Below are 70996 nucleotides of genomic sequence, written 5' to 3'. Positions count from 1 at the left end.
TAGTTTGGCTGGATATGAAATTCTGGGTTTAAAATTCTTTTCTTTAAGAATGTTGAATATTGGCCCCCACTCTCTTCTGGCTTGTAGAGTTTCTGCCGAGAGATCTGCTGTTAGTCTGATGGGCTTCCCTTTGTGGGTAACCCGACCTTTCTCTCTGGCTGCCCTTAAGATTTTTTCCTTCATTTCAACTTTGGTGAATCTGGCAATTATGTGTCTTGGAGTTGATCTTCTCGAGGAGTATCTTTGTGGCGTTCTCTGTATTTCCTGGATTTGAATGTTGGCCTGCCCTACTAGGTTGGGGAAGTTCTCCTGGATGATATCCTGAAGAGTGTTTTCCAACTTGGTTCCATTTTCCCCCTCACTTTCAGGCACCCCAATCAGACGTAGATTTGGTCTTTTTACATAATCTCATACTTCTTGCAGGCTTTGTTCATTTCTTTTTCTTCTTTTTTCTTTTGGTTTCTCTTCTCGCTTCATTTCGTTCATTTGATCCTCAATCGCTGATACTCTTTCTTCCAGTTGATCGAGTCGGTTACTGAAGCTTGTGCATTTGTCATGTATTTCTTGTGTCATGGTTTTCATCTCTTTCATTTCGTTTATGACCTTCTCTGCATTAATTACTCTAGCCATCAATTCTTCCACTTTTTTTTCAAGATTTTTAGTTTCTTTGCGCTGGGTACGTAATTCCTCCTTTAACTCTGAGAAGTTTGATGGACTGAAGCCTTCTCTCATCTCGTCAAAGTCATTCTCCGTCAAGCTTTGATCTGTTGCTGGCGATGATCTGCACTCCTTTGCCAGGGGAGATGCGCTCTTATTTTTTGAATTTCCAGCTTTTCTGCCCTGCTTTTTCCCCATCTTTGTGGTTTTATCTGCCTCTGGTCTTTGATGATGATGGTGACGTACTGATGGGGTTTTGGTGTAGGTGTCCTTCCTGTTTGGTAGTTTTCCTTCTAACAGTCAGGACCCTCAGCTGTAGGTCTGTTGGAGATTGCTTGAGGTCCACTCCAGACCCTGTTTGCCTGGGTGTCAGCAGCAGAGGCTGCAGAAGATAGAATATTGCTGAACAGCGAGTGTACCTGTCTGATTCTTGCTTTGGAGGCTTCCTCTCAGGGGTGTACTCCGCCCTGTGAGGTGTGGGGTGTCAGACTGCCCCTAGTGGGGGATGTCTCCCAGTTAGGCTACTCAGGAGTCAGGGACCCACTTGAGCAGGCAGTCTGTCCCTTCTCAGATCTCAACCTCCGTGTTGGCAGATCCACTGCTCTCTTCAAAGCTGTCAGACAGAGTCGTTTGCGTCTGCAGAGGTTTCTGCTGCTTTTTTTTTTTTTTTGGTTGTTGTTGTTTAGCTGTGCCCTGTCCCCAGAGGTGGAGTCTACAGAGACAGGCAGGTTTCCTTGAGCTGCTGTGAACCCCACCTAGTTGGAGCTTCCCAGCGGCTTTGTTTACCTACTTAAGCCTCAGCAATGGCGGGCGCCCCGCCCCCAGCCTTGCTGCTGCCTTGCGGTTAGATCGCAGACTGCTGTGCTAGCAATGAGGGAGGCTCCGTGAGCGTGGGACCCTCCCGGCCAGGTGTGGGGTATAATATCCTGGTGTGCCTGTTTGCTTAAAGCACAGTATTGGGGTGGGAGTTACCCGATTTTCCAGGTGTTGTGTATCTCAGTTCCCCTGGCTAGGAAAAGGGATTCCCTTTCCCCTTGCGCTTCCCAGGTGAGGCGATGCCTCGCCCTGCTTCAGCTCTCGCTGGTCGGGCTGCAGCAGCTGACCAGCACCGATTGTCTGGCACTCCCTGGTGAGATGAACCCAGTACCTCAGTTGAAAATGCAGAAATCACTGGTCTTCTGTGTTGCTCGCGCTGGGAGTTGGAGACTCGAGCTGTTCCTATTCGGCCATCTTGCTCCGCCCCTCCGATTATTCTTAGGTTTGGTCATTTAACATAATCCCAAACTTCTTTGAGGTTTACTTTGTATTTTCTTATTTTTTTCTTTGTCTTTGTTGGATTGGGTAAAAATGAAGGCCTTGTCTTTGAGCTCTGAATTCCTTTCTTCTACTTTTTCAATTCTTTTACTGAGACTTTCCAGAGCATTTCACATTTCTAAGTGTGTCTGAAGTTTCCTGAATTTTTTGTTGTGTTCTCTTTTCCTTTTCTGTCTCTCTCTTTTTTTATATATATTAAGACAGAGTCTCACTCTGTCACCCAGGCTGGAGTGCAGTGGCATGATCTTGGTTCACTGCAAACTTCACCTCCCAGGTTCAAGCAATTCTCCTGCCTCAGCCTCCCGAGTAGCTGGGATTACAGCCACCCACCACCATGCCTGGCTAATTTTTGTAGTTTTAGTAGAGACAGGGCTTCACCATGTTGGCCAGGCTGGTCTCAAACTCCTGACCTCAGGTGATCCCCCCCCTTGGCCTCTCAAAGTGATGGGATTACAGGCATGAGCCACCATGTCTGGCCTGATTGTTTTCCTTTAAGCTATCTATTTCTTTGAATACTTCTCCCTTCATTTCTTGTATCTTTTTTTTTTCTTTTGGGTTTCCTTGCACTGGGCTTTGCCTTTCTCTGGTCCCGCCCTGATTAGCTTAATAACTAACCTCCTGAACCCTTTTTCAGGTAAATCAGGGATTTATTCTTGGTTTGGATCCATTGCTGGTGAACTAGTGTGATTTTTGGGAGGCGCTGATGGGCCTTGTTTTGTCATATTACCAGGGTTGGTTTTCTGGTTCCTTCCCATTTGGGTGGGCTCTACCAGAGGGAAGATCTAGGGGTGAAGGCTGTTGTTCAGATTTTTTTGTCCCATGGGGTGTTCCCTTCATGTAGTACTCTCTTCCTTTTCCTGTGGTTGTGACTTCCTATGAGCTGAATTGCAGTGATTGTTGTCTCTCTTATGGGTCTAGCCACCCACCAAGTCTACCCTGCTCTGGACTGGTACTGGGCGTTTCTGCACAGAGTCCTGTGATGTGAACCATCTATGAGTTTCTCAGCCATGGATACCAGCCCCTGTTCTGGTGGAGGTGGCGGAGGGTGCAATGGACTCCATGGGGGTTCTTAGCTTTGGTGGTTTAATTCTTTATTTTTGTGCTCGTTGGCCTCCTTCCAGGAGGTGGTACTTTCCAGAAAGCACCAGCTGTAGTAGTGTAGAGAGAGACCAGTAGCGGGAGGGGCCCTAGAACTCCCAAGATTATATGCCCTTTGTCTTCTTCTACCAGGGTGTTTAGGGAAGAACCATCAAGTGGGAGCAGGGCTAGGTGTGTCTGAGCTCAGACTCTCCTTGAGCAGGTCTTGCTGTGGCTGCTGTTGGGGCTGGTAGTGAGATTCCCAGGTCACTGGTATTGTATACCTAGGAGGATTATGGCTGCCTCTCCTGAGTCATGCAGGTTGTCAGGAAAGTGGGGGAAAGCTGGCAGTCACAGGCCTCACTAAGCTCCCAGGCAAACTGAAGGGCTGGTCTTACTCTCACTGTGCCTCAGTTATGTGTTTTATTTTGATCGGCATCTTCTACCAGGTCTGAAGATAAGGCTTTAATGGGTGTCAGTGTTTAAGATTTAGCAGGACTTGGTGTCTTTTTTAGACCCAGGAGTCAAAACCCTGTAACTCAATGTCGCAAGTACTTTAAAAGCACATACAGAACAATACATGGATGTAATAACCTTAATTTAAAAAATTTTAAAAAAATCTCTGTTTTTTTCCTAAGCAAATTAAAACTTAATAATAATGGCATATAAATTGTTTCAATAAACCACAAAATCTGTTAGGCCAGTTACCAAAAGACAAAAGAAAAGACCTTCTGTACTGCACAGAATATTATGTTGGAAGAAAACATTTTCTTTAGACCTTTAAGAAGACATTGTTAGCTTCAGGCCACAACAAACAGAGCTCGAGGAAGAAAACGTATGTGAGCTGAAAATGAGTTGAAGGAGAACATTAGTATTTCATGGGTTTTAAAAGGGGAAAGAAAATAAAAAATGGTGATACGCAATAAAAGTTAAACTTTTGGTTAAAAAAGTCAAAATCTCTTATATATTAAGAGTAAATCAATCCCTTAAAAAATTTCGTTGTTTTAGCCAATCATTTAGTGTATATATATATTTTTTACCTCAAGCCAAATATCTAGAAAGACCATTATAATTTCCCTTTAATTATAGACAACTTTATCATATAAAAGTTTTTGGTTTTTTAGAAAAATCCTCTTATTGTCACATACACAGACCATTCATGACATGCTTGGATTTTTGGGTTTGTCCTGAACATCCCCCTTTCATAAACAACCTGTCATTTTATTTTAGGACTAAATTTACCACACAATTTTTTTTTCAGTTAAAATTATTTCTCTTTAAGCTTTCTTACCAAAAAAGTACCTCTTTTTTTCTATAACTTTCTTTACATTTCTCTTATTTCCTGGTTCTTTTTACCTTGTTTTATACATAACCTTTAAATAAGCTTTGAATTAGATGAAAATTATTCACCTTTTTAAAAAGGGTACACTTTTTTTTAAAAAAGAATGTTTTCCTACAATATATTTTATTGAAAAATACCCAAATAATGAAATATCAATTATTTAATTTGATATAACTTTAAATCCTAAATTATGACAAGTTTGTCTAGAAGTATTTATTCTTTTACATTTATCTAATTATTTTATTTTAATCATTTACCTAGATGACTTGTGAAAACTGTGATAGTCATCATTTAAGGTAAGCTTATGGAACCACCATTGCAAAATTATAACTGAGACAGTAAAAATGATCTGACCTAACTGACTCCATGTGGCTTCCGACCTCCAGGCTATCCTTGTTCATTCCTGGGCATAGGCTGAACTAACTTTGGAAGGAATTTAGTTGATAGTTTAGCTTCAAAACAAAGATGATTCCCAAAACAAACCTCCTTACTATCTGTGAACTAGACTGCCTAAAGCCATGAGATTCAAAGTTTTGGTAATCTTACTAAATTCAAGATTTCACTACTTTCATTAAACCAATATCCATGTCTTATTTATTAAAAATTACACGAGCAAAGAGCATCCTGTTTTGGGCTGTGTTTATAGTTTTGTAACCTTTATGCCAAATTTTGATATCTTATAGTATTTGGTAGAGATAAGTATGAAATTGCTTGAATAATAAATGCAAATAAAAATGCATGCTGGCAATTCTTAAGACATTTCTAATGTCACTTTAACAATAATTTTAAAGCCAGCTTATTTATTAAAGATTTTACTCAATCATGTAAACTTGAAAAAGCATTTGCCTCGTCTTTTATTTTTTCCTGATAAATTTAACTCAAATGCTTTTGTTTTCTTAAACCACTTAATTTGAACTCTTTGATATATTTTTACTAGTGAAACATTGTGTACACAACACATAAATGCACAGTCTTAGTAGGCATACCAATTGAAATACATCTTGTAGATTCTTAAAACCTCCTTTTTTTCCCTATCTTAGACTTGAAAACTCTTGATAACCTGTTTTATTGCCCTGGCAGTTGTCAGCTAAGCAGCCCTAAATATGCGTATTGAAGGAAACAACTCTTAGATAAAAAAGTCAGATAGCAAATTTGCATGTTAAGTACAGAGAGAAAATGTCTGGTGGTGCTAGAGAAAAATTAAAGATGGTTGCCAAATCAAACATAAAATTATAGAAATGAGTCATAGGATTGTATAGGGAGATGAATTTTATTTAGATAGGTACTACCTAGCTTTTAACTGGATCTCTGAGCTTTGGGCAAGCCCACATTGAATCCTGGGTCTCCAAAAAGGAAGAGTTATTATCAGGCCATGTGATGCTTTTACAGTGCACTTAATTTTCTTTTGGTTTTTTTTGAGATGGAGTTTTGCTCTTGTTGCCCAGGCTGGAGTGCAATGGCATGATCTTGGCTCACTGTAACCTCCACCTCCCAGGTTCAAGTGATTCTCCTGCCTCAGCCTCCTGAGTACCTGGGATTACAGGCATGTGCCACATGCCTGGCCAATCTTGTATTTTTAGTAGAGACAGGGTTTTTCCATGTTAGTCAGGCTGGTCTTGAATTCCCAACCTCAGGTGATCCACCCACCTCAGCCTTCTAAAGTGTTAGGATTACAGGTATGAGCCACCATGCCCAGCTTAATTTTTTTTTTTTTCAAATGAGGACATTTCTAAGTATCTAAGCTAGACTCTTCCTTAAAAACCCAGGAGTAGCCTGTCTTGCAACAACTATTTTAGTCAAAAAATTAGGTAACACAATACAGAATCAAGCAGCTTAAGAGCTGAGACAAACTTGTCTATTTACACTCTTGGGGTTCCAAAAGGAAAAACAAGTTTCTACTCAGTGAGAGTCTGGTGCCTTCTCCATTTTCTTTAAGGAACTCCAGGCTATTATAAATTATTTTAGGTCTCTCATGCAGCAGAGGGTGAAAGAGAAAGGAGAGACAGCAGAAGTAAGTGAAGAAAACAGTATTCAGTCAACTGAGAAGAAAAAAACTTTACTGAAAAAAGGCAAGGTCCTAGGAGAGAAAACAAAAAACAAAAAACAAAAACAAAAACACGAATTTTAAATACAAACTCACACACACATACACAGACACACATTTTGGATGTTAGCTTAAAAGCTAACTTATTAAGCTGACTTTTAACCATTGAGTTCCTTTAAAAAAATCTTTTTAAATCTCATTACCATATTTTGGCTAGGACAAATTGCTGCTATTTCAGAAGTACCAAGTATCAAACCAGAAAGGGCTTGATTTAGGAACCAAATCCAGGCTGTCATGGTGGAAGAAAAGGGGGAAGAACTTTAGCTATCCAACTGCAGTGTGGGGTGACAGCCATTGCTCTTTCAGTTTGGCCTGGCTAGCAAAAACTTGGCATTGTTATGTAAAAAAAGACCCTTAAGTAGTCAAAATAAAAAATCTTTTTCCCCCTTTTGTTGGCTGTTTTCTGCCCCCACCACACCACCATTTTTTTTGTGTGTGGGAATGTAGGCACTTCAGAGGCCTTGTTCACCATAATTTGGAACTTTCCTTAGGATTTGATCTAGTCGGATAGAGTTGGTCAAGTCCAATGGGAAAAAGACTGAAACAACAGCAAAAATGTAAACAACCAAACAACAAAAACAAAAACCAGTTAAACAAAACAAATGATTGCTCAACTTATATGATTACTGAGCGCTGTAATGGTAAGGAGAAATTAAGACCAGTGGGTTGTTTATTTTAACTTTAACCAAGACAAACCCCAATTCAGTTACTTACTTAGGGATGGGTCTGAGGCTGAAGACTGCTCTCTACCATCCTCGAAGCAGGAAAAGACTCAAACTTGTCTTTTCTTAGAAGAGAGCTCAGACTCCATAAAGGAATTACTTGTCTTCCATCATCATGGAAGCAGGAAAACTTGTCTTCCTTGTGTTGCAAGCAAATAAAACTCAAAAAAAACAAAAAGAGTGTAAACAAAATAAACTTTAGATCTCGATCAAATTTTAGGAAATCAGGGATTTTCTGGAGGGAGTGCTTCCAGGCCTCAGCAAATTGTCCTATTGTCCTACTGGTTTGAGTCGTAAGGATAGCTCAGGCTGCTACCAAGCAATGATAGGAGATTTGTCAAAGGTCAGGGGCATCTTCACTCAGAATCCCTCCATGGTTATCAAAATGTGAACCCTGAATATCTGAGACAGGTCTCAGTTAATTTAGAAAGTTTATTTTGCCAAGGTTGAGGACAGGTACCTGTGACACAGCCTTAGGAGGGCCTGAAGATATGTGCCCAAGGTGGTTAAGGTACAGCTTGGTTTTATACATTTTAGGGAGACGTGAGACATCAATTAACACATGTAAGAAGAATATTGGATCAGTCTGGAAAGGCAGGACAACTCGAAGCAAAGGCCAAAGGCAGGACAAGTTGAAGCAGGGAGGGGGCTTCCAGGTCATAGGTAGATAGATAAGAGAGAAATGGTTGCATTCTTTTGAGTTTCTGATTAGCCTCTCCAAAGGAGGCAGTCAGATATGCATTTATCTCAGTGAGCTGAGGGATGACTTTGAATACAATTGGAGACACGTTTGCCGTAAGTAGTTCCCAACTTGACTTTTCCCTGTAGTTTAGTGATTTTGGGGCTCCAGATTTGTTTTCCTTTCACAAGGATAAGACAAGGATAAGACAAATAACTGCTACAAGATTGAAAGTGAATGCAGCTAAGAAGAGTTGCAGATGAGGTGGCAGATTTAGAAGACTGGCCTAATTGGTGTTTCTGAAGTGGAGGTGTGGGAGGATGGCATCCTGGAGGAAGAGAGCAGTTAGGAAGGACTTGGATAAAGACAGTCTTTTTATGTCCATCTCCTTTGCACCCTCCCTTCCCTACTCCCATAGCCCCAGACCTCTTCAGACACATGGGAATTAATCTTTGTGAAAGGCCTAAAGATTTTTTTTCCCCAAGGAGTTTGAAAGGGAGCCTTCTAGTCTTGCCCTACAGGCCTGCATAATGCTGGTCTCTTAGGCAAGTACCAGTGGTCAAGGAGATCCGCTATAGTAACTCTGCAGCCTGGGGTTTAGGATCAATGGTATGTTGGGAAGTGTTTAACAACTGGCTTCTCAGGGGAAAAACTGGGATTTGTAGAATTTGCCAATTTCTGTCATGTAAATGTTAAATACTCCCATCATGGCCAATTTCGAGCTGCTAATGTGACACCAAACCTAGAGTTGGGAAGTGATACACACAATCTGCTCTTGAGAGCCAGTGCCAGCCTCTTCCAGCATACTAATGGACTGGGGGCCACCTACAAGCCTTTTATTTTTTAATTTTTTTTTTTACAGTTGAAGTTTTCTGTGGGATCCTTAAGGGAAAAACTAGGACTACTGGGTGGAAGCTTAAAAGAATGTTGGCTTCCACAAATCACACTGGCAAGATGGCCAAGGGTGAGTAGCTAGTAGGCTCAGGACCTGGGAGTTGACAGAAGCCTAGCCTTTGGCTCTGGTCACATGATGACTTGTTTTTTGCCCTAAAAATGTGGGTGGCTGCCAGATTTCAGCCAAGGGGCGGAGAGCAGGGTGTATGACAGATAGATCATGAGTGCTGGGCTATATTTCTGGCAGGAGAAGGTATGTAGGACCTCTGAGGCACAAGCAACATCCACCCCGCTCATCCTCCCTCTGACTTCCTCTCCCTGTCTGCCATTCCAGGCTGTGCTCTAGCCCCCTTGCACCCCACCAGCCTTGAGTCATGCCTTCTGCCACCTCCTTGTCCAGGTTTCTCATCTTTCACAAAGATCAGTGCATTGATAGCTTCCTCTCCTCTCCAAGCCTTCTGCAGGCCCCACCCCTACCAGCCCAAGTCATGGCACACATACAGAGGGGGTGATCTTCCTGGACCTCACCTCTGATAACTCTTGTCCCTCTGCCTTAGGCCCTCTCCATGGCCCCCTGCAGCCTAGAAGACAAAGTTTAGTCTCCTTACCCCCCTATTGAAGCTCTGTGCTAACCCTGCTCTTGACACTCCAGTTTCCTGACATGTTCCTCTCCTTCGTGTTTTCTGCTTGATAACGTCTCAGATATCTGTTTCTTCTCTAAACTAAGCCCCTCACTTTCACCATATCCAGATCATTGCTTGCTCTTATCTTATGGGAACTTTGCCCAGGATAATATCACTTAGAACTTCTCTATGAACCCCCTCAGTATTTCCCGGGCAAGCCCCACTGCTCAAAATGTACCAACATAATCCCACTTGTCCCTTCCCAGGTTAATTTCATTCAGTTTGTTCCAAGCTAACCCCCTAAATATGTTTCAGCCCAACTTAACCAAGGCTTTCCCATTTTCCCGGGTTTTCACTAGTATGTCACATAGAAATACTTTGGTTTCAAGCAGCAGAAAACCCAACTCAGATTGAATTTAAACAAAGTGGATTTGTTGGCTCATGTAATAAAAAGAGTCAAAGCATTGGCCTGGGCAAAGCATTCATGACTAAATCCTCAAAAGTAAATGCAACAAAAACAAAAATTGACAATTGGGACCTAATTAAACTAAATAAACAGCAAAAGAAACTATCAATGGCTGGGCGTGGTGGCTCAAGCCTGTAATCCTAGCACTTTGGGAGGCTGAGGTGGGGGAATCACGAAGTCAGGAGATGGAGACCATCCTGGCTAACACAGTGAAACACCGTCTCTACTAAAAATACAAAAAATTAGCCAGGTGTGGTGGACAGCGCCTGTAATCCCAGCTACTTGGGAGGCTGAGGCAGGAGAATGGCATGAACCTGGGAGGCGGAGCTTACAGTGAGCTGAGATTGTGCCGCTGCACGCCAGCCTGGGTGACAGAGTAAGACCCCATCTCAAAAACAAAACAAAAACAAAAACAAAAAAAAGCTATCAGCAGAGTAAGCAGACAACTTACAGAATGGGAGAAATATTTTCAAGCTATGCATCCAACAAAGGACTAATATCCAGAATCTATAAGGAACTTAAATCAACAGTAAACAATGCCATTAAAAAGTGGGCAAAGGACATGAACAGGCACTTTTCAAAAGAAGATACACAACTAACTGAGAAGCATATGAAAAAATGCTTATCATCACTAATCGTCAGAGAAATGCAAATCAAAACCGCAATGAGATGCCATCTCATACCAGTCAAAATGGCTATTACTAAAAACTCACAAAATAACAGGTGTTGGCAAGGCTGTAGAGAAAAGGGAACACTTACATACTGTTGGTGGAAATGTAAATTAGTTCAGCCACTGTGGAAAGCAGTTGGAGATTCCTCAGAGAACTGAAAATATAATTACCATTTGACCCAGTAATCCCAAAGGAAAATAAATTGTTCTACCAAAAATATACCTCCACTCGCATGTTTATTGCAGCACTATCTGTAATAGCAAAGATTAACAGAATCCACCTAGGTGCCCATCAGCAGTGGGATCAGATAAGAAAATGTAGTACATATACACTGTGGAATACTACACAGCCATAACAAAGAATGAAATCATGTCTTCTGTGGCAACATGGATGCAGCTGGAGGTCACTTTCCTAAGTGAATTAATGCAGAAACAGAAAACTGCATGTTCTCACTTATAGATGGGAGCTAAACACTGGGTAAAAATGGACATAAAGATGGAAACAATAGCCACTGGGGACTCCGAAGGTGGGGAGGGAAGAAGAGTGGCAAAGGTTGAACAACTTCCTATTGGGTACTATGTTCACTATTTGGGTGATGGGTTCAACTGAAGCCCAAACTTCAGCATCATACAATATAGCCATGTAACAAATCTGCACATGTATCCCCTGAGTCTAAAAAATAAAATAAAATAAAATAAAATAAAATAAAATAAAATAAAATAAAATAAAATGTAAAAGGTAATTCTAGCTTCAGGTGAAGCTTGATCCAGGAGTTCAAACAATGTGACTGATATTTAGTTCCTCTTGGTATGTTTCTCAGTTCTGTTGCTATAGTGTTGAGTACATTCTTGTCTGTCTCTTCCCACATTGATGGCTTCTGAGATTACATGCTTTAGGATTGACTTCAATATTGAAGAGATAATCTGTTTCAAGATAGCTTAAATTAAATACTGGAAATAGAATTTCATTTGTCCTGATCGGCTGACTGTGGTCATGTGCCTATTCTTGAAACAATCAATTACCGTGGGCAAGATGAATGCAGACTATGTTAAATAAATATAAGCCCATACTGGAGTTGAGGGTGAGGGCACTCAGAATGCACCCCAAAGCTTGTAAATTCATGGTACTGGGTGGAAGGGGGAAGCAAGGAACAGATGCTGGGGAGTCATTCAACCAACGTCCACTCTACCCACCCAACATCTTCTAAGCTAACCCTATTCACTTTCCAGGTGAATCTTATGTGGTCCTTGCCAGGAGCCATGGCTCTTTCACCAGGTGGGAGCCCATTCAGGCTCTCCTCAAAACACTCCATCATATGACCAGGATGAAACTATGCTGATAAATGAATTCACCATAAAGAATGGAATTTTGCTGATAGCTCATCATGTTCCTTTATTCTCTGACTTGAGTGACTTGCTTTTTAAATGGCGCACTCAATGTCTCAATCCAATAAAATAAAGCACAAATGTGAAATTTCAGGAAGTGTGACAGACCGATGGAGAAGACACTTTTGGAGTTCTTTCATTGTACTCTCTTCTTGCTTTCTCTGCCTATGGGTAAGATTGGACATGATGTCTCCCCAGCAGAGGAGGAGGCTTGGTTTCCTGTGCCAGAGGGGACAAGGAATCCATGTTGATGGCTTATCATTCTTTGAATTAGAACCTGTTATCTGAGTTCTGAGATTTGAGATCCAAGTCTACCTGATTGCTGGTTTTTTCCTGCCACCTCCCTGCCAAGAAACTATCAACAGAGTAAGCAGACAACCTACAGAATGGGAGAAATATTTTCAAGCTATGCATCCAACAAAGGACTAATGTCCAGAATCTATAAGGAACTTACAGATTCTTGCTCTTATCTCTGCTGGGAGGTTGACTTCTGCAGACTAACTCCCCAGGCTCCTTGCCATTTCACTTCTGATTGGCTTGGCTGATTGGAGACACTAGTAAGAGATTGGGGATGGGAGATGAAAAAGTTTAGGACATTTTTGCTCCATTCTTTCCCTGTTCCAGCATCACTTCTCTGGCACTGACTGTGTTCCCCATAAATACAACTCCCACCAAGCTACAGGAGCATGATTTCCTTCCCTTGTTCCTTTAGTCTTGGGGTATTGATGCATTTCTTGTTGTTTCTAGTTTCTGCATGCCACATCATATCTTGTTTGATTTCTTAAATCTGCCTGCCTCTTTGGGTAGCATACCCTCCCCAGGCAAGGCAGTGACCTGAGCCAAACTTGTTCTTCCAGAGAAGCCTGGGCTGTGGCATTGCGTGTTGCCACTGTCTTGCTGTGCAACTTTGGATATTTCTCTGCCTTTCTTTGAGCCTAAGTGCTTCCATCCAGCCAGGAGGGACTGAATTTCATGACTTCTTCTCATCACCCTGAAAGTTCTATGTTCCTAAGTGTCAAAATGGCACTATTGTTTTAGGGGTGGAGTTGGCCCCTTTCTGACCTGGTATTTCCCTTTTGGGGCTAGAACCTTGTCTCTGAAGGTGACTCACAAAAAAGAATTCAAAGCATTGGGAACCTAGCATAAGTGCTAGCTCTCTCAAGGGTTCATATTGAAGGGGACACTGGAAGCTTTCTTGAGAGAAAGCATAGGCAAGCTGAGCCTCTGCTTCATTATCTGGGAAATGGGTATAAAATGTGAGTGCCTCCGACCTCCTTTGCTGTTTGGGTTAAATGAGATAGTATGTAAAAAGTGCCTGAAACATTCACAGTGCTTGTATGAGAAGGCAGTGGTTATTATGCTGATGATTACACCAAGAATTGCCATCTGTTTGTTTTAAGGAATCAAGGTGGAATGCCCATTGCCTGCTTTTTTTTGGAGTTCACTATTAGGTTTTTCTTTAGCTGAATTTTGGGAGAAGGCCACTAGGCTCTCTCTTCTGTTGTTTGTGGCTTTGGGGGTTGCTGTCTCCGCCTTATGGCACTCAGCCCAGTCTTGGCTGCTGCTGGCTTCAGGGAGTGGCTGGGGCTGGGCGCTGACAGGATGCATGGGTCCAAAGTATAAAGGAAACCAGGAGCAGCTGGAGGCAAGTCGAACGAAGGCTGGGTGACTGGAGCTCCAGCCATGGTGCCCAGCTTCCTCTCCCTGAGACTCTCCTGCTTGGGCCTGTGGGCTTCTGGGCTGATCTTGGTCTTAGGCTTTCTCAAGCTCATCCGCCTGCTGCTGCGGAGGCAGAGGTTGGCTAAGGCTATGGGCAACTTCCCAGGGCCTCCAACTCACTGGCTCTTTGGACACGCCCTGGAGGTATGTGGAGGTCGGGGGTTGGGGAGAAAGAAAACATCCTCCCTTCTTTCAGAGAATCAGGTCTAATTCCTAGGGTGCTGTGGAGAGAGACTTCAAACTTGGGCAGGGGGATGATGTCCTGGGATCCATGGCTTCCATTCAGCTTTCCCACTGGAATTTCTCCTTCACTCCAGCCTTTCAAGCTGACTTCAGAAGTGGGGGCAACTTCCAAGTCAGGGCTCAAGCATGCCACAGATGCCTTCTCTTCATTCTGAGGCCCGAAGTTTGGACCAGGTTCTGCTAAAGGCTCAGCAGTGACAGAAAGGCAATGGCAGAAATCCAAAACCTCTGAATAGTCCATAGAAGTAGGCAATCTGTTGAAAGCTCAGTCAGCATCCGCGTTGTTGTGTGTAGTATAAAGATTTCCATTTATAAGGCAGGAAATGAGAGTGAGCATGAAGATGAGTACCACCACATGACAGGCTTCACCGAGTGTCTAGGTGGTTGGTGTCCCCAAAGGCAGGGCTCTCCCAGCCATGCCTATGGGTGGCTCAGGAGCCGTGATACCTTCCCAGGTTCAGATCATGGTTCATATTCCTGTTACTCCAGGAACTGAGTAACTCCTATTACTCCAGGTTGGAAACCACCTTAGCCCCTGCTCTTAGGAAGACCTCTTAGTTTCCTACTGTCATGGGGATCTAGACCAGAGGCTTCTAATTAGACACAGGGCAGGGAATTGGAATCGACTGGGAGAAGCAAATTCCTGGACCTCCAATCCCTGGAGATTCTAATTTGTCAGATTGGAGCTAGGAGTTTACATTTAAAAACCTGTCTAAGTGTTAGTGTTTTGATCTGCAGCCAGCTTGGGGAACCCAGGTAGAGATGCCAGAGACTTTTCTTTCTTTCTTTCTTTCTTTTTTTTTTTTTTTTTTTTTTTGAGATGGGGAGTTTTGCTGTGTCTCCCAGGCTGAGGTGCAATGGTGCAATCTTGGCTCACTGCAACCTCTGCCTCCCAGGTTCAAGCAATTCTCGTGCCTCAGCCTCCCAAGTAGCTGGGACCACAGGCATGTGCCACCACACCTGGCTAATGTTTTCACTTTGTAGAGATGGGGTTTCACTATGTTGGGCAGGCTGGTCTCAAACTCCTGACCTCAAGTGATCCACCTGCCTCGGCCTCCCAAGGTACTGGGATTATAGGTGTGAGCCACCGCACCCGGCTGAGATGCCAGAGATTGAGGCTCAGAGTGAGGCAAGTTCCTTCTTCTACCTCCTGAACCCACTTTCCTCATTCTCATTCTGGGCGGGGGGCACTGCTTCTCTTCCTTGATTGACACTAGAAATGAGCTTGACCTCTAGGCTTATTCTTGCCCTGACAGATAACCCTGTAACATGCATCCGGAAGACATCCAGGAAAGGAAAGGGTAGGTCAGAGAGATGAATCAGACCCAGGCCTGGGGTTCAAAGAGCTTATAGTCTGAGGGAAAAACAGACACCAGAGCCTTGCTCCAGAGCTGGGCGAGGTTCCTCCCCAGGATTCTGTCTTAGCCCCATTCTTTTTGTCTCAGTACTTGTCCTGTTGGGTTGTTGTCTTCTGTTTACCTGTTCATCTTCCCCACTAGGCTGTGGCTTCTGGAGGATGGAGATCTGATCTGATTCATCCCTGTACCCTCAGGGTTCAGCATAAAGCCTAGTGTAGGGTAGGCATCACTGAATGAACCAGTAGTGAATGTTGGAGAGTAGGGAGAGTATCCACAGAGGAGAAAGTATGATGGAAAAGAAAAGCACAGGGACCAGGAAGGCTTGGGAAAGGGTTTGCTAAGTACACAGGAGGGCCAAGGGAAGGTTGAGGTCTGACACTAAAGCGGTACGAGAGGTATTTAGAGAGAACTTTCTCCCTTTCTTCTTGTTCCCTTTCCACTTCTACCTGCCTTCGTCAAATTGTGTTTGCCCTCAGCCAGGGGCTTCTTTAGGACAGGGACCTTGCACCTTCACCTCCAGGTCAGAACTGGCTGTTTTCTTTCCCCCAACGGCCCCCACCCCCACCTTGAGAGTATGCAGAGGGCCTGGAACACAGCCTAGCTTTGGCTTCTTGGCTCTAACACAACTGTCTGAAGGGCCTTCCCTTGGCATCAGGTTGAGCAACAAAGGCTGGAGGGGTGACTACTTGTGAGAACTACAAAGGTTTCCTGGGGAACCACTGCAAACACAACTTCTGCAGTCCTCCAGGGTGTGGCGCCTCTGTTCTCCCTTGGATTCATACCTGAACTTGAGAAATGGGGAGGGCAGAGAGGGGATTATTTTCCCTAATGTAAAAACGAGGACATTGAATTTCAGAGGGTGCAAAGTATTTGTCTACGTCTGTTTAGTAGCTCAGGAGTTAGGTCAAGACTGGGCCCAGGACTTCTGCATTTTAATTCATAACATTGTGAGTCCATAAAAGGTTACTGCAAAGTTGATTCTTAGGCCCAGCAATGATGGGAGTAGGAGGGGGAGGAAGACTGGTGGATAAAGGGACTGGGGGCAGGGAAGAGCTGTCCATCAGGATTAATTTCTCCTTCTTGGTCTCCAATTACAGTCTGGAGGCCTTGGTAGCATCTACCTGTCATCCTCCTCAATTCTCAGAATGTGTCTTCTGGAGGTGGGGACATGTCCTATTCTTCCAGGGTCCCCCTCATTCCAGTCTAGGAACCAGGGAGGACTTGGCATGTAGTAGGTGCTCAGCTATATTGCTGGCCTGAGGTTGGAACCCTTGAAAGAAGCCAACAAATCTGATGTGTGTGTGTGTGTGTGTGTGTGTGTGTGTGTGTGTAGAATGTCAGCTCCCAGACCAAGGAAATGAGATTCTCTGAGACTGCAGAGGCCTCTTTCCCAGCGATGCCGTTTGCTGTGACAGTGCCCTTGACCTTGTACTGTGTAGTGAAGGCAGGGCTGTGGCTCATTTTCATTCAGTAAACATTGATCACAGGCCTTTGCTGTGCCTGGTTAGCTAAGCCACTTTACCTCTCTGTGCTTCTGTTTCCCTGTCAACAAAGTGGAGATAATCATTTTTACCTTACTGGGTTAGAAGGGGTTAGAAAGAGATAAAGTATAGGCATTTTGGGCAGATAAACGTCAGGTGTTAAATCATTGTGGAGGGATTCTTGCTACAAAACACCCTGGGGCATTTGCTTTCTTCATCACCTTCCTTCTTCCCAAATCAACCCAGTCTTTGTGAGCCAGATACGGTCCCTCTTTCCTAAGCAACCAGCAGTGTCTGATCAACAACTCTGGGTCTGGTCCTATGCTGAGGCCAGAGGATGAAGAATCAAGACAAAGAGGTTGCCTCAGAGGAACTAGGTCTGTAGGAGAGATGAATAACACAGTACAAGTGTTACCAACCCTTAGGCCTAGAGAAGGGCTCCTCTCAGCGTGGGGAGTCAGGGAAGGTCCAGGGAGGTGATGATGAGGCACATCCTCAAAGATCTGGAGGTAGAAACCTCTGGCGGAAAGTGCAGAAGAAAAGGCAGAAGGTGCTATCTGTGCAGAAAGGCACACAGCCTGGAAAAAGCAGTGTGTTTAGGAAATTAAATCGTCTTTTGGGGTCTAGGACATACCTGTGTTAGTAGCTCAGCAGTTCTGCAGTGGTGACAGGGAGGACAGAATGGAGAGGATGAGGCTGGAGGTGGACAGGGATGTCACACAGATCCTTGAGGCCAGGTCAAAAGGCTTTACCTTATTCTGAGGACGGTGGGGAACGATGGAAGGAATTTAAGCAAGGGAGAGACAAGCTTAGACTTATGTTTTAGAAAGATCACTTTGGCTTCACGGTGGTAAACAGACTGACAGAGGGCAAATAGGAGGCAGGGAGGCTAGGGTGGAGGTGATCTGGGCCTCCACCTTGTGTTGGGGAGTGAGCCAGTGGGCTGGAGGGAAGTGGAAGGTGGAGCAGGCCAGGTCTTGGCATGGGTGGGCACAGGAGAGAGAGGCATCGAGACCTCCACCGTAGCCAGATGTGAGGGTCAGTGAGGGCCCCTCCATGTAGCAGGAAAAGGAAATAAGGATTGCCCTTGGAGCTCTGTTAATTGGAGGCATCAACACAGCTGGACCAGAGCAGAATCTGGCAAAACTCATCAAAAGAGAGCCATAAGACTGGATTGTAAACACGAGGAATGAATTTTTTGTCTCAATTTTAAAATGTGGGCATCTGAGAGCCAGGAAGAGGAGGCTCAGTGGCGGGCAGCCCTGTCAGTGCCTGGGTATGGAATCCTTGAGTACTAGATTTGGAGAATTCTGTGACAGAGTCTCCTCCCATGACCTGCTACATCTGGCTCTTTTCACTCTGGTTTGCTAATTTCAAGGTAAAAATCACTTGGTGGGCCTGCAGAGGGGAGGGGCGGCCTCTACAGGACATCCCTCTTCATATTGATATAAACCATGGAGAAAATGACATTCCGTATTCCTGGCTGATTTTGGGGTGGGTGATGGTTCCATCCCCAGGTTCAGTAGGAGAGGCAGATTTTGGGGACAAACGTGTACGAAGATGTGTATGAGCGTGGGTTTGGAAATGCTGGGTCTGAGGAATCTGGAGGGTGCCATGCAGAGAGTTCCAGGGGTTGATTATGATTCTGGACCTCAGGAGACAGGTAAACTGGAAAGAGCTGTCAACTGAGAAATTGTTGGTAGGTAGATGGCACAGGAAACCACAGAAGCAGGTGAGAGCTTTCAGGGAGAAGATGCAACAAGGGAAGAGACCAAGGACTGGATCTGGAGGAACAAACAGTGGGTGAGGAGCTGCCCAAGGGGGCCACTGGGAGAGAGGGGAGGACATCCGGGAGACAGTGCACGAGAGACGGGGAGTCATCTGGGCTCAGCACCGGGGAGGGTGCTGGATTCCTTAGCAAGAGCAGCATAGGAGAGGTGGGGCTGTCGCAAGGAATTGGAAACAGTAGGCACAGCTCTTTAGAGAAGTTAGATTATGAAGGGATGACGAAATAAGGTGTTAGCTGGAGGAGGAAACTGAACCAAGGGAGGTTTGGTTTTGTTTTCCTTCTTTCTTTCTTTCTTTTCTTTCTTTTTTTTTTTTTAAAGTGAGAGACTTGAACAAGTTTTGAATGAGGATGGGAAGGAGCCTACAGAGAAGGTGAGGTCTGTGATTTGGTAGAGAGGGGCTGATTGATAGGTGAGGTACCTTGTGGGGAGGGTCGGAATCCAGAGGGACTGGTCTTGGACAGGCCCTGCACGCTCCTGTCCTGAAACAGAAGTAAACAGAGAGGCTGGGCGCAGGTGGGGTGGTCCTTCAGGTCTGCCAGCTGACTTTTTGGGTTTTCTTATCTGATGGGTTCTATTTTCTCTGGGAAGTAGAGCAAGGGTGATCTGCCTGGAATGAGGAGGGGAGAGGTAGAGGGGGCAGTTGAAAGAAAAGTTTTTGAGAAGCAGATTGTGGCTGATGCCATGGGGCTTTCCAGAAGGCATTTCTGCTGCTTTTTGCTGAAATGTCACCTTAGAGAGGCCTTCCTAGCCCACTCCCATCCATAGTGGCAGCCCTGCCCCTACTCTGCTTTTTTTCTTTCGGGAGTTATCACTACCTGAAATCATACTCTTGGCGTATTTGATTCTTGTTTATTTTCTTTCTCCCCGCTTGGAATGTATGCTGGTGGGGCAGGGCTTTGTCTTGCTCACCGCTGTAACGCCAGAAACTAGCACTGTCTCTGGCTCAATGCCCATGTGTTGGAAGAGTGGATGAATCTCTCGGGGGGACCCAACTCTGGGCAGCAAAGCTGCCCATGCAGACTGACAACAGATGACTGCACCCTCTTGGACTCTTGGGCATTTCTTGGGTCCCTGCCCTCCTGCCTTTTTAGTTGTTTGGATGCTTTCCTGCATTCCTCCTCTCACCTGATTGGGTGCTCCTGAGTCTGGAGTTCATCTTTGGATGCTGAAGACAGGGAGGGTGTTGGGGGCAGAGCACAGGCTTTGGAATCTAAAGACTGGGGCATGATGCTAGTTGTGTGACTTTGGACAAAGTCCATCATCACTTCCTAGCCAAGGCATGGTGGCTAGAGAGTCCTGGTGACCACACTGATCTCACCCAAAGTCCTTTGCTCCTTCTATTGAGCTAGGGGTTCTTTCTGTATATTATCTGTTCGCATGTACATGTGTAATCGTTCATTTGTCTTTGAAAGGGAGGATGGAGGATGAAGTCATGTTTGTCACCAGCATGGGAGGAATGCTCCCTGCTCCCTGGGGCATTTTGCATTTGATCCCCTCTTTTCAGGCTTTCCATGGCTCTGTTCAACCTCACGGCTGAAGCCCCAGTGAGTTTGTATACATTGAGTCTGCTTTTCCCACTGATTTTTATAGCTATTTCAGAGATGCTACTTCTACTCCCTTTTGGTTGGTTTTTCTTGGCTTCTAGCTCTTTAGCTTTATTTAAAAACTTGGCAGTGGCTTGGACTCATGCACACATGGAGCCCTGGTAATCTTGGGTGTGGGGAGAGGGACCATAGTAGGAAGACAGCCGAGACCAGGGCACCAAAGGGCACCTAAGGGTGTCCATCCTGGAGAAGAGCAGAACTAGGGGGTTCTAGCTCCCCACTCCCAATCCCTGCAGGACTTCCCTGGGCAGTGGGAGCCTGTGTGGTCCCAGAGGGAGACCCATGGGGAAGGCTATGGGCAGGGGGCTTTCTCTTTAGCGACTAAGACGCCTTTTGAAGAATTAAGACTGTCCAAAGATGGTTGGGGTGTTTTGAAAAGAAGTTGCCTGTCACTAGAGATGTTTGAGCACTTGGGCAGGGATTCTTACCAGGTGTAGGCGCTGGGCAGGCACCCTGTGTGCTGGGAATCTGAGACTGACATGACCTGCCTTGAGGGAACAATGACATGCTGCCGAAAAGGAAACCTCTTCGTCTTTCTCCTCCGTCATCTTCGGTTTTTCGAAACTCTTATCCCCATTTTGTGAGCCGACTTATTTTTGTTCTGAAGCAGCCCCCTGGGGCACTGCAGCTGCAACACACTGGTCAAGGGTAGCTTGTTTCTTGGACACTGGCCCACTGAGCTTCAGGTCAACTGGCTGATGGCTTGAGCAGGCTTGCTAACAAGGGCTGCAGAAAGAGCCTAAGCCAGGATCCCTGGTCTCCCTTAACTCACACTGGATGAGTAATCCAGTTGTGTAATCCTGAGCTGGGACACTTACAGGGCTGGGAGGTCTGGGACAGGAAGAGAACAGGGCAGGAAGATAATTCCCTTTGGCCTTTGTACTGCACGTTTCCACCTATAAAAAGAGGTCAGGGTTCCACTAGGCAATGTTGAAATCCCTTTCCCATCTGATTCTTGGAGCAAAGCTTACTTTAGACTCTTGGGAAGCAGAGAGGAGAGTGGTGACATATGCTTGCTCTTCCCAATCCTTCCTGTGATTTATTTCTGGTGAGGTCAACAAGAAGTGCCAATGTGAGGGTGGGAGGTGAGGCTGGGGAGCTGGGATCAGTCAATTATCTTCATGCCCTGTTCTCTTCCTGTTTCCTTCTTTCTGGAGAAAAAACAAGCCATCCCAGACCTCCCAGCCCTGTAAGTGTCCCAGCTCAGGACTGCACAACTGGATTACGCATCCAGTTGTGTAATCCAGAGGAACTGTCCAGGCAGCCACGTGTACCCCACAGGGAAGACGCCTCAGCCCTCTTGAGGGGCTGCAGCTGCAATAGTGGGACCAGGTGCTGGGAGCTGTCCTCCCTCTTACCAGGCTCCTGGGGTAATCAAGGCAGGTGCCTGGCAGGTGCTTCTAGTTCTCTAGCTTTATTTAAAAGCTTGGCCATGGCTTGGGCTCATGCACACGTTTTTTATTTCTTTTAGATTTATTTATTTCTTAAATAAATCTAAAGAGCTAGTAGAAAGTCGGGCACAAGGAGGCAGCGACAAGCTGGCTGCGACCTTGATCAGGGCACAGGCTGTGAATGTGGTCAGTATGAGACCAGGGTCTTGTGCAGAGGTGCACAAGCATAACTGATAAGGAGGGGAGTGAGGCTCGGATGAACCAGATCAGCCAAAGGCTCCTTCCGATCCTGAGATCCTATGAGTCTGGCTTTTTTGTGATGTAAGCCTTTCCTTGACCCATCCAATTGGGCTTTCTGGACCTGGTAGGGATGGAGAGAAAGGGAATGGTCAGATGACCAGGAGGTTGGTGAGGAAAACCCAGCAGGGCAGATGGAAAAATAAGAGAGACACTGGGGAAAGGAGCACTTCCAGTGGTACCAGCCAGGAAGGAGGCAGGGATACCAGGTTTCCTCTTACCTGTGTGTGGAGATAATTTTTATCACTTTATGTTCTTTTTGACATTGTGTACTCAAGGGCAGTGAAAACTCTTACAGTCCTGTTGGGTTGAACTCAGGATTCCGAGTTCAGAGGCAGTGAGGGAAGGGATCTATGGGATGATTACACACGACTCCACAGAGGGCCTAGGAGGGGAAGAGCCCTAGAGAAGGCACAGACGGGTGGCTGGAGGCCAAAATAGGCCCAATCCCATGAGCCCTTGGAGATAGTGGCTTGGGCCAGAAAGGATCCCTCGGGGCTACATTATCAGATGCCTGTGTCCTTCTTTAAGAATATTCCCTGGAAGATACAACATGGATGTCTTAGTCCTTTGTGTTGCTATAAATGAATACCTGAGACTGGGTAAAAGGTTTACCTCACAGTTACACAGTTCACAGTTCCACAGGCTGTACAGGAGGCATGGTCAGTGTCTGCTTCTGGTGAGGGCTTTAGGAAACTGCTATTCATGAGAAGGAGCAGACATCACATGACAAGAGAGGAGGAAAGGAGAGAGAGAGAGAGAGAGAGAGAGAGAGAGAGAGAGAGGTGCCAGACTCTTTTTAACAAACAGTTATCATGGGAGCCAAGAGAACTCACTCAATCCTGCCAGAATGGCCCCAGGGCCATTCATGAGGGATCCACCCCTATGATGCAAACACCTCCCACGAGGCCCCATATCCAACATTGGAGATCACATTTCAAAATGAGATTAGGAGGGGAAAAATGTCCAAATTATTAAGGTTTGGATATTTTTCCCTTCCTAATTTGTGTGGATACTATAAACGAGTAGGTGGCAATTGTGAGAGAGAATTTTAGAGAGAAAAAGCAGGCCCAGCACAGGCTCAGGCCTCAACAGGAATTTTATGGGATTGTAACCTAACATCTCTATTCCTCAGGCTCGCTCCTCTTCCCTAAAATGGGACCACTTAGAATTGTGAGGATTCAATCAGGTCAAAATGTAAGTAGCTTAAACAAGGTCTGGCACACAAGTGCTTAATAAAGATTAGTCTTACTATGCCTCCTTACAAACTCCAGAGCTTGGACCTTTCCTAAGGCCCCTGGGCAGACCACTAGGAGTGTTAAGTGTATCTTTGAAAGACTCCCACTAAATGAGGAAAAATAGTTAAATACATTACATCCCTATAGTGAAATACTACATGACTGTTAAAAATATTAATGACAGTTAAGTGCACTAGCCTGGAAAGGACAAGATATACTTAATGAAAAAAGGCTGGTTTTGCAAAAATATTTATTATATAACTTTGTTTACTTAAAACACCTCTGGGTGAGTATATGTGGCTATAAAACCTCCAAAGGACATGTACCAACCTCTGGATGACCCATTCAAGCTCATCCAAGGTGACTGTCCCACTATGGGACACCTCCTGGAAGACACCGTGGTCTTTCCCACCCCAGCACCTTTGTGGTTGCTGTTTTCTTACCTGGAATGCTTTTCCTTTATGCGTCACACAGCCAGAGCCTCACCATCCTTCAAGTTTCACCTTAAATGTTGTCTCCAACAAGAAGCCTTCCAAGATCACCCTATCGAAGCAGGCCCTCCCTGTTAGTGTCTCTCATAGCACTGTTTTTATTCTCAGCAATCGCTATTGTCTGTGATTATTTTACTTAATTGTCTACTTGTCTATTATCTGTCTTCTCCATAGAATGAAAGGGCAGAACTTGTCTGTCTCATTCCTCTGAGATGTTGAGAACAGAGACCTGTACATGTAGGCCCTCAATAAAAATGTGTTGAAAGATGCGGCAGGGGTGGAATTGAGGCTATTTCTCTATTGCACAATGAACAAATATTACCTTTATAATGAAAGAGCTTTAATGTGGAGAAGAAAGCACTTTCTGGCTGCAGTGCAGTGGAGAGTTGGTGGCAGGTGCCAAGTGGAAGCAGGTTGGCTAGTTTGGGGATGTTGAGCTAACCCCGGTGTGAGAAGAAGGCGACTTGGACTTAGAGCAGTGGTTGTAGGGCTGGAGAGGGCACTAGGCCTAGGAATATTTAGGAGAAGGGAGTGCAGGAGAGGTAAGGAAGCAACCAGGGCCTGCCTGAGCAGCCTTCTCCCCTGCCCTCCCAGGAACTTGGGGCCTGGCTGGAGACAATGTGTTCCTGAGTGACCTTGGCCTTCTGTCATCATTTCAGATCCAGCAGACGGGGGGCCTGGACAAAGTGGTGTCCTGGGCCCACCAGTTCCCATATGCCCACCCACTCTGGTTCGGACAGTTCATCGGCTTCCTGAACATCTATGAGCCCGACTATGCCAAAGCTGTGTACAGCCGTGGGGGTGAGGAGAGAGGATGGGACTCTCAGGAGAGGGTGCGGCTTCCTGAGAACAAAGGGCTCAGGGCACCATGTGAGGAGGAGGCCTGGGCCTGTGTACTAAGTCTGGGCGGCTGAGGTGCCCACCCTACTCATAAACAAGCCTTCTCTAGGAACCCCAGGTCCCTGCTTGACCTGATTGTCTCCTCCTGCAGACCCTAAGGCCCCTGATGTTTATGACTTCTTCCTCCAGTGGATTGGTGAGTGACACCTGCCTTCCCTGCCATGCCCACCTCAGACCCATGGTGTTGGGTGACTAGGATCCTGCCCTGTCCTGCTCAATTGGTTATCTCAGATGGCCTAGTTCCCGGGTACCCATCCTAAGCTCAGCTCTCAGTGGGGAGACAGGGGAAGAGCAAGAGAACCCCCAGCTGTGGAGCCAAGGCATCTTCTCTGGCAAGGTCTGCCTTCTCTAGACAGGGCAAAGGCTCTGGAGAATGTGTAAGTGTGAAGAACAGTTTCCTGAAGGAGGGTGGCACTAGAGTTGATCCAAAAGGAGATTTAAATAGGTGGTGCTGGCCAGGGCAAGGGTCTGAGGAAATGGTGTGGTAGTAGGACCATGGCTGGTCACCAGAGGCTGTGAGGCTGTCGGGGTGGCTGCAAGGTAGAGCCCAGCTGGGAAATGAGGCTGGGCAGGGAGGACAGGTCAGCCTTGACTGCCAGGATGAGGAGATGATTTGATGTCGAGAGTAGGTGGGAGTCATTGAGTATTTTATTTTACTTTTTTCTTTTCAGAGGTAGTCAAGTTAAACCCACTGAGTGTTCTTTAGCCACCATATGCTTCTCCAAAGCTCCTCTTTTACTCATGATCCTATGGGGTCTTCAGTGTTTTCCTGGGAGCTGAGAAAGGGCAGGGCCAAGAGGGAGAACACATTCCCAATCCTATTTACTCACCGAGTACCACTGGGAAGTCTTTTTGCTTCTAACATTCTTTTCAGTTATCAATGGGAGGATAAAATTAGAAGGCAGACAGAAAAGGATCAGGAAAATGAAGAGGTGGTTTTGGAGGCAGAAATGCATTTCCATTGCTGGGTGTGTTGGGGTGGGGTAGCAAGGCTCCCACCTGAGGCCATGAAGCACGAACACAGTGGGCCATTCCCCAAGTCCTGAAGCTGTGGCGAGTCTCAGCAGCTGACAGTCAAGGTTCAGCAGGCTCCCCCGGCTTGACCGTCCCCAGGGGGATGTATGTCCTTTGTCTCATATCTGGCAATGTCATCTGACACAAGTTCCTGGACCCAGGATTTTTGGGTGCAGCTGAGAGGCAGAAGCTGAGTCATCCTGTCCTAAGGAAGGAGCTCACTCAGCCAAGAACTGCTGCCACCTGTGTCCTGAGGCCCTGGTAGCCTAGGGCGAGAGCATGGAGGGCAATACTGGGTCGCTTAGTGGCCCATCCTTGGAGGGTTCCAGGCTCAGGGATGGAGTCGGGTAGGATGTGCTTAGCCCCAGGCTGCCAGGGGTGGGGTGGTATCTCCTGGACTGACCAGCCCTCTCTCTCCTATCTCTTCCCCAGGGAGAGGCCTGCTAGTTCTTGAGGGACCCAAGTGGTTCCAGCACCGCAAGCTGCTCACACCTGGCTTTCATTATGATGTGCTGAAGCCCTATGTGGCTCTGTTCGCTGAGTCCGCACGTGTCATGCTGGTGAGCTCCCTGTGCCAGAGTAGTGGAGGCTGTGGGCTGCTGGGCTAGCCCCTCTCCACCATGATCTTGTCCTGGGGAGAGCAGGTGGTGCTCTGCGGTGAGGAGAATAGCTGAGCCCCAAGACCTGTTCTGCCTGCAACAGCAGTGCCAGATCCCTGCACTGCTGACATGTGCCACACGCTGCCACTGAATCTCTGAGTGTCCTGGCAGCCCGGTCCTGGTCTCCATCAGGAGACCCAGCCCTCTTTCCTCCCAGGCCAAAGGGTCTCTGTGAGAACTTACCAAGACTCCTAGCATAGCAGGTTTGAGGACTGCCTTTATTTGAGAGTATAGGGAAAGGCTTTCACACGTAAAAAGTGTCTCCTCACTTTCTGTCTACCACAACTGCCCAAAATTCTGTCAATACAACTCATCTCTAAGAGGGATGTCAGAGGTCAGGCTCAGAGTCTCAGGGCTGGATAATCCCCAGGTTATCCAGGCTAGTCTTTCCCCTTATAGGAAACTCCTCTCCAGGATTACTTACACACACGCTGTGCTGGGGCGCTCACCACCTCTCAGCCGTCCTACTCCCTTAGAAGCTACCCTGACTGGGAGAAAACATCTGTGTGCAGTGCAAGATCTGCCTCCTGGTCCTGCCCTCTGAGCCTGTAGCCCAGAGGCTGCCAAATTGCTACCTACCCTATCCTGATATTCCAGCAGGATGGAGGGCAGGGCAGGGACTGGGAGTGGGTGAAGGGGGCTTGCTGGTGGAGGATAGGCTATGGGTCCTGGAGTGAAGCTTGTAGCATCCAGTCCAATTGACCCCCACATTGCCTCCTATCCCTGGACTCCAGGACAAGTGGGAAGAGAAGGCTCAGGAGGGTAAGTCCTTTGACATCTTCTGCGATGTGGGCCACATGGCGCTGAACACGCTCATGAAGTGCACCTTTGGAAGAGGAGACACCGGCCTGGGCCACAGGTCAGGGGCCACCTCGGGGCTGACCACACTGTCTCCAAAGCCAGATTACAGGGGAGAGTTGGCAGGGGTCCTGGGCCCTGACCTGAGAAGAGATAATGTCCTGCCCCAGGGAGCCTTAGCTTGCGGGGAGCCAGGACTTACTCATGGTGGGGAGAAACATCTGGCTTTAGCGAGGAGGCTTAAGGGCAGGAGAAGAAGGGCAGGATGCTCTGTGGTTGGGGCTAGATTTCTGGAATGGAGTTGCTCTGGCTCTGCTCCTGGGCCAGTGTCTAAGCCAATCCTTCCTCCTACCCTCTGCTTGGCAGGGACAGCAGCTACTACCTTGCAGTCAGCGATCTCACTCTGTTGATGCAGCAGCGCCTTGTGTCCTTCCACTACCATAATGACTTCATCTACTGGCTCACCCCACATGGCCGCCGCTTCCTGCGGGCCTGCCAGGTGGCCCATGACCATACAGGTGGGCCTTTCCAACAAGGCTCACCCCTAGGAAGCCTGGGTTCCTCCTCCTGGCCCCTCTCTGCCCCCTCCTATTATAGGACCCCAGTTGCCCTTTGGACACAAGATGGCTTCCCAGGCAGTGACGCTCTGTGCTTCCGGTTCAGACCAGGTCATCAAGGAGCGGAAGGCAGCACTTCAGGATGAGAAGGTGCGGAAGAAGATCCAGAACCGGAGGCACCTGGACTTCCTGGACATTCTCCTGGGTGCCCGGGTGAGTACATGATTCCTCACCGCCTGAGGACTGGTCCCAGAGAGGTCTTCAGACCATCCTCCCAGGACAGCGGAAGGAGCTCTTAAGCATTTCCCCCTCTTTACTCGGCAAATATAACCTGTTCCTCGTCCCAGGAAACATATTAGCAAAGGTTCAGAGGTGGGCAGGTGTAGGGTGTGTGTGCCTGAGCTGTGGAGTTGGGAGCCTAGGTCATGTGGTAGTGACTGGATGACATTTCTAGACTTCTAAGATCCCCCAAAATGTTGGCGTTGTAGAATCCTAGAATCTTAGACTTCATTCATTCATTCATTCCTTCTGTAAGTTCTTTATTCATCAACTCTAGAAACTCACTGAGCTCTGACTCTGGGTCAGTTCCTGTGCTAGGATGCAGAGATGGGAAAGACCTGGCCCTGCCCTCCAGATGCTTACAGTCCAGCAGGGGAGATAGTAGGTAGATGTTGACCAAAATGTCTTCCTCTGGCAGGTGGTATTCTGCATGCCCAGTGAGCAGAACTAACAGTCAGGGCTGGACAAGGCACAAGTCATTTGGCCAGAGCAATTAGGGAGGGCTTTGTGGAGGAGGAGGCATCCAGGCCGAGCTTTGAAGGAAGATGGGAATCTGGGGGAAGGTCCTAATCCACCCTCTGAAAAGAAGCTTTCACTCCCTCCCTGAGACCTTCATTTGACAACCACTGCTATGAGTTCTTCTTGTTACCCATCTCCAATACTTCGAGCTGTCCTATTATGCCTTCCCTAACCCAGGATGAAGATGACAGCAAGCTGTCAGATGCAGACCTCCGGGCTGAGGTGGACACATTCATGTTTGAAGGCCATGACACCACCACCAGTGGTATCTCCTGGTTTCTCTACTGCATGGCCCTGTACCCTGAGCACCAGCATCGTTGTAGAGAGGAGGTCCGTGAGATCCTGGGGGACCAGGACTCCTTCCAGTGGTGAGTGAGTCTGAGGGTGGGCCCAGTTTATCCTGCTCAGCCCTTGGGAAGGGCGGTGCCCATCCTGTGCTGAACCATCCTGGAAATCAGGTGAGGTGGCGGCGGCTGTCTTGTTTCCCCCAGTGTCATACGATTTGTGACAGCGGGGGGTGGGGGGTGGGGGGTGGCTGGGCACAGACACACCCCTGAGCCCATTCTCCCAAAATGGAGCCTTTTCAGATGTGTTATGTAGAGAAAGTTGTCAACAAGAGGCTGCTATTTTGTGTGCTAACTTCTTCTGAAGGTAGAACCTGATTACCCTTCTGGGTTCCTGGATAGAGTAGGGAGAGCTGGGAGAGAAAGAGGTGGAAATGTGGGGGTGAACAGAGTTGGGACAGCTAGGAGAGCCAGTCCCTTGCTACTTGCCTTTGGATGGCAATACTCAGCTTCCAGATGCCGTATCTCTCCTGCTGGTGAAGGAGAAAAGACTTCCCCAAACTTCATCACTTAAAAACTTTCCATTGTTTTCCCCTGTTTCTTGGCCCAAGACTGAACTCCTGAACACTTCAGGATTGACCTTGACCTCTCTTTGCAGCGTGAGCTCTAAGAGTCTCTCAGAAGCTCCTCCAACCTTGCTCGCTGTCTGCTCCCCTCAGGCCTTTGCTTGTGGTCAGACACCCTGCCTTTATCTCTGGGCTCCTGAGCAGCCTCCAGCAGGGGGCTAGGCACACAGCAGGGGTACAGAAAATGCTGAGCCGGTGGGGGAACTTTAGATCCACTTGAGGGGGACTGACCTTTAACTCCAGGGTCTAGGACCTGGAGTATGAAGCTTCATGACCATTTCTGTTGGTCATATGTGAGAATTCCCCCGCACAGGGTATCCAGGCACATGCCAGGTGCTATCAGGGCTGCAGAATGGAAGAGAAAGAGAAGCCAAGTTGCTGCTCATGGGGTTTTGTGAGAGACAAATTCACATAACCAAACAGCGAGAGAAAATTACAGGATCGCGTGGTCTGAAGGCTGAGCGCAGAGAGAAGGAGTGAGGCTTGAATTGACTTTCTAAGGAGGGTTAAAATTCAGGCAAAGAGAGAGAGCTAGGCATTGTAGGCTGGGTAACAATGTGAACACAACCCGAGGCAGGGATTAGAATATATATTTTATTTTCACGTCATTCCATCTAGAGCTTGAAGCAACTTAGAGGACATTTATTCAATAAAATAATAAAATGCAAATGAAAAATAAGAGCCAGTGGGGAGTCTGGGGACTCTGTAATAAAATATTGCCCAGTAGTTATAGTCGGATGTCGTATCTGGGCCTAAGCTTCCTGGTGGCCAAGGGGAAAAGACACACACACACACACACACACACACTCACCTCATTAAACAATGCATGAACTTTGGTTGATTCATTCAACCAACGTGTATCAGCCCCAGTTTCTTTCATTCTACTCAGTAGGGGAAACCAAGTTGGAACCTAAAGAACTATCCTTTGTAGGCATCTTTGGGGGTCCTGAGAGTTGCAGGGGTGACCTTGTCTTTGATGGCTGTGTGCACATTCATCGTTAGTGTCCTGTGCCTTCTTCTCCTACCAGTGAAGATGAGAAAGGGATGCAGAAAAGTGGAACCAGATCCCTTAGATCTGAGTGTCCACACCATGCCAGGCCTGGCCCGGGCACTTGGAACCCTGTGGCCCTGACTCTTGAGTGTGTGGTGGTGGTGAGGGAAAACTGGGGCTGGAGTCTGCTTTCTTCCCAAATCCTGTTGCTTCCCATTCCCAGAATGTTCTGGTTGTGTTGCTGGCAGGGATGATCTGGGCAAAATGACTTATCTGACCATGTGCATCAAGGAGAGCTTCCGCCTCTACCCACCTGTGCCCCAGGTGTACCGCCAGCTCAGCAAGCCTGTCACCTTTGTGGATGGCCGGTCTCTACCTGCAGGTGGGATGGGTAGATTTGGGGGTGGAAATGGAGTCCTCTGCATGCTCCTCTGGCACCCTCTGTGCCTTTAGTCAAATCTTTGCACTTTTGGGGAAGAGCTCAGGCTTTGCGTTCAGAGAGCCCTGGGTCTCAATCCCAGTCCCACAACATATTGATCAATTCTTCTACCTCTGAGCCTCCATATCCCCTTCTGTAAAATGGGGGATGAGAAGAGTATCTATGTTTCAAGGCTGCTGTCAGGATTAAAGAGACAATGTCCACCAAGGCTGCCATGTACCACCATGCAGATCATGCCCTGAAGAGCACTAGAGAGCATCACTCACATAGACTATGATGCTGTGCAGTGTACAACCTGCACAACTGTATGTGGTAGCTTCGTAAAGAGTGTTAAGCCTATACCTGGTTCATAGTAAGCACATGAATGATAGCTGTTACTGTTGGCAGTGTAATATTATGAATAATAATTTCCCAAGAGTCAGTTAGCTGAAAAGGTTTAATAGTTCCTTCCTGTTCTACCTCATGATGGAGGGGTTCATTCTCCGTTTATTCATTTCACAAATGTCTGTCAGGTGCTGCACCCAGTGCTGGGGGTACAGGAACTGGGCATGATAATCATCAAAGTACTGTGATGATTCGGGTGTGGTCATGAACTCTGTCACTGGCAGTGGTCAGCAGGGGCTGGCACCCCAGGGGGCACTAGGGGACTCTGACCTTATATGGAGGTAGGCCTGGCTTCCTAGGACTACCTGGTCACCAACCTCTGTTCTGCCCACAGGAAGCCTGATCTCTATGCACATCTATGCCCTCCATAGGAACAGTGCTGTATGGCCCGACCCTGAGGTACCCTTTCCATGGGCTGGGAGATCAGACAGGGTTGGGGACTGGGAGGGTCACCCTCTGCCAGAACCTGGTGAGTGTTTAAGCAAGGCCTGTCTTCTCAGGTCTTTGACCCTCTGCGCTTTTCCACTGAGAATGCGTCCAAACGCCATCCTTTTGCCTTTATGCCCTTCTCTGCTGGGCCCAGGTATGGAGAGACCCAGTATCCCAGGCCCTCAGGACTGGGGAGGAGAGGGTGGATGACATCACAGGGGAGGCACTATTAGAAGGTACTCTGAATAAGGGGGAATCATGCTGGGTTTGTGGTGATTCTAATGCAGGAGCCTTCTTGCAATTATCATATTCCTGTCCCTGGGAAGTAGGTGGGATAGGTGAGTCATTCCAAGAGAGACCCCCATTCCAGACCCCCACCATGTGAATCTACCTGGTCTGGGACCCTCACCATGCTCCCAAGGTTTGTTTCATAAGCCCAGGTCAACCAATCTATCAGCAAGTTATTCATCCAAAAACAGTTATTGACTTTTGTTGGCTGCTAAGAGCACTGAATGCCGTCACTCTGGACGCTCCATTGCACAATGACTCTTTGTGCTGCTTGCTACAGGAACTGCATTGGGCAGCAGTTTGCCATGAGTGAGATGAAGGTGGTTACAGCCATGTGCTTGCTCCGCTTTGAGTTCTCTCTGGACCCCTCACGGCTGCCCATCAAGATGCTCCAGCTTGTCCTGCGCTCCAAGAATGGCATCCACCTCCACCTGAAGCCGCTGGGCCCTGGGTCTGGGAAGTAGCTCTGATGAGAATGGGGCCCCAGACAGCTCAGGTTGTGATCTCTCCCTGGGCACCACCCTCCCCGGGCTGGGTGTAGAGGAGTTGGGGCACCCTGCCTTCAGAAGGCTTGTAGTTTAGAAGGGGAGTAGGCATTACCATAGACAACTCCTAGAGGACAGTGCTATGTACAGATGTGTGCCTATAAATGTTTATCATTCATTTATTCAACAAACATTTGGTGAGCACCTATTTGATTCAAGAAACTTCATTTATCTCCTATAATTGGCAAACTTAAAAATGCAGCAGAAACTTACATTCCAACCTTAGAAAGACTCATAGAGAACACAAGGGAAGTTTTGCCCTGAGATTCGTGGTTATGACTGGATACCACTGAATAGAAGAATGGCTTAGGGGATTGCCCCTTCACTGAGATGTGTTTCTTTGTTTAACTTTGTATGTGTGTGTTTCGAATATAACAGACATAAGAAAAAATTGCTTAAATGAAGACTGTACAAAACAATAAATGATTCTGAAGCAGACTCTCTTGTAACGGTCACTGAAGTCAAGAAATATGGGATATGGTATCACTGGTGTGTCTTCCGCTCCTCCTGAGATGTGTCTCTGTGGCACCCCTGCCGTTGTCAGTGTCTGTGTCTCACAGCCACGTGGTGCTCCAGGCATCCAGGGTTCAGCTGGGGAAGGTGGCCAAGTGGCATTAGAGGGGGGCTTCCTGGAGGAAAGGAACCCTTCTCCCCCACTTGAATCAGCTTAAATCAGGCCTTGAGAAGGCCTGGGAGGCTGGATGGGAGGGGGCCATTTTCCTACTTCTGTATGAAGGCAAAGAACGTGTAAGACACTCATCTGGGAGGAGCTTGAGCTGAGGCCTCTGATTCTGGCCTCTTTGACCAAGCCTTCATCATGAGTACTGACACTCTCAGAGTGTGTGTCAGTGTGGAAAGGAGCTAAGAGCTTTGGTGTGAGAAGCGATCGACAGGCTCCCTGTGGGAGGGAGATAGGAAGCTGGGCACTGGTGGGCACCAAAGATGGATTCCATTTAATTCTTCCGGTTCTCTAAGCACACTCTGCTGCCTCCTGTGATCCTGGGCATGTGTGTGGGTTGAATGTGGAGTGTGCAGTGGGCACATACAGGTGTCGCTGTGCCTGAGTGTGTCTATATGTTGTCATGGAATGTGCACAGATGTGCACTCACCCTGAGTCTTGCCCATTGCGTGGATTGAGCAGGGTCACTTTTTGGTCACTCATTCATGCCCTGTGGGATCCTGTGGTTAGAGCACCTCTCCATGGCTGACCACCCAGAATTCTGAGCCCCCACTGTCCTTTGTTCTCTGATCACGGCCAGCACAAGCCCTCGTGTGCCACCTGATACTAGGTGAACATCCTGTGCAGGAAGTTCCCAGCCCACTCTCTGTCCCAACCGTCTCCCTCTGACTCCAGTCAAGCACTGACTGTCCAGGCTGCTCTTTCCTGCCTCCTCTCAGAGCAGGGCTAAAGTAGCCCAGTGATTTGGGAGGTCAGGGGACAGGGAGGGAGGCTCTGCCTACAGCCACCAATTTCGGGAGAAGCCCTGTCAGAGAAGCAGAAAAAGATGTCACATCTTAGTAAAAAGAAGGTCTGTCTATGGCATTCAGGGACCTGGGCTAAAAATGAGGGACAGCTGTGCTCAGATCCAGCAAGAGAAGCAGGTCTAGATGGAGAGAAGCTGGCACAGCAGGGACACCAGTCCAGTGAAGCTGTGAGAAGTAGGGGACTGGGTGTTGAAACAGCCCCCAGGCAGTCACCAAGTGTGGAAAGGGTTGAGGATGTCCCTGTTCACTCAGGGTGGCCAGCTAGAGGCAGGAAACCACCACAAGACTGTGGTGTGGGGGAGGAAGTGCTTGGGGTCCAACATCCTCTCCACTGGCCAGACTCATTTGTCTACTGTGGCTCCTCCCAGACCTTACAGGACAGCTGTCTACTCCGTGAGCTTCCTGAAGAGCCTGCAGACCTCATGTGTGAGGGAGACTGACAGGTGCCTGGTGATGTGGCCAGGCTGGGCTCCCTTTTCGTGTCTCATTGCAGGTATGAGAGGCTGGGTCCTTGAGGCGCTCATGCCAGACCAGGCCTATGAGGCTTTCCTGCTCAGCTCACAACAGCCCTGCTGGTTGGGATGTGGTGTGTCACTGCTCAGACTCTAGTTGCTAACTTGATTCTCAATGTGGCAGTGTTGGAAGTCTGGGCCTCGTGGGCAGTGTTTGGGTCATGGGGGTGGATCTCTCATGAATAGATTAATGTCCCCCTGCAGAGGCATATGAGTTTTTGCTCTAACTGGAAGGGATTAGTTCCTGAGAATGTGGGGTTTGAAAGGAGCCTGGCTTCCTCAGTCTTTCGTGCTTCCTCTCTCACTCTGTGAGAGTCCTGGGTTGCAGTTTTGTTTATTGTGCTTGTTTTGTGTTGGTTGGCCTTCAGCCAGGAGGTGGCGCTTTAAAGAGAGCATCATCTGTGGTAGTATAGGGAAGATCAGGTGGTGGGAGGGGCCAAAGAGCACCCAAGAGATTATATCTTTTGTCTTTGGCTACAAAGTTTAGTAGATAAAAACTTACCAGGTGGGTGCAGGGTTAGGCATGTCGGAGCTCAGACTCTCCTTGGGTGAAGCTTGCTGCAGCAGCTGTGGGGGATGGGAGTGTGGTTCTCAGGCCAATAGAATTATGTTTCCAGGGGGATGATGGCTGCCTCTGCTGTGTCATGCAGGTTACCAGGGAAGGAGGGAAAGCCATAATTACAGGCCTCACCTAGCTCCCATGCAGCCCAAAAAGCTTGTCTCATTCCATTATGCTTCACCAACAGCACTGAGTTTATTTCCAGGCAGTGGGTGAGCAGGGCTGAGAAGTTGCCCCAGGTTACCAGCCTCCTGGCTGAGAAAGCAAGCAGGGCTTTCAGGTTTCACGCTTCCTCATCTGCTGTGGCTTCTGTGCTGTGTCTGTACTCCCGATTTGTCCCCTCCCCCAGTTCTGTCCAGGAAACTTCATGTTCAGTCAAATTTATTACGAAGTTCAGCTGGAAATTTCCTTCTTTGTGTGGTCTTTTCCCAGTTCCTCTGGCTGCCCTCCCCAGGGACCCCTATGAGACAAAGTCAGAAATGGCTTCCTTGGGGACAGAGAGTGCCCACTGCTGCTTCTACCGCTGTATTTCACTTGGCTCTCTAAATTCATCCCAGCTCCAGGTAAAGTCAAATCCTACTCCCTCGATCTGGACTTTCAGTTTTTATGTGTTCAGGGGCAGAGGAGTCCCCTTTCACACTTTAGACACTCACAGGTTTTTGACTGTTTCCTAGGGTCTTGCAACAGCAATCTGCTTCCTTTGAAGGGTCTGGGGATTCTGTCGGATTTCCAGGTGTATCCTGCACTAGTTATTGGAGCAAAAATTCATGATGTGAGTCTCCATAGGTTACTCTGTCTGTCTGAGTGGGAGCTGCAAGTTAGTCCTGCCTCCTGTTAGCCATTTTTTCCCCCAATCGGTGTATATTAACTTTTAAAATTAGCGAAACATACAGAACATAAAATAGGACACTTTAACAAATTTTAATTGTACAGTTCCATGGCATTAATTACATTCACAATGTTTTACAACCATCATCACTACCTATGTTCAAAACCTTTTCATCACGCTAAGAGGAACTCTGTAACCTTTAAGGAATTACTCTGCCTGCCCTCAGTACCTAGTAATCTCTAATCTACTTTCTGTCTTTATGTTTGCATATTCTACTATCTGTAAGTGGAATAATACAATATATTTCCTTTTATGTCTGGCTAATTTCACTCAGCACACTGTTATAATGATCATTCCTGCTGTAGCATGTATCAGAAATTCATTCCTTTTTATGATTGAATAATATTCCATTGTATGTATATACCACATTTTGTGTACCCATTCATCTGTTGAGGGACACTTGGTATCTTTCTGCCTAATAACTATTGCTAATAATGCTGCCATGAACACTGGCTTAGAAGTATCTATTCAAGTCATTTCTTTCAAGTCCTTTGTTTATAGACACAGGAGTGGAATTGCTGGATCCTATGGTAATTGTGTTTTTATCTTTTAGAGGAACCACAAATCTTCTGTGTCCCCCTCACCCCTCTATCCACTGGAACCTGTAGTCTTCTAATTGTATTCCAGAAATGTCGTTCCTTGCCATCCCTCAGTCTTCTCACTTGGCCTTTCTGGGTCTCTGCTTGCCCTCCCTCCACACTGAAGCCACAGTCCAGCTTAGACCTTCCCACACTCTTCATCAGGGAAGACAGTATCTCAGTGTCCCAGCAGGCAGCCAAGCCCTCCGTGGGCTGATGCCTCACCCACATTTTACTTGTCCAGCCCACGTCCTAGCCCTGTTCATGTGGTGACGGCGGAGAACATCCTCCCCTCACCTCTGTCTGCCACATCCTCAAGGCTAAGGCCAGAGCCCAGGTGCCTCTCACGCCCTGCCGGCTGTCTCCCTCCCTTCCTCGGCCCCCACGCAGCATTTGTGATTTATCCACAGACAGTCACAGAGCAGTGCCTAGGATAGTGCCAGAAACAGAGCTGCTCAGTGAGTGAATAAGTGAGTGAAAGGATGAATGAGGAGCGAAGTATCTGGAGCATAGAATGTGTTTCTGTGCAACACATTTTCATCCTTGACTGTGAAGTCTTCAAGGCAGGGACAGTACCATTTACCTCTGTTTCTCATCACCTTGCACAGGACTTGACCCACAGAGGTAGGCTTAATAAATACTTTTATATTTGCATGAAGTTAATTAAGTTTTTAAAATGAACAAAACAGAATGGAATTCACTGAGAGTAAATATTCGTTTTGAGCTAGAAATGGAGCTTAGGGATGCTCTCCTATCCTCTAGTGGCGGCAACATGCCTGGCAGCCAGTGTTTAGGAAGAAGTTCTCATTCTGGGATGAAGCAGTGCTGGAGAAGGTGTATCTGGAAGAAACATTTGCTTAAAGCCTGTTGCATGAAAGTTTATTCACTATTTGAAGAATTCACAGAACTATTCCTTCAGAAAAAGCTTGTTTCTACTACTATTTATACCACTTTCGGCATTTGTATTTCACAGGACATTTCCTGCAGCTTTTCAGATTTCCACAGCAGCCATTTTGGAGTGTACCTGTCCAGCTCAACAGCTATTTCAGGTGTGTTTCATATTTTACAGACTGGGAACCTTCAAATGCTGGGTCACACAATAAATATTGAGCTTTCCTTTCCAAGGCAGTCTATTGTTCACATTTGTATGTTTTTTGCCAACATTGTGCTATGTCGACTGTGGGACCATGGTATAGAGATCCCACTGCACATAAAGAATTTTGGCAACTTGGAAAGTAGATGTTAATACGTGAACATTATACTGCAGCAAAAATTTAATTGGGCAAGACAGGAAAATGTGGGAGATAACACACATTGATGTAAAACTTTCTATAAAGGCTTACTACTACCTTTCACTTCTACGGCTTGAAAGGTAGGACCAGTAAGCCGTGTGAATTCTAAATATATGCAAAGCTTTGAATTATTCAACATGGCTGACTATTGAGTTAAGTAGAAAAGGCAGTGTGCTGCATTGAGAATGAATGGGGAGAGACAAACTGACTCTGTAAAATTCCTGATGATTGAGAGAAGCACACATCTGAAGTTCAATGTACTGAAGAATACCTAATTCTGAAGAGTCATACTCCTAACGTGAGGAGGACACCTGAATACACTCATGTTTGGAACACCCACTGACAGTGGATTTTGACTGGACATTGGGAAAGAGCAGAGGGATCAGTGTCTTCATGGTGTGCCTGAAATACCAACTTGCTTTTGTGCACAGAGACACCGACACGAGGTTTCCTGTCCACAAACAACCAATATACAAAGACATAAATGAAGATGCTGCATATGAACACTGGGGTCACAAATGTTGGCTGTGAGCCCGGAGACTCCCCCTATCTTCCCACCCCCACTGTCACAAATTGATGCCTCACCTTGATCCTCCTGAGAAGGGCAGGAAAGCGTGGCTGTGTCGAGCAGAACCCAGTGCAAAGTGGGAAGGGTCAAACAACCGCAGAGAGAGCATCGGGGCCAGGACAGGAAGGGGTCCAGCCCCTGCTTCCTACCCAGGAGGGGACAGGATGCCCAGAGTTGGGAGCAGAAGAAGGTGCTGGGTCTGCAAGATCATCCCATCCCCTCCTCACAGTGCCCTCTTACCTCTGGGTTTGGCCATACCTTTGGGTTGTGGTAAAGGCCATCAATGGAAAGCATGACTGTGATACCTGTGGGGTGCATAGGAAGTAAAGAGAAGAGTGATTGTACCCATGGGTGGCCTGGTCCCTTAGCCAGCTGGGGAGAATGGTTTCCTCAAGTCATCACTTTGAGAGGGGTGATCCTGACACTATGCATGTGGGTTGGGCTTGGCTAAGCATGTGTGGTCAGATGATGGGCAGAAAACCACGAATCTAGGGATGAGAAGCAAGAAAGCATCAGTGTATTACTGCTTCGAGTAAGTTGAGTGACAATTCACATTTATCAGATGCTGTTTATTAACTGTTGGGGAATATACATGAACTCACTCAATACTTAGAACAAACCTCTGAGGAAGACATTCTTTTATTCCCAAATTTCAGATGAGATATGAATCCCAGAGATGCTGGTTGTCTTGCCCATGGTAACCGAGCTAGGATATAGTGGGACTAGGACATGACCTGGTGGAGGTTGAGCCTGGGTGCCTCTGATCACCTCAGGAGTCTTAGATCTGGTCATCAGCTGCTCTCTGCCATCAACCTGAGGGCTCCTCAGAAACTGGCCAACAGCTGACTCATGACACGGATTCCTAATCTCCCTCCTTTGTGTTGACCCCATCAGGAAAGGATCACATGCCCCCTGCCCCTGTCTGATACTCTCTCCAGCTCTCTACTTCTCAGGGAATAGAATTTGAAGTATTTTTGTTTTGTTTTGTTTTCAAGGCTAACATTTAGTTATTGAACTTTTGGTGTGTTCAAACTCTGGGCCAGACATTCAAATTCTTCTTTCTAAAGACAAAGTATATAACATTTTGACAAGCAAAGGGAATCCCAGAGATATTCAGAACTGCTAAAGCACAGGTGCATTTCTGACCCTCCACGTGTCCCTGTGGAGAGCTTAGGTGAGTGGGCGGGGGAAGTTCATACCTCTGGGCAAGAGCACCCATCAGGGAAGGTGATGGGAGTGCTGAGCTCTCTGCCAGTGCCTGGTACTGGTGGGTAGAGTTTCAGTGTTTCCTTGATACACATGGTGGTGTAGGGCATCTGGTCCAGGTGGTCCCTGAAATAAAGTCCATACTGAAGAGGGGCAGGGCCGGGGCAGACCAGGGGCTTCTCCCTACAAAGAGGGCAGGGCTCCCTATCTCTTGATTCCTCACTCACCAGGTGATGGAGGCTCCATCCCCAAGTAGGCCCTGGATCTCCTCCCGGCACCTCTGCTGATGCTTGGTGTGTGTAGCCAGAGCATAGAGGATCCAAGAGATGCCACTGGCTGTGGTGTTGTGGCCCTCAAACATGAATGCGTCCACCTCAGCACAGAGGTCCTTGTTTGACAAGCTGCTCCCATTCTCCATCTGGGGAGGCTGAGGTGAGAGTGCAGGGTTGGTCTCTTGCTCTATGCTTCTTGGAAAAGCCTCTGGCCTCTCCTACACTCATTTTGGCCAAGAGGAGGATGTCCAGGAAATCCAAGTGCCTCTTCCTCCTGACCTTCTCCAACTCTCCCTCCTCCTGCAGGTGAGCCTTCCTCAGCTGGATCACTCGGTCTGACCCAAAATACTGGTTAACAGGCAGAGCTGAGAGCATCAGTGAGGCTGAGCTGTTCATCTGCTCCCATCTAGGTGCCTGCTAGACCTCAGCATGAATGTAGGTGTTGGTGTGTGGTCATGGGTGGAGGCTTTAGTGCCATGCAAGGCAGGGCAGGCCGTCCCACACTGGTGTAGCCCATGGAGCCTCTGCTTAAGTGGTGATGGGATAGGGTGTCATTCAGCCATCTCCATGTCAACTCCTGCACAACACCAGGCCCCTATGATTACTGCACCAAGGAAGTCTCCTATGTGTGAGTCCTATCTCCTGCAGAGGCACTACGGGGTTTGGCTCTACCTGAGGGGTCAGGGCCAGCACCTTTAGCTGTGCCTGGTAAAGGTGGGAGAAGAGGAGGAGACGGAACCTGTGTGTTGATGGGTGAGCTGGCAGGCATTGTGGTTCCAGCAGCCATCACTGACAGCAGTCAGGCTGTAGAAGGTGTCATTATGATGAAAGGGATTCCTCAGGTGGGAAAAAATCAGGTTGTTCAGGTCCCCTATTACCTGGATGTAGGACTGGGAATTCCCAAGAGAGGGGATCCAGAAGAATCCAGAGGGGAGGGGGACCCTGCTGTGAAGACAAAGTGGAGTGTGGATGGAGATAGCCTGAAACAATGGGGACAGGCAACGCTGAAGCACCTGTATCTTCTGTCTCACAGCCCTGTGACCGTTGGGCCTTTATAAGATTTGTGTGAACAGCCAAGGTCCACCTGTGCTGGAAATCAGGGATCTGTGCCTGAGTCATCATATGTTCTAGTCTGGAATTGGAGCTTGGTCAGCATCTGCATCTCACTTTGTGAGGATATGAGCCTCCAAGCTGCTCCAGCTGCCGCTCAGGTATGTCTATGAAGTTAATCAGAAGAAGGACCCTACAGCTGGAGGGTTATCACTGACCTGTCCAGCTGGACGCTGCCCTGGTGGCTGAAGGCACACTTCATGATGATGTCCAGGGTCATCAAGGAGATGTTCTCAGAGACCTCCAGAGGAGAATCCTGGCCGACCAGCTCCTCCCATTTGTCCTGTGGTGGGAGGTGGCATGGACCCTCTTAATCCCCCAGAAGTCTTTTAGTAATAAGGCTCAGCCTTTCCCTTTATCTCCAGATATTGTGGTTGGGATTCCTCACTTTAGAGAGCAGATACATTATAGCAAATTAGAATAGTGACGCAAATGCTTATAAAATGATATATTTCCCCCAGAAATGTTTACTACAAAATTAAATATATGTTCCGATAAAATCTGATTTACATTTTGAATTTTGGGAATTGGTTATGACCTTTGGTTTGATGAGATTTTTTTTTTCTGTATGGGATACAGCCTTGGAGTACTCTTCATACTTGTGTTTTCTAGCAGCTGAGCTGACCTGAGGAACTGGTTGAATATTAATTTAGGAAAATATGTGTCAGGCAAGGGACCAGTATGGGCTTCTAATGGAGGGACAACCAGGACTTCAAATGCTTTTAATTCAATAAACATTTGCTGGGGCACAATTGGGTGATAAATCAGTCCTGATGGGAGGGGAGGGGAGGGGAAGACAGATCTGGCTCTGAGAATGTAGACCTGGTGTCCATTTCACTCCATGGGTGGCTCAAATCCATGTGGAAGCCCTGAGCCCCAGGCCAGAGCCTGGTTGGGTGACATCCTAGCCTGTCTACCCCGCCAGTGAAGCTGCCATTGCACAGACCAGCCAAGAGCAGGGCGTCCTGGTGTTCAGGGGATTGACCACTCCTCCAGTCCACTGTGCTGAAGGTTTCAAAGTGGGAAGAGAGGGGCCTTTTACACATCATGACTCTCATTTCCTGTGATGTTGAGCAAAGTGTGGATCCGACTGGATGCCTGGGTGCTCTGCTATCCACTTGTGGAACTCTACTATCAGAGTAAACACCTGAGAGTGTTATTGCATGGGGCTGTGTCTATGGCTGTCTGTGGGACATAGGATTGAGAGTGAAATTGGTGAGAGTGTGTGCTGTACTGTGTGTGGAGAGGAGAAAGACATGGACTTACGCCATCACTTGCATGGAGTCTGCCATGAGCCCCAAGTAAGGCTTCAGGGTGTCATAGTGGAAGGCTGGGGTCAGCATCTGCCGGTGCTGAAACCATGTCTGCCAGAGACGGGTGTGTGTATATGTGTGTGTGTGTGTGTGTGTGTGTGTGTGTGTGTGTGTGTGTGATGGGATCAGTGGGAAAACTGGGGACAGTTTGGGAGGTACATAAGGTGGCTCCTTGGGGGAGAAAACCAGAAGATGGCACATCATGGCCAAAGGCAGGAAAGGTGGGCGCATTCAGGCATGGGAATTAGATTATTGGGCTGGTATTTCCCTGTAATTATGATAGTCAATATTCATTTTATTTTATCTAAATAACGGTTGAAAAGTGTTGTGGGGCAGACATAAAATAAATGTGAGGCCAAGGATGTCTGGAGAGAACTGAGAAGTGAAGTGGAAGAAGCCGAGCCTCAGGAGGGCTCACAGCAGCATTAGGAAGGAGTGAGGGTCTTGTTAGGAGGGTATGAAGCTTGATTTAAGTAGTGGTCATGACAGTGGTGGCCCCTCACCTGTTGTTCTCTGTGAGCCAAACAGATAGCTTTTGGCAAACCTAACTGGGGAGTGGACTGCAGTCCTAGTTCAGATGTACGTACCAATCCAGGGAGCCACATATCTGCAGAAATCATGAACCCTTGGGTCTGAAAGGTAAGAAACGGTTTAATAGGAAACAGAGCTGTCAACCAAAGTAGCCCCAGAGGAAATTGTGGTTCAGACCATGGGCTGCCATTGGTTCTTGATATCTGTCAGTCTCAATTTGACCCATGTCACCTACCACTTTCCTGACCCTTTCCATGTCTGTCATGAAGGTGACAGTGTGGGATCAGGAAGGCAGCAGTAGAACACCCACAGTACTAGAAAGGTGAGTTGCCCAGGAACATAAGTAATATCCTCTATGTGAGGGAGTAGGACAGTGCCTTGGGTTTTTTCTCCATTGCTGCTGGCTTAGCCTTCCCATAACCCAGAATAGGCAGCAATAAGAGGTTCCAAATCCCAGTCAGTGTAGACATAAAATTTGTTTTAGAAATCTGGTGCAATTTACATTATGGGTTGCCTCAATTTGATTAAAAAGAAAAGAAAAAGAAAATAACAAGATTCAGCCCCACACAGCTGTTTTAAACATCCAGTATTAAGTAAATATTGCCGACCATGTGCTTGCTGTGTTGCACCCAAGAGAATGGTTAGTAGAATGTGTAGGGCTGATGGCTGAACTGCCACTTTCTTCTGAAATTTTACAGACCCAGGGGCATGTACCGAAGAGGGAAGAGCTGCTGCACCTGGGGTGGGGTTTCACTCTCACCTGATCTCCCCAGAATCACCTTCATGTAGTCAGGGTCCTAGAGGAGGAGTCAGGCTCTGTTCCCACATAGCCAGTGTGGACAGGTTCCCGGGAATCTTTCCACCCATTTCAGAATCTGTTGTAGTTCCTGGCCCTTCTGGAACTGTCACAAAGGGAAAGACACATTAATGAAAACTTTTGTTTACTTCTCCTCTTTGGAGTGGAGTGAAGGGCTGGTCGACTGCAGAGAGATCATTTTGGACCTATCAGCAGACGTGAAGGGTTGAAACTGTTTCTGATGTTCTGCGCAGTGATCCAGTCTGTGGCTGTCTCTGCAGGACTTGACCTGAGCCAGATCCTATCCCTTTATCGAATAAACTGTATGTGTGCCTCAGAGGATGTCAGAAACATCAGCTCCTGAAACTCCCATCTCCTCTTAACTGTGTTCAATCCACAAGTCCTTGGTGAGCCCCTCTCCATGAGGCCCCTTACCTTGCTCTGTGCCTCCTCCCCAGTGTTGGCAGTGCTGAGTGGGATGTGGACCCTGTTCCTACCAGCCCTAGTGCTTCTTTCCTACTTTCTTCTGTCTCTCCATGCACCTGGGCCAACTATCCCACTGTGCCAGGCTTGTGCCGGGGCACAGGCAGGGGATGACATGCTCAGCTTAAGGAGCTCAGAGTCCAGGTGTGTGGGAGGAGAGCCAGGAGGTAAACCCACACTGTTCAATAGTGCAACTAAGACACTTTCACCTGGAGGTGCAGGCTGTCCTCCTTATGTGAGCCCATGACTGTCAGGGTTCCATTACCCAAATCACCTGCTCTAGAAATTCCCTCAGTCTCAGACAAAGCAACCTGGTTTATCCCCTACACCTGACCTTAGCTACTCATCCAAGCAGAGTGAGCTCTTTTCCTGTGGCCTGATACCTTCCAAGATTCCTGTCTATGGTCTCCACAGATCATAACCCCACAGGGCAGGATTCCATTAGATGGGTGTCTATGCTGAGGCAAGCTCAGGGCCAGGCAGAAAGGATGGCACTGAGTGGGCAGAAAGCCTCTCGAAGCCTTATTTTTTGAGAACAGGTGAGGCTACTGGGGGTGCTTAACTTGGAGAGGGAGAGACCCAGGACTGACCAGGCATTGGCCTCTGTGGGCAGGGCTGCCAGGGCAAACTTCAGATCTGCATAAGGAGGGCAAGGGTGTCATGGCTGAGGAGCAAGACAGGCTTTTTGGGTAGTAGTGAGCTCCCCTTGGCTGGCATGAGCCGAGACTGGGTAGATGAGCTGGGTGTTCCTTGAAGGCTACATGCTCAGGACACTATGGAGCTTTTCCCTCATGGAGTTGTTGAACAGGCCTCAGACCCCACACCCTCCCTGCCCTCCCACTCTCCTGTCAGCTCCTTCTTACCTCCTGGTTTTGCCCATAGAGCCAGTGGGACGGAGGAGACGGGAACTGCTGGAGGCCTTTGAGCAGTCGCTGCCTTTGCAGGTAGAGCCGGGCTGCTTTGAGCAGCAGCAGAAACAGGATGAGCAGGGAGGCTGCTTGGAGGAGCCCGGAGATGCCACCCAGGAGTCTGCTGGGGCTCAGCACAGAGAAACTCATGGTGTAGCATCTGCTGGATCTCTGAGTGTCCCTGTCTGCTCCTTACTGCTCCTGCCCACCTCTGCCCATATCCTGGGAGGCTTGTCCCACCCACCTGTAGACAGGGTTAAAGGGGAAGTCAGGGCTTGGACCTCAGTGTCCAGAGTTGATGGACTGTGAAGGATCTGCCTGGGGAAACACTGAGAGGAAAGCTTCATCAGCTGGGTGGTAATGGCCACGTACACACCCATGTTCCCCTGTCCTTGTAACTCACAAATGTCTAATGTGCACCTGCTGTGTGTCAAGCAGTATTTTAGGTAGGTGGGCGCAGGTGTAAGAAGAACAGACATGATCCCTGACCTCAAGGATTTCACAGTCTAGTCTACCAAATGTTTAGTAGATGTAGTTGGTTTTATTATTATCCCAAGTTCTGTTTTGATAAACTGATTATAGAGAGGCAGAACCTTGTGTTAAGAGTAAAACAGCCATTGCAAGTTGAAGGTGGGATGGACTCCTCTGTTGGACTCCACTCATGCCAATGCCTGTGGCCTCTGAAATGTTCCCCAGGGCTTGTCCCCATCCTTTTTTTCAGTCATGGCCCAGGATCATGGTGCTGGTGGATGGAGCACTGGTCTTGGACTCAGGCAGTGCAAGCCTCAGGCTCATTACATATGTAGCCAGCAACTTACAGTCTCTGAACCTCAGTTTCTTACGTCATAAGGTGGGATCGTAAACGTTATCCTCAATAACTCTTAGGACTTATTAGTATTTAAGTCATTCTTTTGTTCAGGAAATATTTCATCAAACACACCTTTATTTTGGCAGAGGTAAGAAAGAGCAGCAGATCAAAGCAGAAATGTGCCTAAACAGAAAATGTTTATTTAGCCCATAATTTAGTGGATAAAACAGAAAATAAAATTAGTTCAGTAAAAAATTACAAGGCTTTACAAGAGAGATGAAATGGTCATGCAGAAGGAGAAAGGAGAAAACGATAAAGGAAGGCTGGCGTCTTGAGGGAGAAATAGGAGTTCACCAGGTGGAGAGTTCTTGGTAGAGGGACTTGCACCAAGAACATCATGGGGATCATGCTAAAAGAACAAAGCGTGGCACATGGTCATGTTCACATTTCTTACCCTCACTTTTTTCATAGTTCATCTCCTCTAAGGTCAAATTTCGTGTTCAGAATTCATAGACTAAAACAGGACAACATGAGTCATGTTGTGGTAATAGCTAACATTTAGTGAGCACTTACTATGTTCTAGGCACTGAACAAAGAACTTTACATGCTTTCTATCACACCAACCATATAAAATAGTTTTGAAAAACATCTCATATTGTACTTGCGATGTCTATGGCACAAAGAGGGTAGGTGCTTCTCCAGGTTTGCCCAGTTGGTAAGAGGTGCAGCCAGGATTCTAAGCCAGGCAGTCAGGCTCCAGAGACTTTGCCCTTTATGTAAAAGAGGCAATGATTAGGTTGAGCCTTTAGTCTAGATGGCCACCCCTAAACTTCCCTGGGAGCATTTCACATTTGCTATATTTTTATCCAGTGTTTCCAAACAGCAAGATGATGTGTCAGATTACCAACTCCACATGTTGGTGTAAATGCAAGCCTCACTATTCAGGGCAGCTCCTGTGAGAAAATGAAGTGCAAACTATGTGGCTGGGTGTAGCAAAGTTATTGAAAATGTCGGTTGTGGAGGATGTTTAATGAGATGAGTAAAGCATATAACAAGGTGATAAAAACAATCTAGAGCTGTATGTAGAGTATGAGCTTAAGTCTTAGAGAAGTATGTTTGGCATTTTAAAGATTTATTAACAAGTAAATGTCTTTCCCATTCATTTGGTATCAGACACCACCACCAACGGCTCCTGGAGATGGTAACTCAGTGTCTATGTCCTTTTGTTTCCTATGGCATGAAGCAGATGACCGTGCCTGTTCAGGATGCTCAAGAAATACCTACTGATTGGATCAATGAGTGAGAGTAGAAATGAATCAGACTTAGGTCTGGTTAGATCACTATCATGAGAAGACTCAGTTTACATTTGTGTGCAACATTTAAAAAGGCAGTTGTTATTTTTGTTGCTGGATGTTTCTCGGGTCAATGTTGAGCCAAAACAAAGGCAGAGGTGGGGGCAGTGGATCCCCATGGTGGCAGCCTGCAGCAGTTACTCCTGCGGGTATACCACCCTAGGAGATTGATTTCTGGGTCTTGATATATTTTATTTTGATTCTTATGGAATTTTACATTTTGTTTACTTTAGCACCTTTACAATAATTGAAAAGCCTATGCAGAAGCGTTTTTTTAAAGTTTAAAGTGAATTATTTATAAATGAATTTTTTCTGCATAGCTCATTTGAATGATTTTTTTTTAATTGTAGATTCATGGGGTACATATATATGTTTGTTACATGGATTTATTGTGTGATGATGACGTTTGGTCTTCTAGTGAACCCATTACCCAAGTAATGAGCATAGTACCCAACAGTTTTTCGAGTCATTTCCCTTCTTCTTCCCTCCCTCCTTTTGTAGTCCCCATTGTCTATTGCTTCTATCTTTCTCCACGTATACTCATTTTTAACTCCCACTTACAAGTGAGAACATGTGGTATTTGATTTTCTGAGTTATTTCTGTTAGGAGAGTGGCTTCCAGCTGCACTCACTTTGCTGTGAGGGACATGATTTCTTTCTTCTTTTATGACTGTATATTATCCCGTGGTGTATATCTACCACATTTTCTTTATCCAGTCCACCACTGATGGACACTTAGGTTGATTCTCTGACTTTCCTATTACGAATAGTGTTGTGATGGGCATATGAGGGCAGGTGTCTTTTGCTTTGGGTAGATACCCAGAAGTGAGATTGCAGGGTCAAATGGCAGTTCTATATTTAGTTATTTGAGAAATGTCCATACTGTTTTCCCTAGGAGTTGAACTAACTTACATTCCCACAAATGGTGGATAAGCACTCCCTTTTCTCTGCATTCTCACTAACATCTGTTATTTTTTGACTTTTTGGTAATAGCCATTCTGGCTGGTGTGAGATGACATCTCATTGTGTTTTTAATTTGCATTTCTTTGATGATTATTGATGTTACACATTTTTTCACACATTTGTTGTCTGCATGTACATCTTCTTTTGAGAAATGTCTGTTTATATCCTTCACCCACCTTTTAATGAGACTGTGTGTGTGTGTTATTTAAATTCCTTAAAGATTCTAGATATCAGTCCTTTTCTGCATGCATAGTTTGCAAATATTTTCTCCTATTCTGTAGGTTGTCTGTTTACTCTGTTGATTGCTTCTTTTTGCTGTGCAGAAGGTCTGTAGTTTAATTAAGTCCCATTTGTCTAATTTTGTTTTGGTTGCATTTGCTTTTGAGTTTAGTAATACATTCTTTGCCTAGGCCAGAAGAGTTCTCCTAGGTTTTTTCCTAGAACTTTTGTAGTTTCAGGCCTTTACATGTAAGTCTTTTATCCATTTTGAGTTATTTTTTTCCTATGGTAAGAGGTAGGATTCCATTTTAATTATTCTGCATATGGATAGGCAGTTTTCTTCACACCATTCATTGAATAGGGTGTCCTTTCCCCATTGTTTATTTTTGTTGACTTTGTGAAAAATTGGTTGGCTATAGGTGTGTGGCTTTATTCCTGGGTTCTCTATTCTGTTCCAGTGACCTATACATCTATTTTTGTTCCAGTACCATGCTGTTTTTGTTATTATAGCCTTGTAGTATAGTTTGAAGTTGGGTAATATATTGTCTCTGGCTTTGTTCTTTTTGCTTAGAATTGCTTTGGCTATTCAGGCTCTTTTTCATTCCATATGAATTTGAAAATTTTTTTTCTAATTCTGTGAAAAATGACTTGGTAATCTGATAGGAATCATGATGAATCTGTAGATTGCTTTGGGCAGTATAGTTATTTTAACAATACTGGTTCCTCCTATCCATGAACATGGAAAGTTTTTTCATTTGTTTGTGTCATCCATGATTTCTTTCATCTATGTTTTGTAGTTCTCCTGGTAGAGATCTTTCACTTCCTTGGTTAAATATATTCCTAGGAATTTTATTTTTCTTGTGGAGATTCTAAGAGTGATTGAGTTATTTTTAAATTATATTTTGATTTTTGATTTTTATAAGTAGAATATAGGTATATATATTTATGGGGTGCATGAAATATTTTGATACAATGTGTAATAATGACTTCAGGGTATCACCTCAAGCATTTATCATTTCTTTGTGTTATGAATATTCCAATTATAATCTTTTGGTTATTTTAAAATGTACAATACATTATTGTTGATACTAGTCACCTTGTTGTGCATTTTAATACTAGATTTAGTCATTCTATCTAACTATATTTTTGTACCCATTAACCACCCCAACTTTTCCATCCAAGCCTCTGGTGACTATCATTCTACTCTTTATCTGTATGAGTTCAATTGTTTTAATTTTTGGCTCTCACAAATGAATAAGAACATACAAAGTTTGTCTTTCTGTGTCTGACTTATTTCACTTAACATAATGTCCTCCAGTTCCATTCATGTTGTTGCAAATCATAGGATCTCATTTATTTCATGGCTGAATAGTACTCCATTGTGTATATGTACCACATTTTCTTTATTCATTCAACTCTTGATGGACCCTTACGTTATTTCCAAATCTTAGTGAGTGTGAATAGTGCTGCAATAAACATGGGAGTGCAGATATCTCTTTGATACACTGGTTTCCTTTCTTTTAATTATATACCTACAAGTGGGATTACATCGTATGGCAGCTATATTTTTAGTTTTTTGAGGAATCTCCATACTGTTCTTCATAGTGGTTGTGCTAATTTACATCCCCACCAACAGTATATGAGGGTTCATTTTTCTCCACATTCTTACGAGCATTCATTATTGCTTGTCTTGGATCAAAGCCATTTTTAACTAGGGCAAGATGATACCTCATCATAGTTTTGATTTGCATTTGCCTGATGTTTAATGATGTTGAGCAACCTTTCATGTGCCTGTTAGCCTTTTGTATGTTTTCTTCTGAGAAATATCTATTTAGATCTTTTGCTTATTTTTAAATTGGATATTTAGGTTTTTTTCTCATTGAGTTGTTTGGACTCCTTATATATTATGGTTATTAATCCCTTGTCAGACGGATAGTTGCAAATATTTTCTCCCATTCTGTGGTCTGTTTATTCACTTTGTTGATTGTTTTCTTTGCTGTGGAGAAGCTTTTAAACTGGATGTGATCCTATTTGTCCACTTTTGCTTTGGTTGCCTGTGTTTGTGGGCTATTACTCAAGATATCTTTGTTCAAACCAATGTCCTAGCATACTTCCTCAATGTTCGTTTTTAGTAGTTTCATAATTTAAAGTCTTAGATTTAAGTCTTTAATCAATTTTGATTTGATTTTTATATATGGTAAAGATAGGAGTCTGGTTTCCCTCTTCTGCGTATGGATATTCAGTTTTCTCAGAACCATTTATTGAAGAGACAGTCTTTTCCCTCAGTGTATGTTCTTGGCATCTTTGTCAAAAAAATGAGTTCACTGTAGAAGTAGGGATTTATTTCTGGGTTCTCTATGCTGTTCTATTGGCTTGTGTCTTTTTTTTGTGTGTGTGCTAGAACCATGCTGCTTTGGTAATTATCACTCTGTAGTATAACTTGAAGTCAGGTAATGTGATTCTCCAGTTTTATTATTTTTTTCTTAGGATAACTTTGGCTATTCTGCATTTTCTGTGGTTTCATATAAATTTTAGGATTTTTTTTTCTATTTCTGTGAAGAATATCATTGGTATTTTGATACTGATTGCACTGCATCTGTAGATTGCTTTGGGTAGTATGAACAGTTTAACAATATTGATTCTTCCAATCCATGAATATGGAATATCTTTCCATTTTTTTGTGTTCTCCTCACTTTCCTGTATCCATATTTTATAAGTTTCATTGTAGAGATTTTTCCCTTCTTTGTTAGTTAATTCCTAGGCATTTTATTTTATTTGGAACTGCTGCAAATGGGGTTACATTCTTGATTTCTTTTTCAGATTTTCACTGTTGGCATATAGAAATGCTACTCTTTTTTCTTCATATGTTGATTTTGTATTCCACAACTTTACTGAATCTGTTCATCAGTTCTAATTGTTTCTTGGTGGAGTCTTTAGGTTTTTCCAAATGTAAGTGCATATCATCTGCAAACAAGGATGATTTGACTTCTTTCTTTGCAGTTTGGATGCCCTTTATTTCTTTCTCTTGTCTGATTGTTCTATCTAGGACTTCCAGTACTATATTGGATAACCGTGGTAAAAGTGGGCATCCTTGTCTTGTTCCAGATCTTGAAAAATTGTTGTGGTTATTATTTTTTATTGTTTCACTTTTAGTCTTTCTACTCAAGATGTGAATAGTTTATACACTACAATTACAGTGTTATAATATTCAGTGTTTTTCTGTGTACTTACTTTTACCAGTGAGTTTTGTACCTTCAGATGATTTCTTATTGCTTATTCACTTAAGCAATTATTTAATAATTAAGCAACTATTAGCTTATTTTCTTTCTAGTTGAAGAACTGTCTTTAGCATTTCTTGGTGCCAGGTCTGGTGTTGATGAAATCCCTTAGCTTTTGTTTTTCTGGGAAAGTCTTTATTTCTCCTTCATATATCAATGATATTTTCACTGGATATAGATTCTAGGATAAAATAGTATTTTCCTCTAGGGCTTGGAATATGTCATGCCACTGTCTCCTGGCCTGTAATGTCTCCACTGAGAAGACTCATGCCAGATATATTGAAGCTCCAATGTATATTATATATATCTTTTTCTCTTGCTGCTTTTTGGATCCTTTTTTTTATCCTTGACATTTGGGAGTTTGATTATTAAATGTCTTGGGGCAGTCTTATTTGTGTTCAATCTGTTTGGTGTTCTACAACCTTCCTCTAGTTGAATATTGATATTATTTTCTAGGTTTGGGAAGTTCTCTTGTCATTATCATTTTGAATAAACTTTATACCTCAATCTCTGTACCTTCTTTTTAAGGCCAAGAACTCTTAGCTTTTCTGATTCGAGGCTATTTTCTAGATCTTGCAGGTGTGCTTTATTCTTTTTTTTGGTCTCCTCTGACTATGTATCTCCAAATACCCTGTGCTCACTAATCGTTTCTTCTGCTTGATCAATTCTACTGTTAAAAGACTCTGATGCATTCCTCAGTCTGTCAATTGCAGTTTTTTAGCTCCAGAATTTCTGCTTGATTCTTTTAAATTATTTTAATCTCTTTGTTAAAGTTATCTAATGGGATTCTGAATTCCTTCTTCATGTTATCTTCAATTTCACTGAGCTTTTTAAAAACAGCTACTTCGAATTCTCTGTCTGAAAGTTTAGATATCTCTATCCAGGATTGGTCACTGGTGCCTTATTTAGTTTGTTTGGTGAGGTCATGTTTTTGTGGGTGGTCTTGATGCTTGTGGATCTTTATCAGTGTTTGGGCATTGAAGAGTTAGGTATTTATTGTAGTCACCACAGTCTGGGCTTGTTTCTACCCATCCTTCTTGAGAACACTTTCCAGGTATTTGAAGGGACTTGGGTGTTGTCATCTAAGCCTTTGGTCACTGCAGCTATATCTGCTTTAGGGGGCATCCCAAACTCAGTAATGCTTTGGCTCTTGAAGACTCTAGAGGTACTGCCTTGGTGGTCTTGCATAAGATCCAGATGAATTCCCTAGATTACCAGGCAGAATCTCTGGTTTTCTTCCCTTACTTTCCCCAAACAAACAGAGTCTGTCTGTTTTGAGCTACTTGGAGTTGGGGAAAGGTTGATGCAAACACTTCTATGGCCACCACTGCTGGGACTGTGCTGGGTCAGACCTGAAGCCAGCACAGTACCCTGTGGTGACTATCTCTTGGCTACTGCTGTTCTTTATTCCAGGCCAAGGGCTTTTTAGTCAGCAGGTGTTTAGTCCTACTAGGACTGCATCTTTCCCTTCAGTGCAGCAGGTTCCCTTCTGGCCCAAGGTGGGTCTAGAAATGTTGTCCAGGAGCTATGACCTGGAATGAGGGCTTCAAGACTCTGCTTGGTGCTTTATTTTACTGTGGTTGAACTGATATCCAAATTGCATGACAAAGTCCACTTTACTTTTCTCTCTCCTCCTGGATCTGCAAGCTACACTGCCTGGAGTTGGGGGATGAGTGATGCAAACACTCCATTGGCCACCCCAGCTGGTGTCTCACTAGGTCACATGCACTCCAAGTCCACTGGCTCTGAGCTCAGCACAGCATGAGGACTTCCCCAGGAATTGCAGTGTTTGTGGCCTAGACTGCCTTTGAAATTTCTTTAGGGCCCTAGAGGACTTTAGCCCATGATGATGGGATTAGCTGGAACTCATTTTCTGACTATTGAGATGGGTGATTCCCCTTTGACTAGGGCTGATCTAAATGCTCCATCCATGGGTGCCAGCTGACTTCTGCCCTGTGTTGCCTTCCACTGTGACAGGTCAGAACTGAGTTCCAAGGCAGAGTCCCACAATCGCTTTGCTCTCTTTCTCCCAAGAACATAGACTGTCTCTGTGCCACAGCACCACCAGGGGATGGGGGTGGGTGGGTAATGTAGACAATGCAAGACAATCTTTCCAACCTGCTTCAGTGCCTCTTTCCGTGATATGGTGTTAAAATGAAGTACTGTAATCATTCACCTAATTTTTCTTTTGTGTGTGAATAGTTGTTCAATGTGGTGTTCCTATGGGGCAGATGATCACTGGAGGGTTCTATTCAGCAATCTTGCTTCGCCTTCCCTCTAGGATTGAGTTCATGGTTTCATTCTAAGCTTGAATGCTGTTTGTGTATAGAAGAGAAATTAATTTTGTGCATTTTAAAAATTATTTCAATTGTTTTTGGGGAACAGGTGGTGGTTGGTTATATGGGTAAGTTCTTTAATGGTGATTAAAGGCATAAGAACGATACAATGAACTCTGGGGACTCGGGGAAATGTAGGAGCAGGGTGAGGGATAAAGGACTACACATTGGGTACAGTGTACACTGCTTGGTGATGGGTGTGCCAAAATCTCAGAAACCACCACTAAACAGACCAAACACCATCTGTTCCCCAAAATCTGTTATTGAAATGAAAGAAAGAAAGAAAGAAAAGAAGATCGAAAGAAGAAAGAGAAAGAAAGAAAGAAAGAAGAAGGAAAGAGAGAAAGGCACCTGAAAAACAGCAGATGAAGGAAAAAGAAAGAAAGAAAGAAAAACTTAACCAGGTAGATGAGGTCTGTAACATATTTAGTGATTGAGAATACCCCAAGAACTTTAATATCCTCATAAAGTTATGTCTTATATATGCTTATTAAAAAGAAAACACTTCTTTTTAGAATAAAAAGAATTATGATAGATAGCTTCCTCTATATTAATATTTATCTTTGCATCAATTCAATCTCTTACCTTAACATTAAAAATACGAATTCTCTTATCTATGCCATATCCATGAATTATTGTAAACTTGGGGACATTATTTATTTTATCAGTTTCAAGCTAGCTTTATACTCCATGCTAAGATCAGGATGAACTTTAAGGTCAAAACATGCCTTCTTAAGCATACATATAGGAGCAGCAGCACAATTTCATTTGAAGTAAGTTTAGCAATTACTTTACTATCAGTTATATGAATAAGTGGATCATTTACACTCTCTACTCTTATAATTAACCAAGAGTGTTTATGATTAATTTTTCCATCATGGCCACTTACCATCACAGAATTTAAACTTGAAATTGAAAAAGATTAAGGTTTACAAGAAACAGCTGGACCGGGCACGATGACTCACGCCTGTAATCTCAGCACTTTTTGAGGCTGAGATGGGTAGATCATGAGGTCAGGAGATTGAGACCATCCTGGCTAACACGGTGAAACCTATCTCTACTAAAAATACAAAAAATGAGCTGGGCGTGGTGACATATGCTTGTAATCCCAGCTACTAAGGAGGCCGAGGCAGGAGAATCGCTTGAACCCAGGAAGTGGAGGTTGCAGCAAGCCAAGATCGTGCCACTGCACTCCAGCCTAGGAGACAGACTGAGACTCCATCTCAAACAAAAACAAACAAACAAAACAACAACAACAACAGCAAAAACCTGGGGCTGGGCACAGTGGCTCACACCTGTAACCCCAGCACTTTGGGAGGCTGAGGTGGGTGGATCACTTGAGATCGGGAGTTCAAGACCAACTTGGCCAACATGGTGAAACCCCATCTCTACAAAAAATACAAAAATTAGCAGGGTGTGGTGGCTGGCACCTGTAATTCCTGCTACTCAGGAGGCTGAGGGAGGAGAATCTCTTGAACCTGGGAGGTGGAGGTTGCAGTGAGCTGAGATTCAGCCTGGGCAGCAAAAGTGAAACTCCAAAAAAAAAAAAAAAAAAAGAAAGAGACAAAGGAAGGAAGGAAGGAAGGAAGGAACTGGAGTGCTTCATTCATCCTAACTGAAGGAGAACGATAACTTGTGTCAGGCTTTAATGTTAAATATGCAGCAGGATCATTTGACTATTATTTGCTAAGTATGCTAAATATCACCATGATAAATACTCCTACAGTAATTTTATTTTTAGGAGCCATATTCCAGAAATTTACACAATAACTTTTATTATTAAGACTTTACTGCTTACTATTTTATTTCTATGAGTATGAGCTTCATATCCAGTATTTCGTTATGGCCAATGCATTCATTTCCTATCAAAGACTTTACTACCACTAATCTTAGCCCTATGTATGTCACATTTCAATCTTCGTTATATCATAAACTATTCCACTACAAACATAAAAACAGTTTTAAGCTAGTTTTAAGCTAATGGTAGTTGGACAAGATTTTACACTTGAGCTGATGCTGTAATGGGTTGAGGCTTTTGGAATGTTGGGATAAGGCAAACACATTTTGGTGGGGGAGGGCCATCTTCAATGATCAGTAGGAAGATTTTAATATGCTGGATAATGACCTTGATAGACATCAAGTTCTAATCTATAGAACCTGTAAATGATATCTTTTTTTGGAAGAGTCTTAGCAGAGGTGATGATGTTAAGAATCAATATGGGGAGATTATACTGGATTATCAAGGTGAGCACTAAATGTAGAAGGAGATATGACACACACAGGGAAGGCCATGCAAAGATGGAGTAGAGAGAGATTTGAAGATGCTGGTCTTGAAGATTGGAGGGATGCAGCCATAACCCACGGAATGCTGGCAGCCAGCAGCAGCTGGGGGAGGTAGGGAATGGATTCTCCTCTAGAGCTCTGCAGGGAACACAGCCCCACTGATACTTTTTGATTTAAGCCAGGCTAGTGTTTTGGACTTCAGGTCTCCAGAACAGTGACAGAATAAATTTCTGCTGTTTTTTTCTTTCTCTTTCTTTCTTTCTTTCTTTCTTTCTTTCTTTCTTTCTTTCTTTCTTTCTTTCTTTCTTTCTTTCTTTTTCTTTCTTTCTTTCTTTCTTTTTCTTCTTTCTTTCTTTCTTTCTTTCTTTCTTTCTTTCTTTCTTTCTTTCTTTCTTTCTTTCTTTCTTTCTTTCTTCTTTCTTTCTTCTTTCTTTCTTTCTCTCCTTCTCTTTCTTTCTTTCTTTCTCTCTTTCTTCATCTTTTTTTTTTTTTTTTTTAAAGACAGGGTCTTCTTTAAGTTGCTGAGGCTAGTCTCAAAGTTCTGGGCTCAAACAATCCTTCCATTTCTGCCGTTAGAGTAGCTGGGACTAGAGGCTCACGCCATTGCAACTGGCTCTGTCATTTAAAATCACCACATTTCTGTTAATTTGTTACAGAAGCCCTAGGATTTTGGTAGTAGAGGTGAGGTGTGCTGTAATAAATACTCACAAATGTAGAATTGGCTTTGGAATTGAAGAATATGTAGAGATTGGAAGATTTTGAAGTGCATGATAGGAAAAGCATAGACTACCTTAAACACAGTATTAGTAGATATATGGACATTAAAATGCTTCTCATGAGGGCTCAGAGGGAAGTGAGAAACATGGATGAAAAAGCTTATACTGGTTTATAGAATAATTATACCACCATAACAGAATGTTAGTAGAAATAGGAACATTAAAGGCGCTTCTGATGAGGGCCAGTTGGAGCTCTCCTGTATGAGGTGTCAGTCAACCCCTGTTGGGAGGTCTCTGGCAGTCAGGAGTCATGGAGATCAGGGACCCACTTGAGGAGGAAGTCTGTCCTTTAGCAGAGCTCAAGCACTGTGTTGGCAGAACCCTCCTTGTCAGGATCCACTGCTGTCTTCAGAGCCGGTAGGCAGGAATGTTTAAGTCCGCTGAAGCTATGCCCACAGTGAGACGGGAATTTTATCTATAAGCCCCTGGCTGGGGTTGCTGCCTTTCTTTCGGAGATGCCCTGCCCAGTGAAGAGGACTCCAGAGAGGCAGACTGGCCACAGTTGCTTTGCCTCACTGCGTTGAGTTTTCCCAGTCTGAACTTTCAGGCCTTTTTAGCACTGTCAGGGGAAAATCGCCTACTCAAGCCTCAGTAATGGCAGACGCCCCTCCCCCCACCAAGCTTAATCATCACAGGTTGACTTCAGACTGCTGTGCTATTGGTGAAAATTTCAAGCCAGTGGTTCTTAGCTTGCTGGGCCTTGTGGGAATGGAACCCACTGAGTGAGACCACTTGGTTCCCTGGCTTCAGCCCCTTTCCAGGGGAGTGAAAGCTTCTGTCTGGCTGGGGTTCCAGGCACCACGAGGGTATGAAAAAAAAAAAAACTCCGCAGCTAGTGTAGTGTCTGCCTGAACAGCTGCACAGTTTTGTGCTTGAAACCCAGGGCCCTGGTGGTGTAGGCACATGAGGGAATCTCCTGGTCTGCAGATTGCAAAACCGTGGGAAAAGTGTAGCATTTGGGCTGGATTGCACAGTCTCTCATGGCTTCCCTTGGTTGGGAAAGGGAGGCCCTCCACTCCTTGCATTTCCTTGGTGAGGCTATGCCCCACCCTGCTTCTGCTCGCCCTCTGTGGCCTGCACTGACTGCCTAACCAGTCCCAAAGAGATGAACAGGCTACTTCAATTGGAAATGCAGAAATCACCCACCTTCTGTGTTGGTCTTGCTGGGAGCTGCAGACTGGAGCTGTTCCTATTTGGCCATCTTGGCAGCAGATCCTACAGTGTTTTACAACCGTCATCACTACCTATTTCCTTTTTTTTTTTTTTTTTTTTGAGATGGAGTCTTGCTCTGTCGCCCAGGCTGGAGTGCAGTGGCCGGATCTCAGCTCACTGCAAGCTCCGCTTCCTGGGTTTACGCCATTCTCCTGCCTCAGCCTCCCGAGTAGCTGGGACTACAGGCGCCGCCACCTTGCCCGGCTAGTGTTTTGTATTATTTTTAGTAGACACGGGGTTTCACCGTGTTAGCCAGGATGGTCTCGATCTCCTGACCTCGTGATCCACCCGTCTCGGCCTGCCAAAGTGCTGGGATCACAGGCTTGAGCCACCGCGCCCGGCCCACTACCTATTTCCAAAAGGTTTTCATCACTCTAAAGAAACTCTGTAATCATTACATGATAACTCTGCCTTCTCCCAGTCCTTATTATTCTCTACTACTTTGTCTAATGTATGAATTTGCTTAATCTACAACTTAGGAGTGGAATCATATGATATATTTCCTTTGATGTCTGTCAAATTTTACTTAGCATGCTGTTATCACTATCATTCCTGCGGTAGTGTGTATCAGAACTTCATTCTTTTTTCGACTGAATAATATTCCATTGTCTGTATACCACATTTTGTGAACCCATTCATCTGTTAATGGACACTTGGGCTCTTCAACCTGATATCTACTGTGAATAATGTTGCTGTGAACATTGGTTTACAAGGATCTGTTCAAATCCGTGCTTTCAAATCCATTGGGTATACATCTAAAAGTAGAATTGCTGGGCCCCAGGGAAATTGTGATTTTATTTTTCTGAGGAACCACAAATTGGTTTTGCAAATTGGCTATGCCAATTTACATTCACCAGCAATTCATAAGAGTTTCAATTTCTCCATATTCTGTTCAGCATTTCACATTTTCCATTAAAAATAATTATAGCCTTTCTAAAGGATATGAAGTGGTATCTCACTGTGGTTTTGATTTGCATTTCCCCAATGACTAATGAAGTTGAGCGTCTTTCCAGGTGTGCTTATGGATCACTTGCATATCTTCTTTGCAGAAGTTTCTATTGAGGTCCTTTGAATTTTTGAATGGGATTGGAGTATTTTGTTGTGGTGGGGAAAAGAGAGATCAGACTGTTACTGTGTCTATGTAGAAAGAAGTAGACATAAGAAACTCCATTTTGTTCTGTACTAAGAGAAATTCTTCTGCCTTGAGATGCTCTTAATCTGTAACCCTAGCCCCAACCCTGTGCTTGCAGAGACATACACTGTGTTGACTCAAGGTTTAATGGATTTAGGGCTGTGCAGGACGTGCTTTGTTAAAAAGGTGTTTGAAGGCAGTATGCTTGGTAAAAGTCATCACCATTCTCTAATCTCGAGTACCCAGGGACACAATACACTGCGGAAGGCTGCAGGGACCTCTGCCCAGGAAAGCCAGGTATTGTCCAAGGTTTCTCCCCATGTGATAGCCTGAGATATGGCCTTGTGGGAAGGGAAAGACATAACCGTCCCCCAGCCCAACACCTGTAAACGGTCTGTGCTGAGGAAGATTAGTGAAAGAGGAAGGCCTCTTTGCAGTTGAGATAAGAGCAAGGCATCTGTCTCCTGCTTGTCCCTGGGAATGGAATGTCTCAGTGTAAAACCCGATTGTATGTTCTATTTACTGAGATAGGAGAAAACCACCTTAGGGCTGGAGGTGAGACATGCTGGTGGCAACACTGCTCTTTATTGCAGAGATGTTTGTGTACGTGCACATCAACGCACAGCACCTTTCCTTAAACTTATTTATGACACAGAGTCCTTTGCTCACATGTTTTCCTGCTGACCCTCTCCCCACCATTACCCTATAGTCCTGCCACATCCCCCTCACCGAGATGGTAGAGACAGTGATCAACAATACTGAGGGAACTCAGAGACCAGTGCCCGGTGCCCGTCCTTTGTATGCTGAGCGCCGGTCCCCTGGGCCCACTGTTCTTTCTCTATACTTTGTCTCTGTGTCTTATTTCTTTTCTCAGTCTCTTGTCCCACCTGATGAGAAACACCCACAGGTGTGGAGGGACTGGCCCTCTTCAGTTGTTGTGTGTTGGAGTCCTTTATATGTTCTCATTTGATTTGTGAATATATTCTGCCATTCTGTGGGCTATCTTTCAACCCTTCTATCCATTTTTTTTTTACTTTGTATATGGTGTATGTAAAAGTTCAACATCATTCTTTTACATAGAAATATTCAGATTCCCCTTCCTTGTGCACCTTCCCTATCTCTTTGATCATTCTGAGGTCTCCACCTCTCCAATTGCAATGAGACTTTCATTTACATGATTCACTTCCTCTTCCTCTTTTCAACCAGGTATTAGGGGTAGTAATGGGAGTGAGTGCCCACTGTCCTGTGGTCTTTGAGCATGGCCAACATGAGCCCTTGTAAATCTCCTGATGCCAGGGGACTGGCTGGCTATTCTGTCCATGATGTTCCCAGGTCACTCTTCTCTCCCAGTTTTTCCATCTTCCTCCACTTCTGGCTGATCACCTGCTGTCCAGCCCTCCCCTTTCCTGCCCATTCTCAGAGCACGGCTGAATTAATTCAATGACCTGGGGACTCAGGGGACTTTGAGGGAGGTCCTAGTTGTAGGCACAAACTAGAAGAGAAGCCCTTTCAGGGTCACAGAATGAGCTTTCAGACCTCAGGCAGAGGAATTCCTCTGTATGGCATCCAAGGTCCTGGGCTAGGAATGAGCAATAGGTGGGAGGAACACCTGGGTTCAGATTTAGGAAGAGAAGCACGGTCTGCATTGAGAGAGGCTGGGACAATCAGTGACACTAGCCCAGGGGTAGTACATGGGGCCTGGGTGCTGGAACAGGGCCCAGGGTCAGCAGTACCAGCACCCAGGCAGTCACCAAGTGCGGGCAGGGGTGAGGATGCCCCTGCCCCATCACGGTGGCCAGCCAGAGAGGCAGAAGACGACCAAGAATTCGTGCTGTTGGGAAGGAGCTGCTTGGGGTCTGACAGCCTCTTCCACCAGCCAGACCCATTTGCCTGCCTGGGCTCCTCCCACCCCTGACTGGACAGCTGCCCACTCCATGAGCTTCCTGAGAAGCCTGCAGGTTCCATATGTGAGGGAGGTTGACAGGTACCTGGTGACGTTGCTAGGCTGGGGTGTCTTTCTACACCTACTGGGACAGTGGAGAGAGCTGAGTTTACAAGGCCCTCATGCCAGACCAGGCCTTTGAGGCTTTCCTGCTCAGCTCAGTGCAGCCTCACTATGGCTGGGATGTGGGGTGTTCCTAACCAAACTCCTCCTGAAACCTTCATCCCCAACACAGCAGTGTTGGGAGGTAGGTCCTAGTGGGAGATATTTAGATCATGGGGACAGATCCTTTATGAAGAGATGAGTGCCCCCTTCCACCTCACGGGCTTGAGTTTTTGCTATATCTGGAATGGACAAGTTTCCAAGACATTGGGACCAATACAGAGTCTTGCTTCCTTAGTCTCTCTCTCATGCTTCCTCTGTCACCATGCAATCGCAGCACGTGCCACTCCCTTTTTGCTTTCTGCCGCGAGTGGAAGCTGCATGAGGCCTTCATCTGACTGAGCTGCCTAAACTTAAACTTTTCAGCCACTAGATCATGAGCCAAAAAACCTCTTTTCTGGATCAATTACCCAGCCTTGGGTATTCGGTCACAGTAACACAAAACACGGCAAGACAGGCCCTTAGCTCAGCCTTGCTGTGATTCATCTTGAATCGAAATCTTGAATGGAGGCCTGCGGTCTTTCCCCTATGGGTGTGAGCTTCTCCCTCTGATCTCCTAGAGAAATATCCTTTGTCTAAACTTAGCTACCATGGGAGCCTCAGGGGCTGGACAGGCTGTGGGCACCAGGGGAGACATGCTAGGAGGCTGTGTGCAGGGGGATGGGTCAAGTCAGGTCCTGCTTGGCTTCTGGCACCAATGGGCACACCTCATCTCCATTTTCCCTCCTCAGTAGGGATTTATCTCCCTGCCTTGTGTCTCCTCTTCTAACCCTATCGCCTTCCATGTGAAGCTGGACAAAGCATGCAAGCTTGCAAACCTTATTCTAAAGAAGAGGGAAGATGGAGGGATTGTCTGACTGACAATCATGTACGTAGGTGGGTCGCATACAGGACAGGTTTAGATGGACACATCAGATGACAATCAGGTAGGGGCTGTGCTAGGATGAACAATGGGTCTCCATGTTGTCCACATCCTAATTCATGAAACCTGTGATTGTGGGACTGCATAAGTCACAATGGACTTTTGAGTAAGTAATGGATCTTGAGGTGGTGACGTTATCTTTGATTATCTTAATAAGCTTGATGTAACTAACCACAAGGGTCCTTATAAGAGAGAAAGAGATGTGAAGACAGTCAGAGAGAGTGAGAGATTTGAAGATGCCATTGGCTTTATAGAGGAAGGAGGGGACAGTACCAAGGAATGCAAAAAAGGCAGCTCTGGAGCTGAAACGCCAAGGGGCGGGGCTCTCCCTGAAGCCTTCTGGGGGTGGGGGTTTGGCCCTGTCCAGAATTTGTTTTCATCCAGTGAAACTCATATCTGACTTTGACCTCCAGAACTATAAGAGAATAAAAAGCCGTTATTTAAAATCACTGAGATTGTGATAGTTTATTACAGCAGCAATAGGAAACTAACACAGAAACAGACAAGCAGGCAGGAAGAAGGAGACAGGTGTATGGGCAGACAGTCTGGAGGGCAGGCAGGAGTTTGGGAGGTGAGTGGAGGTTCAGGGATGTTGGAGTGATCAGACCCAACACCAGGTCGTGGGGGTGACAAAGTCCGGCAGAGTCAAAGGAATGAGAAAAGACAGTTTGAGGGAGAAAGTGGGTCCAGGTTGCCAATGCTAAGTATGGAGGCTCTGAAGGCCCCGAGCTCTGGAAGCCCAGATTATTTATTGGTGATCGAACAGAGAAACAGGTGGTGAGAATGTGGGGGTCGAAAGAGCACATTGCATTAAGCACATGATTTACAACTGACGGTTTAGCATATGCTCTGCTACTTGAGATAATGGAGAGCAGGTTCTTTTAACTCAAGATACAATTAATCCTGGGAGAGGAAGAAGCAAGGAGCCAGCAGGTCCAGACACATTCCAGAGCCTCGAGCCCTGGATTCTTTCCAAGTCATGAGGGGTTTTATGCCCTGGGCTTAGATGATGGTGCGTCAGGGTAGCCTTCCACCCTTTTGCACACAGTGTGGTGTTCCAAAGGCCACAAGGTGTTTCAGACACTGGACCCTCGACATGTTCCAAGAATGTTACATTATGTCAGACATGCAGAAGCCTCAGCTTCTCTCAACACCAAGTTTTTCTCCCAACAAGAGATACAGGTGGGTAGGAGACAGGTAGACAAGCAGGTAGGGAGCCTGGAGAAAGGTGAAAGAGAGAAGGGCAGGCAGACTGAGGGACAGGAGGCAGGACAGCAGGCAGGTGGGAAGAAGGGAAGGTGGGCAGATAGAAAGCAGGATATGGGCAGACAGACAGGAGACAGGAGTGGGGGTCAGGAAGACAGGATGGCAGGTGGAGGCCCTCAAAGCGGGTCCTTGTCCTCACAAGGGTTAGGGAGCCTCCTGAGACGCAGGTGGTTTCCATTTTTGGACTTCAACACAAGTCGTGTCATGGGGATGGGGATCCTGGTGGGGTCAGGCAGCAGCTCAAAGCGGAGCAGGGTCAGGGCCGTGGCCACCTTCAGCTCGTTCATGGCAAATTGTTTCCCGATGCAGTTCCTGGGCCAGGCAGAGACAATGAATTGAGAAGAGGCCTCAGGCTCCTTTCTGATCTGAGCAGGTTTTGGCCCCTGACCCCAGCCCTGGGCTGGGCATTCAGTTCCCAACCTCATGTGTCCAGCCCCTGCACACTTACAGCCCATGGACACTTCTACCCCATCCTGGCTTCACACTACTGCAAACCTTGGACAGAGCCGTCTTCCTGGGCTAGCTCCTAACTTCCATCTTCTACCTCTGCTCTCAGCAGGCCTGAAACCCTCTATCAAGACAGGGCCAGGGCTCTAAGGCAGAGTCTAATCACATGAATAGATAAAGGGTTAATCAGTGGTTTGTTCACTCCTCCACAAACATTTCTTGTTCTTCAGTGTGGAGGTCAGTTCAGGTCGTGTAGGGTGAGGGTGGGCCACACTCTCAGGTGCTTCCCATGTAGTGGGACGCACGAGGATCTGAATCCTCATAGGGGGCCCCCGATGGGTGGATTAAGGGAGTCAGAAGGGCAATGGGAGGCTTCCTGGAGGGGAACTGGGTGGGTGGTCCTCAGCTGTTGCCCTACCTGCCTCCCACTCCAGGGTCCGGGTTCCTGTCTAACCTCACTCCTCCATCCACCAGCCCCTGTAGCCTTCTAATTTTACCCCAGAAACGTCCTTCTTTGCCTTTCCTCAGTCTTCTCACCTGGACTTTCTGGATTTCTTCTTCCCCTCCCTGCACACTGAAGCCACAGCCCAGCTCAGACCCTCCCACGCTCTGCATCACAGAGGGGACAGCATCCCAATGCCTCAGTTGGCAGACAAGCCCTCTGTGGGCTGTTGCCTCACCCACATTTTACCTGTCCAGCCCACGTCCTAGCCCTGTTCATGCGGAGATGGCTGAGAATGTCCTCCCTCCACCTCTGCCTGCCACATCCTCAAGGCTAAAGTCAGAGCCCAGCTGCCTCTCACTCCCTGCCAGCTGTGACTCTCCCTCCCAGCCCCCCAGGTACCATTCATGATTTATCCATGAACACTCACAGTCCAGTGCCTCAGACAGCACCAGGGACAGGGACACTCGACAAGCCACTCAGTGAGTGAGTGAGTGAAAGGTTGGATGATGGAATGATGTGTTTGGAGCACAGGATATATTTCTGTACAACACATTTTTGTACCTTTTATCTCTGTTTTCTTATCACGCTGCACAGGACTTGACCCACAGAGGTAGGCTTAAGAAATACTTTTATATTTGAATGAGGGTATTAAGTTTTAAAATGAATAAAATAGAAGGAAATACACTGAGAGTAAATATAGTTCTGAGCTAGAAATGGAGCTTAGGAATGCTCTCCGGTTTTCTAGTGGCAGCGACATGATTTGCAGGCAATGTTTAGGAAGACTTTCTCATGCTGGGATAGACAGACCAGTGCTGGAGAAGGAGTTTCAGGAGGAAGCTTTTTCTTAAAGCCTGTTCTGTGTAAGTGAACTCACCATTTGAAGAAGTCACATAATTATTTCTTTGAACAAACTTTGTTTCTACTAAGAATTTGTATTGTTTTGCCTGTTTGTATGTCACAGGACAATTTCTGATGCCACGATGATTTCCACCGCAGCCATTCTGGAGTTTTCCTCTCCAGCTCAACAGCTATTTCAAGTGTGTTTTATATTTCACATACCAGGAGTCTTCAAATGTTGTGCGTTATATAATAATTATTGCGCTTTCCTCTCCAAGACAGTGTACTGTTCACATTTTTGTGTTTTCGGCCAATATTGTGCTAAGTGGATTACAGGACTATGGCATAAAGATCCCAAGGTATGTACAGATTTGCCAAATGGGGAAATAGACATAAATATGTGAACACTATATAATGCGGTAACAATTTCATTGGGCAAGACAGAAAAATGTATGATATGATACACACTGTTGTAAAACTTTCTTCAAAGGGCTACCTTGACCTCTCCCTTATGTGGCTTGAAAGGTAGGACTTGCAGGCCATCTGTATTAGAAACAGACACAAAAATTTCAGTGATTCATCTCTATGGTAGACTGGTGAATTAAATAGGGAAAGTTGTGTGCAGCATTGAGGATGTGTGGGGAGAGAGAAATCTACTGTTTACTATTCGTGATAACTGAGAAAAGCAAACAGCTGAAGTTGAATTTACTGGAGAATATCTAATTCTGATAATTCATATCCCTAAAGTGAGGAAAATATGTGAATATACTGAAGGGTGGAACATGCACTGACAGTGAATTCAGGCTGCCCATTTGAAGAAGCAGAGGGAGCAAAGTCTCCATGGGGTGCTCTGGAATGCCACCTTCCTTTTGTACAGAGACACCCACACCAGGTGCCTGACTTTCCCACAAGTACCAACATTTAAGGGCACATCTGAAGACGCCACATATGAACATCTGGCTCTCAAAGATCAGAGGGTTGACCAGAGACTTCCCTTATTTCTCTCTTCCAATTACCACACAGGACGTCTCACCTTGATCCTCCTGAGAAGGGCAGGAAAGAGTGGCTGTGTTGAGCAGAACCCGGTGCAAAACGGGAAGGGTCAAACACCTGCAGAGAGAGCGCCAGAGCCAGGATAGGTAAGGATCCAGCCCCTACTTGCCACCCACGAGGGGACAGGACTCCCAGAGGTGGAAGCAGGAGAAGGTATTGGTCTTGAGAGATCACCCCACTTTCTCCTCTCAGGGACCACATACCTCTGGGTTGGGCCACACTTTTGGGTTGTGGTGAAGGCCATAAATGGAGAGCATGACCATGATACCTGTGGTGCAGGTTGCAAACAGAGAGAAGACCGATCATTCTCCTGGGGTGGCCTGGTACTTCAGCCAGCAGGGGCAAAAGAAGGCCCAAAAGGCCTACTTTCCACAAATTGTCACTTTGACTGGGATGATTCTGCCATTATGCAGGTGGGTTAGGCTTGTCAAAGCATGTGAGTTCAGATGATGAATAGACAACCATTTATGCAGGAATGAGAAGCAAGAAAGAATCAGAGCATTACTGTTTAGAGTAAGTTCAGGGACATTTCACATTCATCAAATATCCTCCAAGGTCCGTTGGAGAATATACATGAACTCACTCAATATAACAACGCTCCAAGGAAGACATTCTTTTGCTCTCAGTGTTCAGGGGAGATACCTGAGTCTCAGAGAGACCAATTGTCTTATCTATGTTCACACAGCTAGGTTATGGCAGGACTGGGACCTGAACCCCGGGAGTTGTGCCTTGGTGGCCCCAGATCTGGTCATCAGCTGCTCTCTGCCATCAACCTGAGGGTTCCTCAGAGACTGGACAACAGCTGACCCGGGAAATGAGATTCCTGATCAGCCTCTTTTGCACTGACCCCATGAGGAAAGAAACACATCTCTCTCTGCCCTTGTCTGATTCTCTTTCCAGCCCCGCACATCTCAAGGAGTAGAATTTTAGAGTTACTGACCCAAGGCCACATTCGGAGATTAACATTTATTTCTTGAACTTTTGGTGAGTTCAAGCTCTCGGTCAGACATTTCAAATTCTTTATCCTAAATACAAAGTATGTTTTTGATTTTTTTAATACAAAAGGGAGACCCAGAGATGTGCAGAACTCTGAAGCACACATGGATTTCTGACCCACCACATGTCCCTGTGGAGGGTTTCGGTGAGACGGTGGGGGAAGTTCATACCTTTGGGCAAGGAGCGCCCATCAGGGAAGGTGACGGGAGTGCTGAGCTCTCTGACAATGCTTGGCACCGGTGGGTAGAGTCTCAGTGCCTCCTTAATGCACATGGTGGTGTAGGGCATCTGGTCCAGGTGGTTCCTGAAACAAGCCCATCCTGAACATCAGCAAGGCCCGGGCAGACCAGGGGCTTCCCCTGTAGAGAAGGCAGGGAACCCCATCTTTTGAGCCCTCACTCACCAGGTGATGGAGGCTCCATCACCCAGGAGGCCATGGATCTCTTCCCGGCACCTCTCCTGATGCTTGGGGTGTGTGGCCAGAGCATACAGGATCCAGGAGATCCCACTGGCTGTGGTGTCGTGGCCCTCAAACATGAACGTGTCCACTTCAGCACGGAGGTCCTTATCTGACAAGATGCTCCCATTCTCCATCTGGGAAGACCGTAGTGAAAGTGCAGGGCTGTACTTGCTCTGTACTTCTGGGCAAAGACTCAGTCCTCTCCTACATATACTCACTTTGGCCAAGAGGAGGATGTCCAGGAAATCCAAGTGCTTCTTCCTCTTGACCTTCTCCAGCTCCCCCTCCTTCTGTAGTTGAGCCTTCCTCAGTTGGATCACTTGGTCTTTACCAGAACAATGGTTACCAGGCAGAGCTGAGACCATCAGCAGCCCCCAGGAGGTCTAGCTGCCCAAGTGCCCCCGTGTGGGTGTCTGGTAGATCTCAGCATGAATGTGAGTGTGGGTGCAGGGTCAGGGGTGGAAGCTCTAGTACTGTGTGAGGCAGGGCAACCCTCCCCCCAGTGGCACAGTTCATGGAGGCCCCATTTGAATGCTGTTTGGACAGGGTCTCATTCAGTTATCTCCATGTGGGGACATTGATAAACTAAGGCACAGAATCTGGCCCCTCACATCTCGGCTCCCAGCCCCTGAGCAAGGGAATTCCCCAGACTGAGTGTGTTCTGGCTTCTGCAGGGTTCCTAGGGACCTTCTCTGCCTGAGGAGTCAGGGCAGGTTCTTTCGTGTGCCTGGGAAAGGCCGGGAGACAAGACGAAGAGACAGAACCTGTGTGCTGATGGGCGAGCTGGCAGGCGCGGTGTGTCCAGGGGCCAGTGGAGGTCAGGCTGTAGATGGTGTCATTCTGGTGAAAGACATTCCGCGCTCGGGAAAAAGTCAGGTTGTTCAGGTCACTAATGGCCTGGATGTAGGACTGAGAATCCCTGAGGGAGAGTATGAGGAAGAGACCATAGTAGGGGTGGGCCCATTACCCGGAAGTAGAATGCGGTCTGAGAGGAGGCAGCCTCAGATAATGGGGACAAGCAGCCTTGAGGCAATGTTTCTTCTGTCTTACAGCCCTATTATCCTTTGGCCTTTATCAGATGGTATGAACAACCAGGGTCCACCTGTGCTAGGAATTAGGCATCTGTTCCTGAGACTTTGTTTGGTCTGGACTGGAATTAGAGTTTGGTCAGAGACTGACTCTTCCTTTGTGTGGAGGTGAGCCTTCATGCTCCCCCACCTGCCCCTCAGGTATGTGCACTCCACTTGATAAGAACAAGGGCCCTGCAACTGGGGGGTTATCACTGACCTGTCCACCTGGATGCTGCCCTGGTGGCTGAAGGCACACTTCATGATGGTGTCCAGGGTCATCAACGAGACGTGCTGAAAGACCTCCAGAGGGGAGTCCTGGCCAAGGAGCTTTTCCCATTTGTCCTGTGGTGGGAGGGGGCATGAACCTTCTTAATCTCCAAGAAGTGCTTTGCTAATAAGGCCTGGCTTTTTCCTGTACCTGCAGATATCTTGTTTTTTCCTGTAGCTTGCAGATATCTTGGTTGGGATTCCTCCCTTTACAGAGCAGATGCATTGTAGAAACTGGGACTGTAAAGCCAGTGTTGGTAACTGACCCCTAATTCTTTTAATACAACATTAAACAGATCCTCTCACAATAGCATGGATTAAGTATTAAATTATGAGTTTCAGTTAGGAGATATGGTTGTGAAAATTTTGTTGTTATTGTTGTTCTGGGATAAATAATGGGGGACTCTTCAGTGTTCTGAGAGCTGAGCTAATTCTGAGGGACTAGTAGGAAAGTTTCAGTGCCAAAGATAGCTTAAGGGGCTAGTATGGGCACTCTGTTGTAGAGAAAACAGGGACTTCAATTCTTTTCCATCCATGAATTTTTGCTGGGCACAGTTGGGTGAGAAATCAGAGTCCTGATCGGAGATGATGCTATGGCAGATATTGCTCTGAGAACATAGACCTGGTGTTCATTTCCTTCCAAGGGTGGCTTAAATCTATGCAGAAACCTGGGGCCCCAGGCCAGAGCCTGGGTGGGTGACATCTTGGCCTGTCCATGCTGCCACTGAAGCTGCCATTGCCCAGGCCAGCCAGCATAGGAAGTCCTGCTGTCCAACAAGATTGCACACTCCTCCAGTCCCTTGTGCTGAAGATTTCAAAGTGGGAGGAGAAGGGCCTTGTGTTCACCATGAATCTCTATTCCTATGGTGGGGAACAAAGTGTGGATCTGACCTGATGCCTGGGTGTTGCCCTACTTTATACAACTCTGGGGAACCCTCTACTCTCACAGCAATGACATGAGAGTGTTGTTCCATGTGTCTATGTCTATAGCCGCCTGTGGGACGCAGGGTTGAGAGTGGAGTTCATGAGAGTGTGTGTTGTGAGTGGGTGTGGGGAGAGCAGAGAGACATGGACTCACCAGCATCACTCGTACAGAGTCTGCCATGAGCGCCACGTAGGGCTTCAGGATGTCATAGTGGAAGGCTGGGGTCAGCATCCGTTGGTGCTGGAACCATGTCTGCCCATTCAACAGGAGCAAGCCGTACCCTAAGGTAGACATGAATGTGTGTATGTGTGTGTGTCGGGGGCTGCACGGACCTAGGGATGACTGGTGACAATTTGGGAGGGAGAAAGGTGGCTTCTTGGGGAGAGAACTATCCAGAAGAATCCACATCATGGGCAAATGCAGGAAAAGGAGGTATGTTTCAGGCTTGTGAATTTTCTGATTGAGCTGCTACATCCATGTGATTATGATGTGAGCTGTGAGATAAAGGTTGAAAAGGGTTGTGGGCAGATGTAAAATAAACGTGAGGCCAAGGATGTCTGGAGAGAACTGAGACATGAAATGGAAGAAGCTGAGCCTCAGGAAGGTTTGCACCAGCATTAGGAAGGGGTAAGGGTCTTGTTAGAAGCAGGAAATGAGGCTTGATTTGGGGATGGCCCCTAATCTGTTGTTTTCTGTGAGCCAAAGAAATAACTCAAACCTAACTAGGGAGTGGGCTGCAGTCCTAGTTTGCACACATACCAATCCATGGAGCCAGGAATCTGTAGGAACCATGGGATTTCGGGTCTGAAAGGTAAGAAAGGGCTTTAGGAAACTAGGAGCTACTAAACAAGGCAGTCTCAGAGGCAGCCATCAGTTCTTGGTGTCTGTCAGTTGGCAGTTTGACCCATGTCACCTCCTACTTGACTCCCATCCACTTCTATTTCTGTCCTGAAGGTCAGTGTGAGCTCAGGAAGACAGACTCAGTGTTCCATCAGGAAAACACCAGGAGGGCTAGGAAGGTGAACTGGTGAGACACATAGGCTAGGTCTTCAATGACAATGAATAATACAGAGCCATGGTTTTTTC

The 70996-nt window shown here is 46.1% G+C and overlaps 2 protein-coding genes across 2 annotated transcripts in view; one reads left to right on the top strand and one right to left on the bottom strand.

Moving 5' to 3' along the window:
• Positions 1 to 13572: 13572 nt before the first annotated feature.
• On the top strand, positions 13573 to 32777 carry CYP4B1 (cytochrome P450 family 4 subfamily B member 1). The gene is made up of 12 exons (XM_007978860.3): positions 13573 to 13797; positions 24206 to 24347; positions 24538 to 24582; positions 25893 to 26020; positions 26854 to 26978; positions 27284 to 27435; positions 27581 to 27687; positions 28450 to 28640; positions 30422 to 30555; positions 31331 to 31395; positions 31497 to 31579; positions 31994 to 32777. The coding sequence occupies exons 1-12, from the start codon at positions 13618 to 13620 to the stop codon at positions 32175 to 32177; spliced, it is 1536 nt and encodes a 511-aa protein (XP_007977051.2). The 5' UTR covers positions 13573 to 13617; the 3' UTR covers positions 32178 to 32777.
• Positions 32778 to 66168: 33391 nt separating this feature from the next.
• CYP4A22 (cytochrome P450 family 4 subfamily A member 22) overlaps positions 66169 to 70996 on the bottom strand; it is an 8625-nt gene continuing 3797 nt past the window's right edge. The window contains 7 exon segments of the mRNA XM_073008015.1: positions 66169 to 66249; positions 66396 to 66460; positions 67359 to 67547; positions 67867 to 67973; positions 68936 to 69060; positions 70064 to 70191; positions 70670 to 70714. Of these exon segments, the coding sequence (XP_072864116.1) occupies positions 66169 to 66249; positions 66396 to 66460; positions 67359 to 67547; positions 67867 to 67973; positions 68936 to 69060; positions 70064 to 70191; positions 70670 to 70714 (740 nt within the window).

This window comes from Chlorocebus sabaeus, chromosome 20 (assembly GCF_047675955.1).
Source record: "Chlorocebus sabaeus isolate Y175 chromosome 20, mChlSab1.0.hap1, whole genome shotgun sequence".
Taxonomy (NCBI): domain Eukaryota; kingdom Metazoa; phylum Chordata; class Mammalia; order Primates; family Cercopithecidae; genus Chlorocebus; species Chlorocebus sabaeus.
Note: the sequence above shows the minus strand (reverse complement) of the source record. Positions and strands in the feature narration are given on the sequence as shown.

Coding starts and splice junctions, on each gene's coding strand:
- CYP4B1 (XM_007978860.3), top strand. CDS start 13,618: ATGGTGCCCAGCTTCCTCTCCCTGAGACTCTCCTGCTTGGGCCTGTGG. Junction 31,396..31,496: donor CTGTATGGCCCGACCCTGAG/GTACCCTTTCCA, acceptor CTGTCTTCTCAG/GTCTTTGACCCTCTGCGCTT. Junction 31,580..31,993: donor CCCTTCTCTGCTGGGCCCAG/GTATGGAGAGAC, acceptor TGCTTGCTACAG/GAACTGCATTGGGCAGCAGT.